Here is a 72,089-nt window from a genome sequence, read left to right on the forward strand (position 1 = left end):
ATTTACATATATAATATATACTTATTATTTATAACATACTTTTCAAGAACAATAGAGTTTAATGTAGTGATTAAAAATATAGCTAAAAACTTGTGGAATAAAAAATTATCTCAAACCGACTATAGAATGAAGGAGTTACGGTAAAAGATGATGTATTTTTTTTAAGGTAATGATAAAAATAGGGTACATAGGAAAGAAATTACAAAAGTAAAGTGAAAAAAAAAATATTGACAAAAATAGGATAGCAAAATTGTGTATTCGGTACATGATTATTGTTAAACCAAGTCGTGGCCTCCATGTCAACGTACGATTTCCATATTTTATTTTTTAAAAAACCATTAAATTTGAACAAAAGAATTAACTAGATGGTTGATGTGGCAAACTCCTCTCTTCTTCCTCTCTCCCCTCCGTCCTCCATCTTTCACTTTCTCCTTAAAATGCCAGTCTTTATAATATGCTGCCACCTCAAACCCTATCAGAAGCATCGAAAACCAAAGAAAACCTTAATAAAAAAAAAAAAAAAAAAATCAAGTGAGTTGTTTGCCATTTTTGCCTCGTCCCTTGTCTCAAGCTCGACCGGTGGTGTCTCGATGCCGACGATGAAGACATCATCAGAAGGACTTTCAACTTCGACTACTGACCAGTTGACTACAAGAGGGTAATTGTAACCAATTTCATAGTTCACGGGTGGGCTTTACAATTTTTTTTTCATTTCTGTTTTTTGTCCTTTGAAATTACTTCATGAGACAAACTTACAATATTATGAAAAAATAAATACGTCTTGTGAAGATGAACAGATTGTTCTATGAAGTTACTTAACGAGACATCTCATGAAGTAAATTCACGAGACAAACTTACAACATTATGAAAAAAATAAATACGTCTCGTGAAGATGAATAGATTGTCCCGTGAAGTAACTTCATGAGACAAACTTGTGAAGTTACTTTTCAACATATCGATGACATGTGGCTAGGAAATTGTGGATTAGGTACACGATTTATCTACTGACTCGATACTCATGGATCCAGTCCACAATCTCACAACTCTATATTTGTCAATATTTTCAAACCGATCATATTTTTGTCAATAAATATTAAAATAAAATTATTTAAAAAAATCAGAATGGAGCAATGTTGACACTAAACACTCAAATCTAAGATGAGTGGTTGAATAGAACTCTTAATCAATACTAACAAATTATCTTGTCTAATCACAAAATGTTATATTTTTAGCCATAAATAATCTTGAAAATGAAATTCAATTTCGAAGGAGAATTAATTTATTCACTTATTCAAAGCTCACTCACATTGTTAGATGAGTTCCTGAAAATGATACCAAAAAGATAAGTATTATTGACTACACCAATGGAAAATAGATCACTCGCATTAATAGATAAATTTCTATGACGTATGTGAATGAGGAAAAAATATATTAAAAGGATTGATGTCGATTTGTAGGAAGAATTTTCACTTCTAGAAGCATTTAAGACAAGTAAGGATGATGTAGTAGGTCGCAGTGCTGGACCATCAAGTGTCAAATTTGAATTCTAAATTCTAGTCCGAATCTTAGGTATGAGGTATCACATATGTACTATAGGTTTCATTCTTCAATTGTCTAATTTTTGTTTTTTTTTTTGTTTTCCTTTCAATAAATCTTAAACTTAATTCTTCAAAATTAATTTTCATCGAAATTGATTAAATAAATAATAATAACAATATTCATGAGGAAAGATATAATGTGAATATCTTTCTACAATTTCTAAAGATGCTAAGAGAGACTACATTTCTTAGAGAAAAAATCCACAATAAATTAACATGGACTAGATCAATTGCAATTACACAGATTAGGATTAGATATCTACAATTACAAGATCAAAATAAAATTAACCTAAAGTAGATGGACTAAAGTGGGTATGTTAATTTAAATTTTAGAGAAAAATATAATTTTTGTCCCTAGGTTTTGAATTTAGTTTTCATTTGGTCCATAAGTTTTAAAATGTTATACTTTTAGTCCTTAAATTTTGGGTTTGATTTCAATTTAATCCTTGGTTTCAAAATGTTGCAATTTACCCTTAAGATTCGAGTTTTGTCCCAATTTGGTTGCTAGGTATCAAGTGTTACACTTTTAACCTCAATTTTTCACTAAATACGCACTTTCAGCCGTTGTTGTTAATGTCTATTAATTACATTAAAATAATTATGAATTATAGTTTTCACATTACTTTTAATAGTGATGAAAAAATAATAAAATTTAATTAACTATAACTATTTTAATTCTTTTAAATTAGTTTAAAGGCATTAAAACTCAAGACCGAAAGTGAGTATTTAGTTAAAAAAGATATATTTTAAAAATATAAATCTTGAAATCTAAGGATCAAATTGAAACAAAACTCAAACATCGAGGTTAAAATTATAGCATTGTGAAACTTAGAGATTAGATTGTAATCTAACTCAAAACTTAAAAATTAAGACTCCATTTAGTAACCATTTGGTATTTTGTTTCTTGTTTTTTAAAATTAAGCTTATAATAAACACTCCTTTCAACTCTAACTTTCTTGTTTTCTTACCTACTTTTTACCAATATTTACAAAAACCAAGTAAAATTTTGAAAACTAAAAAAATTAATTTTTAAAAATTTGTTTTTGTTTTTAGAATTTAGTTAAAAAAATTTAACTTTTAAAATTAAGAATGACGCAAATCATGATAAAAAAAAATGGGATGAATGAAGTTTAATTTTCAAAAACAAAAAATAAAAAGTAAAATAATTAACAAACGGGATCTAATGGTGTAATTTTATGAAACTTAGAGATTAAAAATATGTTTCCATCACATTTTTATAATAAAAATTAGTTAGAAGAAAAAGGGTCAAAGAGATTTCTAGTGGACCCGGGTCAAACCGGCCTATCTCCATTATAGCCCTGCCCAGCTACTACAACTACTAGATGTAGATTTAAATAATTAATTTTGCTGATTTTTTAAGAGATTTGAAAGAGAAATATATATATATATATATATATATTATTTAGTGGTCAATCAAAACTTCATATGAATTCATTCAAAACTTGAATAAGTACTAGAAATTGAAAACAAAATAAGTAAGGAAGTCTTACAAAGATAGTTTGTAAACAAAAGTAGAAATTTGGGGTAATTAATTGCAAATACAGTCGACCTAAAGTATTATCAAATATAACACAATACAAAAGAATTTATAAACATAACAAAATTAAGATCTAATTTTCTGAGTCTATCAATGATAGACGATATCACTAATAAGAGTCTATCAATCTATCAACAATAGAGTCTAATACTAATATATTTTGCTATATTTATAATTTTTTGAAAATGTTGGTATACACTTCATAAAAATACTCAAATTCATATAGTTGGACTTAGAACTACATTGTACTCAAAAGATTTTTTTTTTGAAAAAAAATCTTAAAACATTATAACTATACATATATTGTCTAATGTCTAACTTTAAATGCTGAATAAAAATCCATTTAATGAATGAATTATGGAAATATGTTTGAATGTGAAGTTGATGGGAGGTAAGACAAGCACATAAGAAGAAATAATTGAACTTTATTTATTTGAGAAATAATTGTACTTTGAGCAAACAATATATTGAGTATTGGGTTGAAGATAATAACTACTCTTTGAAGAATAGTCTCACTACAGACAATATTCAAATGTATATAATTATTCAAGTGACAATATTAATGTCCTTGCCTGTCTTTGGGTCTTTTTTTTTTTTTTTTTTTTTTTTTTTGTTTTATGAGTTTAAGCTATATGAAAAATGTCACTAATGTATTAATGGGTTTCAATTTTCTTAAGAAAAAAATTGGTCTCGTCTTATTTTAGTCTCTAAACTCTCGAATTCATTCTATTTTAGTTTTTAAACTTTTGAAATTATATTTTAATCTAAAAAAGATTAAAAATCATATTGGTCATTTTCGTAATTCCAAGGTTGATTTATCAAAGACTAGAAAATTCTTTAGAAATGAGATTAACCTAGTTACATTATGAAACCTTAATGTTTATTTTTTGCACTTAAAAATATTTTGAAGCATTTAGAAAGTCAATTCGAGCAGACTTTTAGTAAATTCCTTAATCCAAGATCTTTATCTATGTAAGAACAGGTAATTGAGTAGTATTACAATCTAGAAACCAAACTCAAACTATATAAAGTCAAATTATTTTGTTCACCCTAAAATTAAGAATGATTATAGTTGTGAGGTGCAAATTTTAGCTATTTTTAAAGTAAAACAGTACATGGGTACATGGTAGGTTGCACTTATATTTTTGCAGCTCATTCCAACTATACAGCAGAAAAATTCAAAACATATTTTTTTTAGAAGAAAAAAATAAAAAAGAAGAGTTTATCATATAGTAAATTGTGGTTGAATAACCAATAGATCGCAAGAAGATAAATGTTTTTCTCAAACTAAAAAAATAGACTTGAAGATAGGCACAAAATACTTATCATGTTTCAACTTTTGCCATCAGACCTATAAAAATCCTATACACAAGTTTTTAATTTTTAGTATACAATTTCAACTTTTGTGTGACAAATGCATGTGAGCTTTAGGTTTGCACCTACACATCACACTTATGAGAATGTTCTAATATCAGCTATGACCCTAACATTTGCACCTACAACAAGTGTAATTCTTAATTTACACCTAAGTAAACTTTAACATAGTTTAGTGATTAAAGTATATCTACGGATGTATTTGAAATATATTTTTAAGTGATTAATTTAAAAAATAAGTTATTATGAAAAAATTCAAGTGTTTCGTAACCATTCCAAATGGATTTGGAAAAATGAGTTTATAAAAAAGTTGGTTTAGGATAAACACTTGAAACCAACTTTTAGAAAAATGAATTTTTGGTGCTTAGTGGTTAATCTCTTCCTAATTTGAGAACCTTCAACCACAACCTCCGGCGATTGCCGCCGCTAACATCCGATCACCACCTCCAGCAATCATCGTCGCCTGATCTCTGGCCATGTTCTCTGACAACCACCATCGCCAATCTCCAACCACCACCACCGTCGAGAAATTCTTTCATAGTAATTTGACATCAATAAAAGTACCTTTGATATATAACAAATCAAATATAAACACTTTTTGAGAAAAAAGATATCAAATACACACATGTTTTTATTTTAAGGAATTTTTATAAAAAATATTTAAATAAAAATAAATTTTTAAAAAATATATTTTTTTTCTAAGTCATTCCAATTAGTTCTATTTCTTTTTAAGAGATTTCAAAAATTTGAATCCACTTTGTTTTCTTGGTGTAATATTTAAAAAAAAAATGAAAAATCAACCTATGAAGTGAGATTTGAAACTGCAAAAAGATTTAACAATCCAAATTCTATTTTACATTTTCAGATCTATTGAGATCAGCTAATATGTGTTGGCAAACAATTAAAATTTTTCTTTTAAAATTTTTTTCGAGTGATCTAAATAATGCAAATTTTGAAGCAATATTTTTATGTTTTTACTATATCCACTTTTTGAATTTTAAATTATAAAATACATAATTATATTGAATAAAGAGAAAAGCATTTAAAAATAGAATATTTTATATTATGAACTCTTTATTTTAAAATAAAATAAAAGGTGTATTATGTAATATTACAAAATAGGGAGATTTTTAAAAATAGAAAAACAAGGAAAACTATTTACACAAAATAGTAAAATTTTAATCTTCTTTGATAGAGGCAGAAATCTATCAGTATCTTTTTTTTTTTTTTTGTTATTTCTGTATATAGTTTGACATTTTTACTATATATAAAAATTTCCCTAAAAATATTACAAAACAATTATACAAAAAAATTAAACATAAAACAAGTTCATAAATTAATTAATAACCTATAATCAACATAACATTTAGTGGATAACTATAACTAGTTTTATGATTTATAAATATAATATTAAATACATTTAAAACAAATGTTTAAATTAGAATCCAGTTTATTAATCTACTACCAAAGATAAATGCGAAATATGCAATAAGCCTAACCTTATAATTTAACCTTTTTTTAAGTACAATAAGAATGGACAGATTCAAACCATTAGTCGCCAACATATACTATATACTAGCTACATTTTGCTTTGGTTCAACCATTTCTTAGTTATCTTCTACTCAATGTGTATTCTCAACAGAAACAAAAACAAAAACTTAGTGCAAATGTTTTTAAGAAAGAATATACTTTAAAAAAAAAAAAAATGCTTACTTACAGTAAAAGGTAGGCAAAACTCACTCACCATTAGTCTAATTGATAAATCAACATCAAGGGTGGGGCCTATGTGTTGGCTTTCATAACACATTCATTGACACACTTTTGATCCAATTCTAACAAGGCTAGCTTTCCAATTTGTTGCCACTTAAAAAATTGGTCAATAATAGATTTTGTAATAAGAAAAAGCAACTCCTGTCCTGTCCCATTTGCCAATAAATTATTGAAAGGAAGAATGGTCTAATAGGTTTGAAATTTTGTGTAGAGGCTAAAGATTTCTGAGGTTTGTGCTATCATTTTCAATAGTTTAAAAGCCTATATACAATTTTCAAATACACCCAAAAGAATAAGACAAAGGAAAGTGCAGCTTAAAATACAGAGTGATCAAAGAAACCATAGCCTATGTTAGCATAACAGAAAGAATAATATTGCAATCAATCATTCTCCAATCATCTCACGAAGTCTTTGAATATTTATGTTAGCATAGCTCATAGCTACCATTACAAACACAGGTTTAACATTGCCAAATCAATATCTATATAATCATCCATAAGGTGTGCTAAAGAGTTGCATCGCGACAGAGTTTGCAAATAAACTTCTAAAATATCCACAATAAATTCAAAATTAATGCCAAAATCAGAAGATAAACTAATGTGTATTCTGTAGTCACAAGCAGGGCTTCTAAGAAAAATCCTGAAAAATTGGTTCTATATCTTTGTTATACATCCAAGAGAAACCAAGAAACAAACAGTCATTGTTTTCTAATTGTGAACCAAAATTCATGCAAGGGGGCCGAGAAGTGGTTAAAGGATCGGTATCAAGGTCTCTATATTCTTGTAACCACCACCAAAATTAAAAATTCTGGGCAACAAAGAGGGAGGGAGAGAGAGAGAGAGAGAGATACCATAAGTGAAAACAAAATCTTGCCAAAGGAACTCATCCCCATAGCCTACTGATAAAGCCCTTTCTGTCCTTTTTCATTCTATTCTCAAGAGATGGGAAGTCAATGAAGTTGAATGCAATGTCCAGAACAATGGGATTTCGAGGTATTGCCTGAAACGAGGGAGGAAAGGCTTCGATATGTGGAGCAGTCTTGATATTGGAATCACCAACTGCAGACTCATAGTTATCGAGGCTCTGAAGAAGGTATTTGGCCGACTGAAACATAATGAGGATAGATTTGATAGATGTTAGCATCCAAGAAGGATATAAACTAAAATAAGAGCATGCTTCCCTTTCACAACAAGAAAGAAACATGATGTTGCAAGGAAGAAATACGAATTTGATGTATCCATACAACAGGAAATCGATAAACATGCTTAAAGAGTTACTAGAGGTTAATTCTTTTGGTTAATCGTGTCACTTGATGTTCATTTACCAGTGAGTATTATTGCATCCAGGACTAAGCAATTCATGTTCTTTTAATCTAGTTAAAGCTTAAAAATGAAGACAGACAGAATGAATGTAATGCTTAAAAATGAAGACAGACGGAATGAATGTAATGTACCTTCTGCTCCTTCTTCTCTGCTCCAGTCAATGACATGTTCGAGATCTTCTTCGACAGATTCTCTGGAGCCTTCACCTCCTCAATAATTCCAGTTGCATGCTCTATACAACTGTTCGCTCTGCATTCCTCAATCAATGTCTTCAACTCTTCCATCAGCTTCTGTTGCATAAAATTAAGCAGAGATTCTTTGAATACATACTATAAGTGCTTGTTTGGGAACCTACTTTTAAAGCACCTTTCAAGAAAAAAAAATCTTCATTTGCCTTCATTATTGTTTTTGAAAACTATAATCAAGTTAAGTTTAATGTTACCGTGCACCTAAAATCACAAATTTTCAAGTCTGGATTTTATAAAGAGGACAACTTCAATTGTTCTAAAGAAATAGGCTATTAATAAAAACAAACTAAAGAAATAAAGAGAAGATGTGTTTTCCCTGAAGTTCTCTTTGGAAACAGCCATCTCTTACAGCTTCCAGACCTCAACAAAGATTAACAAATATTCCTCAAAGGGAAGTGAAGTTTCACCAACAGACTTATGCAATGCAACAAGCTACAGCAGTGAAAACTACCAAAGCTATAGGAAAAACCACCAAAGATAATAGCATACAGCCCATGATACAAGTGGTTGGATGTTTAGAATGCTACGAGCGTATTTTACATGATAAACATACCGGATCGTCGATATTTTCCGTACGGAATTTTTGTATGGCATCTTCAATAAGGGACCGAGCATGGCAATATAGTGCATAAGCTTCTGCTCTTTTCCCAGCCAAACTATATGATTTTGCCAAGTAAAAGCACCTGAAAATATATAGAGGAGGATCCATCATTTACAGCAATTTAGTGCCAACAAAAATCAGTTAATCCACACTTCAGTCAGTTATGACATATAAACAAGAACAAATGACAAAAATAAGATTAAAAATGTAAAAGATCAGAGAATTAATATGCAAACACACAATTTGTGGAGAAGAACAACTAATAAGGATTACAAAGTATGTATGTAACAACCCAAATAATACTAAGGCTCCTCAATAAAGAAGCTAGAATAATAATCTAAACAAAACACTAAAATAGAGGCTAAGAACACTGAGCTCTGAACAAAAGAGACCGAAGGAAGGAGGAGCCCAGGGAAACTAAATAACTTGGAGGAGCCCATTTCGACCAGGGAGGATAGGGAGTTGGTGGTCCCTTTTACTTTGGAGGAAATCAAGAAGGCGGTTTTTGGGAGTGACAGGAGCAAGTCCCCAAGCTCGGACAGTTTTTCTATAGGGATAGGAGTTCAGACCCATTAGTCTAATCACTAGTGTCTACAAGTTCTGGCAAATGTCCTTGCAAATTGCTTAAGGAAAGTGCTTCCTTTGACCATTTCCAAGGCGCATGGAGCCTTTTTAGCTGGGAGAAAGTTTGTTGATCAGGCTCTTATTGACAACTAAGGCTACTAAGACATTGAGGACTATAGAGCCTAATAAGAAGGAAGGAGTTATTTAAAATTAGACTTTGAAAAGGCTTATGGTCATATGGATTGAAATTTTCTGGAACTTCGAGACAACTAAGGGCAAACTTCGAGCTAGAACTAATGGATTAGCATCAATATCCGGGGGGATTTCTTTCCTATGCTTGCCGGCAAAACGGAGTTTTGCCTTCCACACGTGCCACTGAAAGCAGAATGACCTCTTCTCATTGCCTGCCCCTCCTTGAAAAAAGGTCCAAGCGAAGCTCATAGGTTGGAAAGCAAAAAGTCTCTCCTATTTCATTAGATATCTTACAACTGGAATCCCTCTACAAGGTGATGGAAAATAAAGGCTTTTGGGTATAAATGGAGGAAGGAAATGTGAGTTACTCCATCCTCACCAATGGAACCCCAAATCGGTCAATTAAGGCTTCTAGAGGTTTGAGACAAGGGGACCCTTTGTCCCCCTACTTGTTATTAATCGTCGTGGATGTCTTAAGCCATCTCATTTTTAGGGGTGTGGAGGGAGATATTCTTGAGCCCTCTAAGGTTGGTTCTAATGAGGTGGCCTTGTCTCATCTACAGTTCGCAAATGACATGACCTTATTCTGTTCTGGAAATGAGGAGTCCTTCCTGATCCTTAAATCATATGGTGGGGTTTTTCTAGGCCATGTCTGGGCTTAAAATTAATAGAAGCAAATGCCAAATCTTGAGAATTAATTGTGATCAAGAAAAGCTTAGAAGGTGGGCCAATCTAATTGGTTGTGTAGTTGGTTCCTTTCCCTCTTACCTTGGCCTTCCCTTAGGTGGAAACCTGATGGTCACTTCTTTTTGGGACCCCATTATTGAGAAGATCTGTAACAGGTTAGCCTCGTGGAAGAAAGGTTTTTTCTCCAAAACTAGCAAAATTACCCTGATCATATCAATGTTGAGTGGCATTTTCCTTTTTTTTGGGATAAGAAACAATTTCATTGATAAATGAAAATTCAAAATAGTACAACAAAAATCAAATATAAAGAGATACAAGATGAACCAAAGGGGCAAACCCAACAATAAGGATACAACATAAAGATGTAACAAAAACAAAGGGCCAACAAAAGGTGAGAAAAACAGAAAGAAGGTGGATTGAAGATGCAGTAAACCCTCAAATCGAAAGGGACAATCTAAACAAACCAAAAATCCAATGCATCAAACCGAAGCAACCCAAAAGAAGATGATAACCAAAGCATAAGCACCCCTATTGAGTAAAAAATCACCAACACAAATCCAAATGATACTGAGATGGAGAAAAAGGCCAAAAAGTGGAAGGGAGATAGCAGAGCAATGAGAAGTTCAACCCGACAATGACCCTTTCTAAGCAAAGATGTACCTTTTTTCTCGTATGAGATTGAACATTCCAAGTTTTGGATTTCTCTAATGCGCTACCTTTGTTTCACTATCTACTTCTTGTTTTTCATTGTTCTAGCAGGAATAGCCATTATACAAAGGTCATTTTCTCTTAACCAAGGCACCAATGCATTTATGTCAGGCCCCGGATTGAAAAACTCATTTGTCGGTGGAGGAATGAAATGATACCATTGTGCTTCAAGAGGCACATAAATGGATGAATGAGGAGTTTGAAGGAGTTGGGTTGGGGCTGGAAAGGTAATTTTTTGTATCGGCATCATATGGCAAAGCCACAATGGCAATAGAATGCTTTACAACAAAGCAAAAAGTAGTCTGTAGATGACTGATGGTTGAGTGGGATGTTATATGCTTGGTGCTTTTCAAAGGTATGAAGCGGATGGGGGAAGAGAGGGAGCATCTGTGTGAAGGAAGAAGGAAGAGGTTGAGTGGGAATACGTTTCTGTTTGAGAGAGTGAATGTGTTCGGTGGGACCAAAGGGGCTGATGGAGAGAGAAGGTGAGAAGATTTGTTTGGGAGAGAAGGTAAAGAAGGATGAGTTAAGTCAGAAGATGATGGATGTGAAAAGTCATCAATAAAGAAGTGCTCGTTGGACAGATTAACAAGATAAGTTGAGGATGGCACTTCCATTTATTGTTTCTCCCTATTTTGCTCTCCCAGTTCGGTCTGTAAGAGTCTTGAGAAGTACATGAGAGCCTTTCTTTGGGAAGGGGTGGATGAAGGGAAAGGTTCTCATCTGGTTAGCTGGGAGGTTGTTGGGCACCCTTATGAATCAGGGAGGGTTGGAGATTGGAAATCTAAGGTTATGCAACAAAGCTTTGTTGGCTAAATGGCTTTGGAGTTTCGACCTTGAGTTTGAATCCTTGTAGCATAGTATCATTGTGAGTAAGCATGATCCCCATCGCTTTGATTGGGTGGCTATGAAGGCACACACCAAAACCTATGGAAAGATATTTCGATTGAGTTCCCTTCTTTTTCCCATTTGGTCTGTTGCATTGTGGGGGATGGTAAGGATACTGGTGTAGACAAGATGGGAAAAGACAATTCTAATGAATAAACCTCAATTCTTATTCATTATAATGAAAGGTTTTCCAATTTTATTGATGAAAGGCTCAAAACTTGGACATTAATCTCATAAAAGTACTCGACGCATTTGATAAGTCGAATGGCATGACAAGTCATTTAAACAACCCATCATGTGTTTTGAAGGTTGTCCTCCATTCATCTCCCCACCTTATTCTTATTTGATGGTAACCAATTTTAATATCAACTTTGGAAAACCACTTAGCACCTCTTATTTGATCAAATAAATCCACGATCCTAGGAATTGGAAAATGATATTTTTTTTAAAAAAAAGGAAACAATCTCTTCATTAAGATAATGAAATGAGACAAGCTCAATATACAAAAGGAAACAAAGAACAACAAAAACAAGGGATCAGGAGGTGCACCCAGGCATCTCAACTAGGTTGACACCCCCTTACCCTTAGCATCCTCATCATCTCCAGGAATTGGAAAACGATACTTAAAAGTAATTTTATTGATGGCCCTACTATATACACACATTCTCTAAGTTCCATCTTACTTGGGTGCTAACAAAGTTGGAACGGCACATGGGCTTAGGCTTGGATGGATATGGCCTTCTAAAAGTTCTTGGATTTGTTCCTGAAGGATTTTATAATCTCAAGGGTTTATTCTATAGTGAGATGGATTAGGCAAAATGATACAGGGTAAGAAGTTGATTTGGTGTTGAACATCCCCAAGAGGGGGTAAATCTGATGGATTTTCAACAATCTGTGGAAATTCCTCTAATAGTTGTCTAATTTGCTCATTTGGTTCTAATGGTTCTAGCAAATTTGACTGCCCCTGGACAATGACAGCCCAGACTTGGTTACACTCTTTAGTAAATAAAGGCTCTCTTTTAATGATTGTAAATATAGTATTCTTAGGATCCTCTTCATCTTGTTTAACCTTCTTGCTTGGTGCAGTAACATTAAAAGGGAGCAAAACCGCTCTTCTACCCATCCAGTTAAACTCGTATGTGTTGTCCCATCCTTTGTGAATGGTTTGCAAGTTGTCTTACCAAGGTCACCCTAACAAAATATGACAAACATTCATATCAAGAACATCACAAACAACTTGATCTTTGTATAAATTTCCAATAGAAAGAGGTATAGTGCATATAGAACTTATCTGAGCTTCCCCTCCTCTAATCCATCCAAATTTGTACGGATGAGGATAAACTGAGAATTAGAGCTTTTACCAATTTCAAAGAAACCATATTTTAACTGCTCCTGCTACCAATGATAACACTACACACCTTCCTCATTGACTGTGCAACATGTTCGGAAGAGAGTGTGTCTGGATGAATCTGTCTTAGGTGAAAGTAAAACCCTTTAGAGAACACATGACAACTGGTCCCCATCGTCAGCTTCAATGTAGGTAGGTTCTTCTTCTGAAACAACATCCTTGTCACTGGTGTCTTGGCCTTCATCCACATATGCCAGTGACTTTCCTTGCGGGCACTCATTAGACAAATGACGCTGTTGGCCACGACGAAAATATTTACCGTGGTTTGGACGAGTATGTGTTTGTTCCACCTTTCTTGGTTGCTGTTTCTTGAATTTTAGAAGCTTGGTGTGGTTTGGTACTAGTTTCCTCCCTTGATTTCGTTCCAGAGTAGCCACCAACTTGAAATTGTTTGTTAGTTTCAGAGTTCTTTCTAGAATAAGAAGTAAATGACCTGCCCCATTTGTTCCTTTTGTGCTTCTGATTTCTTTTGTCAACCTTCTGTTAATCCTTCATAGATATTGTGGTTGCTTCTGCCAAAAGGGTAATCGACTGTCAATTCATTTGATCTTGAATTTCCTGTCTAAGACCATTGACAAATCTAGTAATCTGGTAGTTTTCACTTTCATTGATTCTTGTGCGGGCACCAAACCTATGAAATGCTTCAGTATATTCAGCCACACTTTGATTCATCTGTCCACATTTATGATACTGTTGGTACAAGAGTTGCTCATAGTCAGCCAGTACAAATCTCCCTTTCATCATTCTTAGCATCTGTCATCTGAGGCCAGCTCTTGATAAGTCTTTTTCAAATTAGTCTTTAGTTGAGTTGAACTTGGTCCCACCAAGTTGAGGCTCCCAATTTCAATTTAAAAACCACTAGTTTAACTTTATTGCTTTCCAGCGGGTTCATGTAATAAACAGAACTTTTGACCCAATCAAGGAATGCCTCTAAATCTATCTTACCATTGAATGGAGGTAAATCAATCTTCATCTTGTAATCTTGGTTGTGACCCTCACATTCTTGAAAATTCCTCACCACTTGTCTATCCGGAAATCTTTCTTGCTCTTCTTCTTCACTTGAGGAATCAGAATCTTGCTTATCAGATGCAGGTTCTTGAGTTCTTTGTCTATCTTGAAGGACTTGTCTTCTCTGGAAATTTGGAAATCGGCCTCTTGCATTCATTCTTGCTCCATTATTTTGTATTTCTTGAATTGATTGTTGATGTGGTTGTTCACTATTCTCCCCTTTTTCCAGTAAGGATTGTTGACGAGGAGCATTGGAAATTTGATCTAACTTTCTAGCCATATCCCCTAGGACAGTCCGAATACTATCAATGCTAGAACGCATTTCATCAATGATCCTTCAACCACCAGCAAGCGCTTGCTCGTGGATTTTGGAGATAGCACTTCATGTGCTTGGGTTTGATCTAACTTTCGAGCCATATCACCGAGGATAGTCAGAATATTATCAATGCTAGAACGCATTTCTCAATGATCCTTCAACCACCAGCAAGCACTTGCTTGTGGATTTTGGAGATAGTGCTTCATGTGCATGTGCTTGGGATTGGGCCTCAGCCTCGCTTACCCGACTAGAGTTGAGATTGTTCTTCCCAGTCATTTGGTCCAAGGCAATCTTGGAGCTCTGATACCAATCTTGTTGCAGACAAGATGGTGAAAGACAATTCTAATGAATAAACCTCAAATCTTATTAATGAAAGGGGGGTTAGCTCTTTATATACTAGCTAATCCTATTGAAGATACAAGACAGCCCTTACCTAATTACATAAAAATTACCCCACGATAACTGGTAACATAAAAAAAGGCTAAACTTAAAACTAAAAACAGAGAACTAAAAATAGAGGAAAACAGGATTCCTTAAAAACCATAACATGGCTTGAGACTACATCAGATGCATATTTCTAAGAAGACCAATAGATGGAGGATATGTAATGCCCTGAGTTTAGGAGGGGAACATGAATGAATCAAGATTACATTGGAATGGAAGGGATCCTAGGACATGAAAGTATAGTTAAGGACTAAAAAAAAATTGAAAGTTACTACCTATACCAACAAGGTGCACCTTCATTTTTGGTGGCTCAATCATAGAAACTCCAAAGTTAAGCGTGCTTAGCTTGGAGGAATTCTATGTTGAGTGACCTCCTAGGAATTTTTTTAGGAAGCATGCGAGTGAAGATAAAGCATGTTGGAAGGACCTATGTTGGTTTGTGAGGACACTCTTAGAAGCCTTCAAGATAAGCAAGGATGACGTAGCCAGGTCGCATGGGACACAGGGAAATGTAGGAGCCATCAGGTGTTGAATCCGAATTATGAATCCTAGTCAAAATCCTCGGCCTAAGGCATTATAGATGGTATCAGAGTAGAACCTCTCCCAATAAGATGTGGTTCGGGGATGAACCAAGCAGAAGCTGGTGGGCGTATAACGTCCCGAGTTTAGGAGGGGAACATGAATGAACCGAGATTACATCCGAATAGGAGGGATTCTAGGACATGAAAGTATAATTAAGAAAGGCTTTAAAGAATGGAAAGTTACTACCTATACCAACAAGGTGCACCTTCCTTTTCGGTGGCTCAATCATAGGAACTCCAAAGTTAAGTGTGCTTAGCTTGGAGCAATTCTATGTTGGGTGACCTCCTGGGAATTTTCCTAAGAAGCATGTAAGGACAAAACATGCTGAAAGGACCTGTGTTGGTTTTTGGGGACAACTTTTACTCTTAGAAGCCTTCAAGACAAGCAAGGATAACGTAGCCATGTCGCACGGGACATGGGAGAATGTTGGAGCCATCAGATATCGAATTTGGATTTCGAATCCTAGTCTGAATCCTGGGCTTGGGGCATTACAGGATAGTTCCCTGTGCTCAGCATTTCCTCATCTATATCATTTGTCTTCCTTTAAAAATTGTCAGATTTCTAATTTGTTGGTTTGGTCGGGAGCACTATGTCCTTTTCTTTTAGTTTGTATCGTCATTTATCCGACGGAGGTTGTCTCTTTTTTTCTATGTTGGAAGAGTGGAATTTTAGGGCGGGGAGATGGGATGTTTGTATTTAGAATCCTAACCCTATTGAGGGCTTTTCTTGTAAGTCTTTCTTCAGGTTGTTGATGGGTCTCTTCCCAGTTAGTGAGTCAGTCTTTGATGTGGTTTGGAGGATTAAGATTCCCAAGAAAATCAAGTTCTTTACCTACCAAGTTTTGTTAGGTCGGATGAATATTTTGAATAGACTTGTTTGAAAGATGACCACGTTAATGGGTCCTTTCTACTGCAATCTCTATCGAAAAGGGAGGATGACCTAGATCACCTTCTCTGTGGTTGTCAGTTTACAAGGTCTATGTGGATTTGTTTCTTGCATGAGTTTGATGTTAAGTTAGTTGGTCAGAGGAGTATTCGTACAATGATCGAGGAGTTCCTCCTCCATCTGCCTTTCAGAGAGAAAGGTTGTTTCTTGTGGTTTGTTAGGGAGTGTGCTTTGTTGTGGGATCTTTGGGTGGAGAGGAACAATGGAGTTTTTAAAGGTTTGGATAGGGATCCTAGTGAGGTTTCATATTTCGCTTTAGGCTTCAGTCGCTTTAATCCTTTCTTTAGTGAGAGTTTTTGTGGGCCTTTTTTTTATGTCATTGTATTCTTTCACTCTTTTTCAATGGAAATTGTTGATTATATCAAAAATAAAATAAAATAAAGAAATAAATAACTTCCCCTTTCTAATTGTTTGGAGATGCCTAAATCTTCTTTACCTTTATTATGCCTCCCCACATCTCAAATGAAATATTCTTTTCTTATTAGTAAGTTTTGAAAATCCCATCATCTTCAACAGTAATAACACTAATGATAATAATAAACTAAAAAATCTATACACAAAATGATGCATCGATATGATACTCCCAAGAGATGTGGCCAAGAAGGCATGTCAACGCTGGCATAATACCAACTAGGCAGGTTAAATAGAAAACAAGAGAATGTAAAACAAACAAGGTGCAGGATACAGATAAAAGCAAGGAGTTATAGGGTCGAAAAATGGTGGAGAACCTAACACATTATGAGCAAATTTTCAAGGATTAAAAAGTTTTCAAGCATTAAAAAGAACAGGAGATTTCTATGCTTGAAGAGAGAACAGGTAATCCAGAATGCAAATTGCTGGATTATCAATGCAAATATGGAGGTTTTTCTGATCAACAAGAAAGATCAAGAACTCAAGGGCAGAAACCTTTCTCCACGAAAAGCTATGCTTTTAACCGAGCACTCTTCAGCAAACGTCACTTCTTCCTGCCTCCTATCTCTTCCGGAACTGACTAAATCCGAAAGATCAGTAATATTCTGCAAAATAATAATAATAATAAATAAAGAAAGAAAGAAAGAAAAGAAAAAAATATATAAAAGCTATTGCTAACCCCTCCAGAGAAATTTATATTTTCAGTCTGACAGTTAGATCATTTCAAATACTCAAAAGGATAAAAGAATACATAAAGATGCTTACTTGTATTAAAAGATCATACAAGCGAACAAGTTCCTCCGGCTTGGTAACTTTCTCATTTTTTTCATCATGGCGCCTAACAAGCTTACTTTTTGCAATTTTTACCAATAACTGGTTGCGTTCTATTGTCCTTTGACCCAACACTGCACTAACAGCTTTATCAAGCCCACTTAAATCATCTTTAACATTTTCAGCATTTCCAGCACTGACCTAAACAAACAGAATATTGGTAACGTAAGTCTGGAAGATCAAATTAGTAGAGACACAGACTCTTTAAAGAATCCAAAGAAAGGCTAATGTCAAACTTCCACATACCAAATCACTGCGAATGGAGCTCCTTGCCTCGTGGTATGCTGCAAAGATCTTATCAAAAATGGACAATCTTTTCTCTGCTGGAAGTGAATCTGCTGAACCTTGCAAGTCCTTTTCTAATTCTCGAGCTGGATAATTTCATGCAGATATAATTAGGAATTCTGGTTAACAAAAGTGCAAAAAAGAAAAAATCCACAACTGAAGCCCAAAGAGAAACATGAAAACTAGAAAGGACACACACATCATCCCTTTCCAAGCCTCTAAACACTATTATTCCTCTCTCCTAAAAGATCCCACAATAACGCACACCTCACAGGCCACAAGAAATAACCATTCCCCTAAAAGGGCAGATGGAGAAGGAATCGATCATATCAACCAGATCTCTATGACAAGCCAACTGAAAGCCAAATGCCTAAAAAAAAGTAACTCCACACAAAACGAGCAAAGCCGCAATTCCAAAGGAGATGAACCAAGGTTTCCTCGCCTTCCACACAGGATGCAACAAAATGGGCCCATAAATGAAGACCCCTTTTTCGAGAGCCAATCCAAAGTGTTCACTCGACCATGAAAAACCTGTCGGCCAAAGAACTAAACCTATTTTGGAAGCTTTTTTTTTTTTTTTTTAAGATAAGAACCCATTTTGGAATCTTGATCTTCCAAAGGGCCAAAAAAATAGTCCCTAATAGGAGCAGGGTCCAAAAGACAATGGAAAAAAGAATTGCAAGTCCCCCCTGAGCGTTGGACTCCAAATCCACACATCCCTTCTCCTGTTCCTAAAATCAGCATCCCCAATAAAAAATAAATAAATAAACACATACGTACACAAATCTTGTAACATCTATGGTTTCCATATCGGTCAAAGGACAACAGAACCCGAATAAAAAGGGCAGGGGGTAGACTATTCTCTTTCATGAAATTGAATATGCTAGCCGAGAAGGTTGATAATCAATTCATTAAGCATGGCTAAATTAACTAATGCCTTCTGTATTCCTTGCAAACTCTTCTCCAATTTGAGACATTAATTTCTGCCATGGTGCATTCTTATCTTGGTTTAAATAGGGCAAAAGAGTAACTACCATCTATCCCATCAGGAGTTGAGTCTTCGCCATCCTCATCAACAGTAACATTACATCCAACCTCAAACCCAAGACTATTTCCAATACGGACATGAAATCCATAAGGATATAGACAATAACCAAAAGGATTACAGTAGTCATCCTGTTCCAGAAAAGTTGAAGTTTCTCCACCTAGAAAATCCTCCGTTTATCCTATCTTCAATTGCCCCCCAAACACCCTCTGTTCTAGAATTTCCACCTAAGGACAACTCAAATAATGCAACTATAAATTATAGAAACAAATATTCTTTGTTTTGGAACATATACCAAACAGGTCATTAAATTTTCGGTTGTTAGCATATAAGTTCCTAACCAAGTAAAATCATCATAAATCTCAATATTTAAATGATTTATGAAATGAACACCAACCTTTTAATATGGAAACTCTGGTTTTTGCATTGGATATTGGAAACCTATGACCAAGCCAATGAAACTCGGTCATGGAAACAGCCTGCTGAGATCTGGCCTCCGACATGACAGCCTACAAGCAAGAAAGTACAACTATAAAATAAACTATGGCCTCCGATAGACTAAAAGACTAAAGACATTATCAGATCAACCAAAATATCAATACACTAAAAAATCAATATCATCATTATGAAGTTTCCTTTTCAAATATATATATATATCATCATTATGAAATTTTAGTAGAGTTTTATTGAAAATCTGAGAAGTCAAGTAATTTGCAGTTGAAGAATATTCCTGAGACTATCTTTTGTATTATGTTCTTTCAATAACAGACAATGTTCTTAGATCTACGGTCTACCTAACAACAAATAGTCTCTTTTCATTTTATCAATAAAAAGTCTTGTTTCCATTTAAAAAAGAACAAATAACATCAAAAACAATTATACTACAGCTATAGATAACCTCTGTTACAATTTTGCAATCAAAATAGGTTGGCCATTAAACTTCACCTAATGTAGTAAAAGGGTAAGTTCGAGTGAAGTTAGCTTCAAGAAACTATGTTGCCAAGACACAATGGTTATTTTTCCTTTTTTGGTAAAACAATTTGGGTTTGGGGATTTGAACCTCTAACCTCTTGGTCAAAAGTGTTTGTCTTATGTCAGTTGAGCTATACTCAAGTTGACACTAAGTCCAATGATGACATATTGACAACATTAGTTTGAATCTTTACATAAATGAATCAAAAAATATTGGGAGATATATGTAAAACGAGCAAGCAGGTCAGTTCTTCCAGAAAGATGACCAGAAAAGAAATTTCTTTATTCCACAATACAACACTTATTAATCTAACTAATTTTTAAAGCCATTCTTGAGGAGAGACATAATAAACATAGAAAATTGATTGCTAAACTATCGACAGAACTTTGATACATAGCAGATCCCAACTAAGAAAATGATGGCTATAAGTAGAGGGTTGGGTAGCACCTCTCTAGAACTACACATTTGGCTCTCAGATTACAGTCAGTATGCTAAACTACTAAAAAAAACAAAACAAAACTTTGTTAGAATACTAAGATTAAGGTATAAGATCCTCTTCTTCTTTTCTTTTTTTTTTTTTCCTTCTAAAGCTTAAAAGCCGAGTGTTTGAAAATGAAAGTATAAGTCACAACACCGACGGTCCACCACCATTAACCAGACATCTATGCCTATACTGAGATCAAAAAGGGAGATAAGAAAAACGTAGTCTAAACTTTTTTTTTTTTTTAGAAAAAAAAAAGGGGGTGCAACATGAGGACTTCCCAAGTGACCCAACTTAGTACTACTCCCACCCACGCACGCTTAACTGCAGCAAAAAAAAAAAAGATGTAGTCTAAAAATTAGAACTTGTACTTAGGTGAAAAGCTCCCACATTAAATAAAACCAAAACTTTGTTGGTGCCATAACATTTTTAGAAGCAAAAGAAAAATTACTTGTTGGTCCCTAAGTTTTAAGGAATGGGTTGTTTCAAAACGTGAACTTTTAGTCCCTGAGTTTTAAGAAATAGGTTTAAATCGTCCCTAGCTTTTTCCATTTGCTAAAGGAATGGCATAAAAAGCAAACAGACCTCTAATTTAGCTTTGAAAAGGTCTAGAGCAGGGCCTTCCATCTCCCCAATATGTAAAAGTTCAGAGGCCTGTAGATTTGACTTCCCAATCTTGTGCAAGCAGTATCGTATGCTAGGTTCTAGCTCCTCTACACGTTCACGACACAAAATTTGATTCTCTAGATCTCCTACTTTGCCGAGTTCCTCATAAACAGCTCTGAAAGGTAAAACAAAACATTAGCTAACATGTTATGTGACAAATCAAAATGAGATGATAAATGATGCAGGGCCTTTAGGAAATCAAGTATCCTTAAAAAAATTTGGATTCTTACACATAGATAACAGCAGAAATCGTAGAAAAATTATAATCGGCTTATTTTTATCAAACAGTCGTCTTCAACAGTAAGAAATAAGAATGCTGATCACATTTTCTTCAGTTGCACTTACACACTGAAGCTTTAAATACTTTTAATGTTAGTTTACCCAACCTTCGACGATCACAAAAGCCCATCATATCCACCTTTCCTTTTAGGTCAAAAGCTTCAAGACAAGACAAGGACTCTCTCACTATGCTTCTAGGGTCATTCTGTGGGAAATTTGGTTGAAACAAGATATAACTTTCAGTGAGAGGAGAGGAAGCGGGAAGAATTTGTGGGAATTGAAACCTTCAATAGAGGCACTAAACCTGATTCAATCTTAGTTCTCTTCTAAAGGGCACATATTGTCATAAAAAAATATCTACTCAGAGTCATCCAAACTTCCCTAGAATGGCAGTGACCTCGTTTGAGTTTATCTAATTAATTTTAGGCCTTTCTTATATAGAAATGGAAAAAGAAATACAAAAGCAAAAACAAACTATTACAGCATCCATAGAGCAAATTATTTGCATAATGCATCTTGGCCCTTAAAAAAAGGTCATGCAAGAATTAGTTGATGATTTTAACATGGAAATTTAACGATCCAGAGAAAATATAAGGAACCACCTAGCTCTTTTGAAGTTCAGTAATGCAGTGTCCCAATTTCGATCTTGTTCAAACAACAAGTTTCCAGTCATATACGATGCATAAGCCTACATATAGGAACAAATAATTACCAGTTGAGAAACAAACATGAAAGTCACTCCACTAGGACATAAATTTAAAATTTCCAGGTTAAAAGAATATCATATGTGATATATATTTCATAAGGAGAAAGCTAAAGTCAAACCTCTGCTTCCAAAGATGTTCTCGAGTCTCCCTTGCTTGCACACAATTGTGCAAAGAGAGCGGCCCATTTTACTGCCTTCCTGAGCCTACCAATCAAATAGATACGTTGGCGTGCATTTGGACCATCTGGTAATTGCCTTTTCTCCATGGCATGACTCCATGCTCTCTCCGCCATATAAAGAACCACATGGAGAAACCTATTTCAAATCCAGAGGGTTGATAGTTTTAAGCTTTGTTTCTAATGATTTTCACAATGTATTTATCATCACAGGTAAAGTCCAATCTAAAAATACATGTGCCACTTTATCTGAACTCATATCATAAGGTTCTAACAATCATCAAATTGTTTACCGCTTTGCTCATCTTCTTTCTCTTCATCTTGCTTTCCCACTTCATTAAAATCGGTGTAAATTAAGGGGAAACATTATTGACCGTTTTATTAACACTTTCTCGAGTGAAACATTTTTCTAGGCAGTAACAAGAGGAGACTACTTTGAAGTGCAAGTGAAATAAGAGTGTAAATGGGACAAACCTGACTTCGCTAACAGTTGATTCAGTTATGGCTCGTTTGGTGTACTTTCCACGGCCATGAGTGAACTTCAGAGATTTATACAACCTCCTTAGCCGAGCTGTGCAATACCTCCTAGGCATCAGAAAAAATCAAATCTACCAACAATCAACATCCAACGCAATCAAAAGAAATCCACAACGCTATAAACGCTAGCATAAATTGAAGTAAGAAAATAGAACAGCATAACAATTTATCAATCAAATCAGATAATACAAAAAGCATTTGCACAAACCGATAGCGAGTATAATCTCCATGACGTAATCCATGCTGCATTTGGGCAGATTTCAAGAGCTGCAATACTTCGGGAAAAAAAATAAAAAGACAATATATAAAGCACCATCAGCATTAACAATAAGTTGATGAATTTAGCGAAAGCTGATAAAATGGGCAAAATGAACACACCACACACAATTTTACTACATACGCAAATGGTTTAACAGCAATTGACAAGGGCATACCGTTAACGGAAAATCTAGGATTTTCAGGGTCAGAAGTATTGGAGTTGGCGCTATCAACTTCCATGGACGCCATTTGGCTTTACTTCGGAATCAGAGGCTTAAGAAAACAAAGAGAAACCATCAGACTAAGAAATTGCCACACAGTCGTCAATGAATGAAGCGATTTCCATTGATTCCGACTTGGCTGGCCGGAAAAATGGTGAAACAGGAGGTAGGGATGGAAATCTGAGATGCACTGGCGGGAGAATTAAGAGACTTACCCTACGGAGGTCTCTACAATTGGCCTGACGATCTGTGGGAAGTAGCGACGGCTGCTACGAATCCTTGGATTGTCTCGATGACTCGCACTGTCTGCTACTAATTTGGTAGTTTTGTTTTGCCAATTGGGTTTCTTTCAAAGTCCAAAACTCAGAAATGAAATTTGGGATCGAACGTTTGGAGAATGATCTAATGTTTTTTTAAAAAAAAAAAAAAATATATATATATATATATATATATATATATATATTTAGTTCTCAAATTTTGAAAAATATGTGTATTTAGTCTCGAAAATTTTTACAAAATGACTCAAAAACCCAAAATTTTTCTAACAATGACCTATTTCTAAAAACTTTCTACCACGGACCTTTTGCGCATGCGAAATTCCAAAATTACTCCCAGTTTTAAATGCCTTCAGACCAAAGCCTTCCATTTCTTCCTTCAACCATTTTTCAATACAACACCAACATTCCACCAAAACATTTATTCCCAACTAATATTCTACCAATAACATTTAATAATATTGGTATTAACAAAATAGAAGGTCACTCTCAGTATTCACTTTCTGTTAAACTCCCCACGAAATTCTCTCATTTTTCTCTCGGAGTGTTCTCTCAGAGTTTTAGTCCAACATCTTTGTTGACCGCTTTCATCATCAGATTCAGAAACAGAGACAATGTAAGTGATATTCTACAATATTTCTTGTCCCAGATCACTTTCATAATAAGTGTCGTTTAGCATTAAATAAATGATCGTATAGTAATATATACACAATCGTTCATTACAATATAAGTGTCGTTTTGCATTACTAGACGATCGTATACTAAGTTATAAACGATCGTGTAATCATTTATAAACGATCGTGTAATCATTTATAAATGATCATGTAGTAATTTTTAAACGACGTGTAGGGATTTATAAACGATCGTGTAGTAATTTATAAACGATCGTATACTTAGTATTGTATATGCAATCATATATACGTTTATGAAAGATTGTTTATAGAGCACTACACGATGGTTTAATGCTACACTATTGTTTATAAATTACTACACGATCATTTATAACTTAGTATACGATTGTGTGTATATATATAAACAGTTGGTCATAAATTACAATATTTGCTTATCTCATTATAGATCAATGACGCTACTTCGCATCTTTGTATGATTTGGTGGGGATTGGGATGAGTCCGGAAGGAATTATGTTGGAGGTCATATGAAAGGTCTGAAAGTCAGAAATGATATAACAGTCAGTGAATTAGTGAGTATGATGCACCAACAACTGAATATTGATCCGGATATGTTTGATATACACATCAAATATTGTTACAATTTATTGTTCCCAGCTCCTCCAATCGTCATAATCGACGATGAAGACCTTAGCTTTTTTTTAGAAGGCAGTGATGCATCATAGATGTCGTTATTTGTATCAGTTACACTTTGCGAAAGTCATGGAGTACACACAGACAATATGTACCATCATTACAGTTCAACTAATCAACCCATTTCAACCAGTCAAAACTTAGGGGATGACCGAAGTGAAGCTTGGTTTGGTCACAACAGTGAACCCAGATGTACTTCACAGTTCAATACTAAATATGGATATGGACAATCTTCAGGACCACAAACTTCTCCAACACCTTACATCCACGTTCTAATCCCACCAGTTGTGATGCCTTCGGTTCAAATGCATTCCACCATTCCAACCTAACCATTTGTAGATATACCAAGATCATCAGAGGGCCCATCATATGATGACTTCATCATAATGCCTCATGACTATCTAAATGATGAGGATATAAAGGTCGATCAAATTTTCTTTTCAAAATATGATTTATCAATTAAATTATCGATGCTTGCAATAAGAAAGAACTTTGACTACCGTGTAAAAAAGTCAACAAAGAGTTTGCTAACTGTCCGATGTTCGGTGGAGGAATGCAAGTAGATGGTTCGTGTGAAAAAAATGAAAGAAAGTGATTTCTTCAAAGTGACTAAATATCCGAGCGAACATACATGTTCTCTTGAAATGAGAATGGATAATCATCGACAAGCAAAAAGTTGGGTTATTGGATACTTAATCAAGTCCAAATACAAACAAGTTGGTTGAACATACCACCCAAGGGATATAATTGAGGACGTGCGACAAGATTATGGAGTGAACATAAGTTATGGACGGGCTTATTCGCTAGAGAGTACGGATTGGTGTTCACACGAGGGTCGCTAGAAAGATCATATGCTATTGTTAAGGCATATGGCGAGGCACTTAAGCTTGCAAATCCAGGTACGATATTTGAGGTTGAAGTGGAGGACGGACAATACTTTAAGTACGTCTTTATGGCACTTAGTCCATGTATCAAGGGTTTTTTGAACTGCATCCGCCCAGTAATCGTTGTTGATGGGACCTATTTGCATGAGAAATATAAAGGTGTGTTGTTAATAGTAACGTGTATTGATGGAAATAACAACACATATCCTGTTGTTAATAGTAACGTGTATCGATGGCAATAACAACACATATCCTATCGCCTTTAGTATTGTAGATGGTAAGAACGATGCATCATGAACTTGGTTCATGACTCATTTGAAGGCTTCGATAGGAGACGTTCCAAATTTAGTGATTATATCAGATCGTCACATCTAAATTGAAAAGGCTATTACAAGTATATTCCCGATGCATTTCGTGCTCTATGTGTTGGGTTTGGTGTCCTAATTCTCCTAGAGTCTTGTTGTTTGTAATGATACACATTGTGTGATGAATAAACTAAATGTTATTTCATTCTGGCATTTACTTATATCCAATAAACAAAACTCTTTGGTTATCTTATGTAAACTTAAGCATGTATATGTGATATACAAGTGGATCATGCCTTAAGTGATTACTTAAATAGATATGTAGTATAAGGATTAAGATGGGATACCTGATCCTGGTGACATTACGGATATGACCCACTTTGTAGTAGTTTGCAAAGTATTGTAAACTATTACAGATGGTAGATCCTAACCATTCATATTAAGACGTGCGAGTGAGGGTGTCCTATACAAAGAGTTTGTATAAGATCAGACCACGAGATGACTAGACTCTATATATAACGTCGTCGATGCTAGTGACTTACATCTCACCTAAACGACCATAGGTGACACACCTCAATCCTGAGTATTTTGGGAACTCCTACCTTTGAGGAAGGTCTTTTGATTAGTATGGGTGAGAGTGGCCAAATTGTCAACTCAACATGCCTACCTTTTTGGGGACTTGTTTGATCTGGGAGCTAGGAACTCATTACATAAGATGGAATTCACTCCTTTCCCAAAGCAAGGATAAGTAGAGAGATTGCTCCCTTAAGGGCTGATTCCAGGGCTTGAACATAGTGGCCACAACTTCTCTTTGGAAGAGAGGACTCAGTCATAGTAGAACTATGACTTATGTTCATTAGAGGGATCAGTGGTACTTAAGGAGTTAGATGTAACTACATGGGCATAACGGTTATTGGCCGAGCTATACTTACGAGCGATCTATGAAGGGTTGTTGCACTACTGATTGGTTAAGATGGACACATAATATATCTATAGTAAGGAGAGTTCAGTTGTTGGTCTTTAATGGAGTGCCTGGCAGTTAACGGATGGTGGATTCCGTAACTAAAGAGTTTAGTCAGTTATTCACGTATCGTTGGAGCTTCGAGCTATAGGTCCATAAGGTCCCCTTGGTAGCTCAATAGATTTAGTTGAGGATCAGTTCTTGGTGTTGATTTGAAATGTTCAAATTGACAAGAGGTAATTCGATTATATATGATATGATCAGTATGATGTATGTGATACATCTACTGGAGGATTAATGTAAATAAAATTTATATTAAGTACCATGGAATAGAAAAAGAGTTATGGTTTATATGTTTCATGAGATGAAATATTAAAATTATAGGTTATAAATATAGTATGATAAGTTGGTTATCATTTATATTTATAATAATATTAATTATGTGATAATTAAATCTTTTTCTCTAATAACCAATTGAGTGGGAGGTTATTGGTGGTTTCATGTTAACCGTGAGATAAAAGAAAATTTGTTTTCCTAATTTTAAAAAAGTTAAAATTTTATGAATTTGAGATTTTCTTTCTTGGAATCTCACAGAAGTTGTCAAGTAAATAGAATTTACTAAACAACAACGTGGAGCGAGCTAAACGATCGTGTAGTGTTTTGTAGGCGATAGACACAGAGCTAAGCGATGAGTTAAACGATCGCTTACCTTTTGCTATATGATCGCTTAGTTTTTGCTAAACGATTGGGCATCGACCTATACGATAGGTTCAACCTTCTCCCACTTGCTCAATCGTTTACACGATTGTTGTTTCCTCTGTCATCTGCCTCAAACCAAGTCCACATAGAGCCCACCCTCTGGATTCTCACACCGAAAATACCAAGGTAGCCTTCTTGGTGGTGTCATTCTCAACTCGACACCATCGAGATTCTGTGGAGGTTGTTCGTGCTATTGGGGTGTTTAAGACCGAGGCGATCACTGAGTTCGAGTGCGCGGTGTTCGTGCAGTGTAGCGGAAGAGCGTTCGAGGTTGTTGTGTTCGAGCATTCGTGATCAAGGATCTTGGCGATGAGTCTACAAATGTGTGTAGCATTTCTCCTTATTCATTGGTACTATCATGCTGTAATTTCTGGAATGAATGCTTAACTGTATGTTTCTGTTTATGACTATAATTGTTAAGTTCATATATGATTGTAATTTGGAATGATCTTCCTGCTGCTCATGGAAATCCTCGTGCACGTTTTCCTTCAATTGGTATCAAAGCCAGGTTGTTTTAATATTCCAAATAAGTCTTTTTTTAACTTCATTTTATAGTCTCGCTGGGTTTATGCATTTGTGTTTAATTGTTAAGTGCATTTGTGGATGGAGCTGATGAATGTTTCAGATTTAATTGCCTTTAGTTAAAATTTTCTTCAATTACAAAGTGTTAATTTGTAAGAGCCCCTATGTTTTTGGGCGTAATTAACTTGCAATCGAGTTTGTAATTCAAAGAGTTTGAGTTAATCAAGTCGTTTGTGATGAAGCTTCAAAGAATGAAGATGCGGTTCTCAACGAGGAAGAAGATCAAGCGTTGGTCGTATCATGTAGCCTAAGGTAAACGATCATTGGGATTTATCTAAGCGATTGTGTAGACTTTTCTATTTGATCGTGTAATATTTCTTAAACGATTGTTTAGCTAATGCTAAGCGATGGAGTAAATCGTTTACTCTATCGCGTAGCGTTGGTTGCCCGATCGTGTGGCGCTGGAGGTAGACAATCGTAGTGGGAGCATGTGATGCTCATCGTTTAGTAAAAGGCGCGGCTAGACAATCGTGAAGTTAGCAAGCCTCATCGCTTAGTTTCTACCTACACAATCACGCGTATACGATATAGAGGCGCTAGCTAAGCGATTGTTTAGGTGATGGTGCTTTGCCGCATCGTAGTCGTTTAGAAGATCGCGGAAGGTGTGTGTTGTGCAGAGTGCACTAAGCGATCACTACCTCAGGATTCATCACTTAGTAAAAGGTACACGATCGTGTAGTATTTGCTAAATGATTGTTTAACTCTGGGAGTGTTGGTAAGCAATAGAACAAAACGTTTGTTTTATCGTGTAGACAATTGCGGGGATTTTAGCACACGATGGTTGAAGACGCGTTGCTTCGCCCGGATGGTTCAAGACCCAGTTCGCCTGTTTAAATCAGAGACTCCTTGTTTTTGTAATAATTAGCTTTAATTTTGTATTTTTAAGGCAATTTTACCTGGTTCATCAACATTTATTTATTATACATGTGATGTATGGTGCTTATATGCCAAAGTGTTTGACATGTAGTTTAAAACCCACCTTAGGTTATGCAATTATTCATGCATCTTGTATTATAATTGTTATAATCTAGCATGAAGAAATTACTTAAAAGCATGCGCATGCATCATGAAATATAAGAGTTATATTTCTGCATGCAGTGAGCATTATTATGCATCATCCTTTTATTATAAGTGTTATAGTCTAAGGGTGAATGAAAGCATATTTTGCTTGTTTCATTGTATTTTGTATAAGTATAAAAGAAGTAGCAATGAATGGACAATGCATTGAGCATGAACATAGACTGTTTATAATCGTTATGAATGTCTTGCACGTGTTAGCTTGGCATTGTAGTTATGGTTTTCGTTTATAAGTGTTATAAAGGAAATTATACCTAAAATCAATAAGAAAGAGTTGCATGCGGACTTAAGGTGAACTCAAGTTTTTTAAAAGGGTTTTAAAATTGGATTAAGATAGACCTAAGTTCAAGTGGTTCTAAAAAGTTTAGTAACCTAGATTAATCTTTTAAAATTGGTTTAATAGGATTAAATTGGTTGGCATAAAAGATTAAATTTGTTTTAAATCTATCTATAAGGGACTTTTTATCTAAGGCGAGTTCTGGCTAGGCTGGGGTTCTTAAGTTGACGGAAACGTAACACCCCTACCTGGAAAGGTGAATTAGATAGATTTTCAACAAGCATGCGATAATTTGGTCAAAGACTCCGTTAAAGAGTTTAGTGGATGATGGTCAAAAGTTGTTTAACTATCCAAGGTAAAAGTTACTCTTGGGCAAACCTAAAAGTCACTTAGTTAAAATCCTTTGCCGTGTTTTTTAAAAGTAAGCTAAACCCTGGGTTCTAAAATACTCAGTGGGAGGAAGAGATGTATTTGATATGTCTATGATTCCAATCATGTTTCCCCTTAAATGTTCATACCGTGAGATTTATGCTTGGCCTTGTGGTGCCTTGGGAGCATCCCCTTTCGGATGGTATTTGCATTAGTCAATATCAAGGTGGATGGAGAGAGTGTTTATAGTAAGAAGGTGAAGGGTGTGTATCAACACGTCCTATGGTCTCTATCATTGGTTCACACCGTGAGATCATTTTGTACTCCCTCGTGGCGCCTTTGAGCGTTCCCCTTTGGATGGGTTTTGTGCAGTTGGTTAAGATCAAAGTGAACTCCAAAAATGGATAGGGTCGCTTTAGGTTTTGCCCCAATCAGATTTTTCCCTTCGGATTGGCTTTTTGGGGCAGATCTCTATGGCCTAAAATGGCAGGTCACACTTATGGGAGATTGTTAAGTAAGTTAATGATCTCTTGGCCAAATCAATGATGGCTAGTCGTTATAGGAGCAAGAGTTGTTTTGGTATTAATGACTAGTTGAAAACTTCTCAATTCAGAGGAGGGATAATTTGAAGGATCTCTTACCGAAGATTTCCATGGGCGCGTTCGGATCGCTCCAATTTCACCTAATCGAAATACACCATATACATTCAAACGCACAGTTATGCAAACAAACAGTAATTAATGGTATGCTTTGAACAAAAAATAACAAGGGAGAGACTTCTTATACTAGTTGAAAACGCTCTTCAAGCTATGGAACTCAATGCAGCGGAAGACCTCTACCCAATCAACCAAATCCCAGCTAATGCATCGACTACAGCAGCACGAACAACTGCAAACAAACGAATGCAGCGGGGACGACACCACCAAAAAAGAGCCTTAGGTATTCTAGGTGTGAGAACCCAAAGCATGGTCTTCGGTGAGTTTGGTAGATGTAGGAGGAAGAACTGATCGTGTAGACGATAAGCAAGAGGGAGAGAATGAGAAGCTTTCGCATAATTAGATGCTTATCGCTTAGAAGAAATTACACGATTGTGTAGATTTTACTAAACGATTGTTTAGAAAAAGGTAGGTGATCATTTAGCAAACACGGCACACTATACGATAGTTTAGAAAAGCTAACCGATCGTTTACGAATTAGTGTGTGATCATTTAGGCACTAGGTAGGTGATTGTTTAGGTGCAAGGTATGCAATCGTTTAGTCGCTGAGCGACTATCGTATAGACTCTCGACTTACTTAAGCGATCATTTACGTTTCCACACCAGCACAAAACCTTTGATCTTTTTCCCAACTCTTCAAAATGAAACAAATTTCATTTTTTTTCATCGGTTACAATAACCGACGCTATTTTCCCACTAATACATGTCCGAGAGAGATTTTAGGTTAATTATCATATAATTAACCAATTAAATTATTATAATCATATTATATTTTTACCCTATAGTTTGATATCACATATCTACTATAGAAATTTCTCCTCTACTTGATATAAATCATATTTATATCTAATTTTCTCCTAAATAATGTATCTCATACATTTAGCCAATTATATCATATATAATTAACTAGTCCAATTATATCATATATAATCGAACTTTCTCTTGTCAATTTGAACATTTCAAATTAACCCAAACACTGATTCTCGACTTTATCCAAGCTACCTAGGGGACCTAATGGACCTGTGGCTCGAAGCTCCAACGATCTATGAATAACTGACTAAACTCTTTAGTCATGAGATCCACCATCTGTTAACTGTCAGGTATTCCACTAAAGACCAATAGCTAAACTCTTCTTACCACAAATATATTTCTGTGTCCATCGGATATAACCAATCATGAGTACAATGACCCTTCACAGATGCTTGTAAGTACAACTGGGCCAAATTACCATTTTGCCCCTGTAGTTACATCTCACTCCTTAAGTACCACTGATTCCTCTAATAAACAATACAACATAGTCCAACTATGTGTGAACACCTCTCAGGCCAAGAGAAGGTGTGTGGCGCCACATCGTTCAAGCCCTGGAATCAGCCCTTTAGGGAGTTATCTATCTACTTACCCCTACCTTGGGGAAGGAGTGAATTTCATCTTGTGTAGCTGAGTTCCCAGCTCCCAAATCAAACGAATCCCCAAAATGGTAGGTTTGAATCAGTGACCTGGCCACTCGTACCCTGATAACGGGCAGAAATGCATGTTATCATAGTACTAAGTTCTTAAACAATGTTGGATTGCGTTGATGAAATTTGTTAAATTGCGTCCATTAAGCATAAATTCTATAATATTGCGGTCGCATGCGTCCAACGCATTAGAGTAGTTGATCTTTACATTTTTGATCGTGCTCACAAATATTCGCCCAAGAAGAATCACCGCAACTTGGTCAGCGCAACATGGTGGGCGATCCGGGTGAAAGGATAATTAAGAGCGATGGGACAGAAAGCTGATGACAGTCAGATCCAAATTAAGTTGACAACCGATAACGGTCACAAAGTACATTTAGCTTTATCGGTAACAATCATCTGGCACGTCAATCAGGAATTAAAGCTGTCCCATCTGTACAACCGAGAGAGAGAAGCCACCTTTCACCATGGAAACTCTATAAATACCAAGTACATTCTTCAGAGAAGGGGTTAAGCAGTCGATTGATTCATCACTTACAAGTTCACGCTTCTATCCATAGTTTTCTTTCATTTTAAGGCAGATGCGAGGAAGAAGGGGTGCCGATAGATCGTTCCGGCAAGCTTGGGAAAGCACCGAAAGCTCCAAGATAGAGAGAGGGCCGATGCCTGCGGAAGCGAGAACATTTGTAGATCAGAATAGAGATTCAATGTAAAAAGCCTTGGTCAACAAGGAATTGCTACCAGGCTCTCTAACTTTATTTTTCATATCATTTTGTACTCAACTCAATTATAAGTATGGAATGTCTTTCTCTATATCTGTTCACTCTCTGTTATTTATGCATGAGTAGCTAAATTAGTTGAATGGGTTGAGAAGTAGTTAGATAGCATAACAAGGGAATCTTCATCTTTGCGATTATCTTGTTTATGTATGCTTCATTTGTCTATTAGAGATATTCGGGAGGGTAGTCTAAAGACAGGATCTAGACTTGGGAAGGTCAGGTCAGAATCTAGGTTTGGAAAAACCAGATTAGAACGCATAAACGGGAGATAGACGCTTAGGAATGAGTACTATTTGTTATCAATGCATCGCATGCATCTTAGCAATAAGGTATGATTGTATGCGGTCACCTTGCTTTCATGCATTTTGCATCAACGCATAGGACAAGAGTAGAGACTTAGGGATAAGCTCTATGGACATTTTGCATTCAACACATGCGTTTTAAACTTAGGAGCATCACATTTACATTGGGAAATGACTTGCTGTGCATGGTTGTAACATGATTGCAAGGTTTGACATATTCCCGAGTAACGTTAGCTAAAAGACCTTCTCAACCTGCTCATCGTATACTCATTGCATCTATTAACGCAACTATCTTTCTCAAATTTTCCGCCTTTATTTACTTTTTTTTCATCAACGCAACAACACACCCACACTTTATTTATTTACTCGGTTACCACAAAGTTTTCACAACATTACCAACGCAACTATTTTCACAAGTCCATGTGTTCGACCCAGGACTTACCAGGAAACTCAGAGGAATTTACACTTGAATTCCGCTGGGGAAACTTGAGTGCACAACGCAATTCATCAACGCATATCATCCATATTTCCATTCAATAAAATAACGCATCACACCCATTCAAATTAAAAGTTCGCCTTCAATGGCAGGAGTTCCTAACTCACTCAGGATTGAAGACTTATTACCTATGGTCATCCTAGTGAAGTGAAGTCTCTGTCATGAACGGAATTATATAACGAGACGTTAATACTTCGTGGTCAGGTCTTATACAAACTCTTTGTATAGGACGTCCCCGCTCGCATGTCCCTAACACGAATGATCAGGATCAGACCATCTATGACAAGTCATAACACTTATGACCATTCCACAAAGCGGGTCGTATTCGTAGTGTTACCATGTTTTCCTCCTATATCCATATACTATAGACCATTTTGGTTATCACTTAAGACATGATCCAATTGTATGTCACCATATACATGCTTGAGTTACATACAGATAACTAGGGATTTTAAGTTCATTGATTTATGGTAAAGCAAATAAAACATGCAACTGAGCAAAAAACAAGATGTGAAGTAAAATATCATATATTATACAACACAAGCGTTCATACAAACTGTTTACAAACTACAGGACACGAGACTTTAGGGCATTAACCCCAACATAATTGACCTCCCTTTGGCGGCTTTTGTCCTAAACTTTTGAAGCGTCATTGCGAAACTAAATGTCACAGGGGGTTCATATTAGTTTTGCTAAAACATTATTGGATGTTGATTTGTTTTACAACGGGTATTTTCTTAAAACCAAACGTAAGTCAATGTGTTTTTTATTTTCAACAACTCATTAGTATTTTCGTTTAGTGTTTTTAATATGACCGATTACATACAGTGGAAAGAATCGTGTGAAACATATTTTGTGGCAAACGACCTCGTATTTGTCATGGTTGAGGAGTGTCCTCAAGTCTCGACCCTTGATGCAGCGCAAAGTGTTTGCAATGCATATGAGGTGTGGATGAAGGCTAATTCATTGGCTCAACTTCACATTTTGGCTAACATACCTGACATACATGGTCATTGTACGCGAGATCATGGACTCACTACAAGATTTTTTTGAATGTCAGTTCTTACTTTTCGAGCATAAAGGGATGGATGACAACACCAGTAGTGTCAGTTGTTTTGACACTGATCCCACTACTCTCCAAAAGAGAAGGCAAGATAGTAAATCTAATTTATTAGTCTTGGAGACGTGTTTGGTAGACAATGATGATTCTGCCTGAATCCTTGATTCAGGTGCTACCAATCATGTCAATTCCTCTTACCAAGGATTCAGTTTCTGGCAAACATTGTCATCGAGAAAGATGACTCTACGAGTCGACACTGGTGAGGTTGTTTCAATTGTTTCTATAGGCAGGCTGAAGTTATTTGTTGACAAAAAATGTTATCTGTTACTGGATAATATTTTTGTAGTTCCTCATATTAAGAGGAACTTAATCTTGGTTTCTTGTCTCATTGAACAAGGCTATACCGTATCATTTTCTCAGAATAAAGTGGTTATTTTTAAGAATGGAAAGGAGATTGGTTATGGTTCAATGGAAAGTAACTTGTATATACTAAGACCGTTAGTCATCAAAGCCTTGTTTAACACTGAAACAACAGCTAAAAGACCAAAGGTTTCTCCTAAGGAAAATGCCCATCTTTGGCATCTAAGATTAGGTCACATCAACCTCAATAGGATTGAGAAGTTGGTGAAAAGTGGACTTCTAAAGAGTTTAGAAGAAAGCTCCTTGCCGGTATGTGAATCATGCCTCGAAGGCAAGATGACCAAACAACCTTTTACTGCAAAAGGTTACAGAGTCAAGGAAGCCTTGGAGCTTGTACATTCAGACCTCTGTGTTCTGACTAATGTTAGAACTCGGGGTGGCTATGAATATTTCATCTCTTTCATAGATGATTATTTAAGGTTTTAGTATCTCTACCTAATGCAACTTAAGTCTGAAGCCCTTGACAAGTTCAAAGAGTATAAGGCTGAAGTTGAAAACTTGTTAGGTAAGAAGATAAAAACACCATGATCTGATCGTGGTGGAAAGTATATAGACCTCAAATTCCAAAACTATGTGATAGAACATGGAATTGCGTCCCAACTCTTGGCCCATGGTACACCTCAGCAGAATGGTGTATCAGAAAGGAGAAACAGAACCTTGTTGGACATGGTTCGATCTATGATGAGTTATACTCATCTTTCAGACTCGTTTTGGGGTTTTGCAGTAGAAACTACATGCTATATCCTGAACAACATTCCCTCAAAAAGTGTTTCTGAAAGACCTTTTGAGTTATGGAGAGGCCGTAAAGGTAGTTTACACTACTTTAGGATTTGAGACTGTCCGACACATGTGCTAGTGACTAACCCAAAGAAGTTGGAACCGCATTCGAAGGTTTGCCACTTTGCAGGCTACCCCAAGGAAACGAGAGGTGGATACTTCTATGATCCAAGTGAGAACAAAGTGTTTGTTTCTACAAATGTTATCTTCTTGGAAGAAGACCACATGAGGGATCATAAGCCACGGAGTAAGCTCATTTTGCTTGAGATCTCTAGTGAGACTGAGACTGTTGAGGGTTCAACAAGAGTTGTTGAACAGACCGACAGATCAACAAGAGTTGTTGAAGTTGGAACATCTAATCAACCAACTCAAGAGTTGAGACTACCTCGACGTAGTGGAAGGCTTATGAACCCACCAAATTGCTACATGGGTTTGACTGAAGCCCAGAACGTCATTTCGAATGATAGGGTCGAGGATCCGTTGTTTTTAAGAAAGCAATGGAGGATGTTGACAAAGATGAATAGGTTAAGGCCATGAACCAGGAAATGGAGTCTATGTACTTCAATAACGTCTGGGAGCTTGTTTATCCACCTGATGGGGTAAGAACTATTGGGTGTAAGTGGATTTATAAGCGAAAGAGAGGTATAGATGGAAAGGTGCAAACCTTTAAGGCTAGACTCGTGGAAAAAGGTTATACCCACGTTGAGGGAGTTGACTATGAGGAAACGTTTTCACCTATTGTCATGCACAACTCTATCAGGATTCTCCTGTCCATAGCCAAATTTTATGATTATGAAATATGACAAATGGACGTCAAGACTACCTTTCTTAATAGTAATCTTGAAGAGACCATCTATATGACTTAACAGAGGGTTCATAGTTCCAAATCAAGAGCAAAGAGTTTGTAAGCTTAATAGGTCCATCTATGGGCGGAAACAAGCATCTAGATCTTGGAACATCAGATTTGACATTATAGTCAAGTCGTTTGGCTTTGATCAGAAAATTGATGAGCCTTGTGTTTACAAGAAGATCATCAAAAGCTCAATAACTTTCGTGGTATTATATGTGGATGATATCCTACACATTGGGAATGATGTAGGGTATCTGACTGACATTAAGAAATGGCTAGCTACCCAGTTCCAAATGAAAGATTTGGGTGAGGCACAGTACGTTCTAGGGATCCATACCATTTAAGATCGTAAGAACAAACGATTAGCCTTATCTCAGGCATCGTATATTGATCAAATGTTGATCAGGTATAGGATACAGGATTCCAAGAGGGGTTTATTACCCTTCAGGCATGGAATCATTTTTCTAAGGATCAATGTCCTAAGACACCTCAAGAAGTTAAGGAGATGAGACGGATTCCCTATGCTTCAGCTGTAGGAAGCTTAATGTATGCAATGTTGTGTACCAGACCCGACATTTTCTATGCAGTAGGGATTGTCAGTCGGTATTAGTCCAATTTAGGATTTGATCACTGGACGGTGGTCAAGACGATCCTCAAGTATCTTCGGAGAAGGAAAGACTACATGCTCGTGTATGGAGATAAGTATATGATCCTTACAGGATACACAGACTCTGACTTTCAGACCGATAGAGATTTTAGCAAATCGACATCGGGGTTAGTGTTCACTCTAAGTGGAGGGGCTGTAGTATGGCGAAGCATCAAGCAAGGATGCATCGTGGACTCCACTATGGAAGTTGAATACGTAGTCGCTTGTGATAAGGAGGCTGTTTGGCTGAGGAAATTCCTTTCAGATTTGGAAGTTGTTCCAAATATGGATTTATCTATCACTCTTTATTGTGATAACAACGGGGCTGTGGAAAATTCGAAGGAGTCTTGGAGTCATCGTCGAGGTAAGCACATCGAACGAAAATACCACCTGATCAGGGAGATTATGCATCGCGGTGATGTGATAGTCACGAAGATCGCATCAGAGCACAACGTTGCTGATCCCTTTACAAAGGCCCTCACGACTAAAATGTTCGAGGGTCACCTGGAGAGTCTGGGTCTACGAGACATGCGACATCTTCTCTAGGGCAACTGGGAGATGGTATGTTCTAGTTTATTGTATATTGTACATAGTTCATATTATATTGTACATTAGTCTCCCGAGTCATTAGGACAAGTGGGCGATTGTTGGGTTTGGTGTCCTAATTCTCCCGTAGTCTCGTTGTTTGTAATGATACACATTGTTTGATGAATAAAGTAAATGTTATTTCATTCTGGCATTTACTCATATCCAATAAACAAAGCTCCTTGGTTATCTTATGTAAACTTAAGCATGTATATGTGATATACAAGTGGATCATGCCTTAAGTGATAACCTAAATAGGTCTGTAGTATAAAGATTAAGGTGGGATACCTGATCCTAGTGACACTATGTATACGACCTACTTTATAGAGGTTTGCAAGTGTTGTAAACTACTACAAATGGTAGATCCTGACCATTCATGTGGAGAAGTGCGAGCGGGGGTGTCTTATACAAAGAGTTTGTATAAGATCAGACCACGAGATGACTAGAATCTATATATAACATCGTCGATACTAGAGACTTACATTTCACCTAAACTACCATAAGTGACACGACCTCAATCCTGAGTGTTTTGTGAGCTTTTGCCTTTGAGGTAGGTCCTTTGATTAGTATGGGTGAAAGTGGCCAGATTGCCAACTCAAGATGCCTACCTTTTTGGGAACTTGTCTGATTTGGGAGCTAGGAACTCATTACACAAGATGAAATTCACTCCTTTCCCGAAGCAGGGATAAGTAGAGAGATTGCTCTCTTAAGGGCTGATTCCAGGGCTTGAATATAGTGGCCACAACTTCTCTTTGGAAGAGAGGACTCAGTCATAGTAGGACTATGACTTATGTTCATTAGAGGGATCAATGGTACTTAAGGAGTTAGATATAACTATAGGTGCATAACGGTTATTGGCCGAGTTGTACTTACGAGCGATCTGTGAAGGGTTGTCGTACTACTGATTGGTTAAGATGGACACATAATATATATGTAAAAAGGAGAGTTCAGTTGTTGGTCTTTAGTGGAGTAACTGGCAGTTAATGGGATTCCGTGACTAAAGAGTTTAGTCAGTTATTCATGTACCGTTGGAGCTTCGAGCTATAGGTCCATAAGGTCCCCCTGGTAGCTCAATGGATTCAGTTGAGGATCAGTTCTTGATGTTGATTTGAAATGTTCAAATTGACAAGAGGCAATTTGATTGTATATGATATAGTCGGTATGATGTATGAGATACATCTAGTGAAGGATTAATGTAAATGAGATTTACATTAAGTACCATGGAATAGAAAAAGCATTATGGTTCATATGTTTCATGAGATGAAATATTAAAACTATAGGTTATAAATATAGTATGATAAGTTGGTTATCATTTATATTTATAATAATATTATTATTGGATAATTAAATCTTTTCCTCTAATAATCAATCGAGTGGGAGGTTATTGGTGGTTTTATGGTAACCGTGAGTTAAAAGAAAAATTGTTTTTCTAATTTTAAAAAAGTTAAAATTTTATGAATTTGAGATTTTCTCTCTTGGAATCTCACGGAAGTTGTCAAGTAAATAGGATTTACTAAGCGATAACTTGGAGTGAGCTAAACAATCATGTAGTGTTTTGTAGGCGATAGACATAGAGCTAAGCGATGAACTGAACGACCGCTTAGCTTTTGCTATACGATCGCTTAATTTTTGCTAAATGATTAGGCATCAATCTATACGATAGGTTCAACCTTCTCCCATTTGCGCAATCATTTACACAATTGTTGTTTCCTCCGTCGTCTGCCTCAAATTAAGTCTACACAGAGCCCATCCTTTAGATTCTCACATTTGAATACCAAGGTAGCCTTCTTGGTGGTATCATACTCAACTCGACAACGTCGAGGTTCTGTGAAGGTTATTCGTGTTGTTGGCGTGTTCGTGACTAAGGCGATCGTTGAGTTTGAGTGTGCGGTGTTCATGCAGTGTAGCGGTCGTGTTGGACGAGTGTTCGAGGTTACTGTGTTCGAGCGTTCATGATCAAGGATCTTGGCGATGAGTCTACAAATGTGTGTAGCATTTCTCCTTATTCATTTGTATTATCATGCTATAATTTCTGGAATGAATGCATAACTGTATGTTTCTGTTTATGACTATAATTGTTAAGTTTATATATGATTGTAATTTGGAATGATCTTTCCGCTGCTCATGGAAATCCTTGTGCATGATTTCCTTCACTATGTATATACCATATTTGAAACAATTTGGTTGACAAATTCAAGAATAAGAACATAATCCCACACTTTTACCTAGCGGTGAAAGGTTATAGAATGTCTGAGTTTTAGATGTATTGGGCTAAGCTCCATCAATATCCTGGTGTGTCAGTCTATGTTGAGGAGTTTGGATTACAATGGTGGGCAAGGGTTTATCAAGTCCATTGTAGGTACGACAAGATGATGACAAATATAGTAGAATGCCTTAATAGAGTGTTGAAAGATGCACGAGAACTACCAATCACGAAGCTATTAGAGCATATCTGCGAGTGGCTACAAGGTTGGTTCTATATCCGATGTACACATGCAATGGCATGCACAAATATTGTAACTAATTATGCAATGAGAATTCTTAAGGAATCGGAATTGATGTCTAGAACATATCATGTTTCCCCAATGGATATGCATATAATTTATGTGGACTATGGATATTTGGGGGGGGGGGGGGGTTCGTTGATCTTCGTTCATGAACTTGTACTTGTATGGAGTTTAATTGCATCGAGATCCCGTGCTCCCATGCAATATCTGCAGCGACCCTGAGAGACATTAATGTTCAAACATTATGTGCAAAATGGTTTACAATTGAGTGTGTGCTTGCTGCTTATGCCAAACCAATCTTCCCAGTTGGACATAGACAAGAATGAAGTCGACGACTAGATTTTGAAGATTTTGAACCAATTCTACCACCGCGAAAAGTAGCAATTGTAGGTCGACGTCAAACTGTCAGGATACCTTTAATTGGAGAGGAGCCACGACAAATACATAGGTGTACACGATGTGGTCAGAGAGAATATAACAAGAAAACATGCAGACACACATGAATAACACCTGCACTGGCCCATCTAGACTGAATGATATGTAATTATGCATCATCATTTAGATAGTATTAAACGATCATTTAGATTTTTATTAAATGATTGTTTACGTTTTCTATACGGTTGTTGAGACTTTCTAAACGATCATTTAGATTTTTTAAATGATCGCTTAGTTAGACGATCATTATTTCATTTAGATAGTATTAAACGATCGTTTAGATTTTTATTAAACGATCATGTGCATTTTCTATACGATCTTGTACATTTTCTATACATATTCTTAAACGATATTGTACATATTCTTAAATGATATTATAGTCAAACATCAATTCTATTACCATAAAATTTATTTACCCACAACTGGGCAACATATTGTTTCCTATACAATTCCATATTAGCTTGAGACAACATTTTATCAATATAAGTTTGAGACAAAGCCAGGATTTCGTCTTACGATCCCTAATAATTTGTATCCTAAGTACATAATGTCCCTCTCCCAAATATTTAATTTGGAATTAGGCTTCCAACCAATTTTTAATATCAGTGAGGTACCCTACATCATTTCCAATGAGTAGGATATCGTGCACATAAAGTATTAAGAAAGCTATTTTACCGCTGATGTTTTTCTTGTAGACACAGGGTTCATCTATGTTTTGATCAAAACCAAAAGATGATCACAGTATCAAATCTAACATTCCAAGATCTGGATGCCTGCTTCAACTAATAAATGGATCGATTCAGCTTGCAAACTTTTGGCTTCTGACCTTGGGCTACGAACCCCTCAGGTTGAGATATAAAGATATTCTTTTCAAGACTATCATTCAGAAAAGCAGTTTTGACATCCAGTTGCCATATCTCATAGTCATAATATGTGTTTATGGATAGATAATTCTTATAGACTTAAGCATAACAATAAGGGAAAAAGTTTATTCGTAGTCAACCCCTTCCCTCTACGTATAACCATTTGCTACAAGTCTAGTTTTGAAGGTCTGTACCTTCCCAGTAGCATCTCTCTTTTATAGATCCATTTACACCCTATGGGTTTAACCCCTTCAGGTAGATCTACAAGCTCCCATACTGAATTGGAATACATAAACTCCATTTTAAGGTCCATGTCTTTGACCCATTGGTCCTTATCTATGTCATTCATTGCCTATTTATTGAATAATGGATCCTAAATACCATCATCTGGTATGACAACCTGAGTTTTAGTTAAACCTAAGTAACAATTAGGTTGTGATACAACTCTCCCACTGCGTCGAGGCACTCCTAACGATTGAGAAGGATGAGACTGACTTGAAGTGTTGGCTTCTTCATTAACTCTGATGAAGGACCAGCTACATCAATAACCTTTGTTGATTCTTTAATAGCTTCATTTAATACTAATTTGCTTCGTGGTTTATGATCTCTTATGTGGTCTTCCTCCAAGAATGTAGCGTTTATCGATACAAAAACTTTATTTTCTTGAGGATTGTAGAATAGATCACCTCTCGTTTCTTCAGGGTAACCGATAATAACCTTGAACGAGGTTCTAACTTCTTAGAATTTGTCACTAGCACGTGTGTAGGACAACCCTAGATTCTGAAGTAACATAAATTGGGTTTATGTCCCCTCCAAAACTCGAAAGGCGTTTCAGAAACACTTTTCAAGGGAACATTATTCAAGATGTGAACTGCAGTCTTAAAACGCATCCAAAAAGTGCTTTTTCTGGGCTTAGAATTTAGTTAATTTTATGCTTAATTTGAGATCTATGCTTTCAATGTTTGATTGTAGGAAATCGAGCAATTGGATGAGAACAAGCAATTTTGAAAGATTAATGACCAAAATAACCCCAATAAGGTCAAAGTTTTGACCTAGGGCATTGATTAATGGAGAAAAAGGAAAGAAAATTCGAAAATCGAAGGCAGAGCAGTGTTGAACAAACGTTACAACACTGCCCCGTGATGCTGCAAGACAAAGAATTCATTGAAATAGGGTAGCGTTGTGATGCTACGACTAGTAATGCTGAAATTATCGTTAGCGTAGCAATGCTACATTGGAGTGTTGTAACACTGCGAGTGTTATCTATATAAGCAGTTTTTGGTCGATTTGATTCGGGAAGGCCCTTTTAGGGTTATTTTGAGAGCATAAAGCAATATTTTGATGAGGCCTCTTTGGGGAGTGTAATTTTGGATAGAAGTAGCATCTCAGAGCTTCAAACGATCGAAGATTTGAAGAGATCATTGGGTTATGATTCCGGATTCGAGGACGAGAGTCAAGAACACAGCTTGCAATTTCTCCCCTCTTTTATTTTCTGTCCTTTGTGTTTGGAGACTTCACGAATGGTTTATGTTTATGTTGTAACCATGAATGGCTGATTTGTGTTTCTAGGGTGTTGATCTAGTTTTATGGATTGCGAAAACTGATTTGATTATTTCTTGGATTTAATTTATGCATAATTATTTTAGCATGTTTGTTCTTAGTGCTTTTAATTAACTGATCACTAATTGAATGTTCTTTACTTAATGTCTGTCTCAAGAGAGAAGGTGTTGAGTTAGATCTAGCATGTTAAACTTTTAATCGAGTATGCACAAGAGTAATAGAAGATTAATAGAGATTGTTGATGGAGGAACTTAATGCTGTGGCTAGTTAAGCGATAGAAGAGATTCGAGTCAATGGTTAGTCATCAGAAAAGGTTTCGCTCGAGAGAGGATACCTGGATAAAAGACTCCTAGATCTATAATCTGCATGAATCAATCTAAGGTCAAAATAATTAAATTGGTTGATCTGTTTAACGAAATCATACCCTAGAACGTGTCTTCGTCTAGTTTCACCCCAATTTTATCTTTTCTTGCTTTTTAGGATTAGATTAGTTAGGTTCTCATCACAGTCCGGTCCCCTAAATAAAATTAGAAGAATCTCTAAATAGGTAAAAAAGTCAAATTAATTCCTCAGAGGACGATACTTGATCTCTTGATCATTTTACTAAATTATAATTTGACGCGTGCACTTGCGCTACCATCAAGTCTCTATTGCATACCCTTAAAACAAGCTAGGTAATTGAGCATAGCTTATCATAGAATGACCCATGTCTAACAAGATTCTATTTCTCCTTTCTAATACATCGTTCTACTGTGGTGTACCAGGTGTTGAAAATTGAGATTGAATTCCATGTTCTATCATATAATTCTGGAATTCTAAATCCATGTACTCTCCACCCCGATTAGAACGAAGTGTTTTAATCATTTTACCTAACACATTTTCAACTTCAGCCTGGCAGTCTTTGAACTTTTCAGAGGCTTTAGACTTATGTCCCATTAAGTATAAGTCACCATACCTCAAATAATCATCTGTGAAAGAGATAAAGTATTCGTACCCTTCTAGAGCTTTTACATTCATCGGACCATAACAATCTGAATGTATGAGCTCTAAAGGCTCTTTGGCTCTATAACCTTTTCCACTAAAAGGTATTTTAGTCTTTTTTCCTTCAAGACAGGATTCATATGGAAGTAATGAATCATCTTCTAACTCGCTTAGAAGTCCACTCTTCACCAGTCTCCCGATCATATCGAGATTTATGTGACCCAATCTCAAATGCTAAAGATAGGTATTATTATTACTTGGAGAAATTCTTTACCTTTTAGTTTGAGTATTCACAGTTTTAAACATCTCATAATTTAAAAGTGCTTTTTATTCAGTTGGTCTTAATACATATAAGTTGTTTTCTAGTTTAGCTGAACAAATCGTGATACAATTTATCATAATGAATGCTTCATAAAATGAAAAAAGAAATACAAAATATGATTATTCAATTAAACAAGAAATAAATACAGGGTTCCACTTAATTTTAGGAACTATATATAAGTTTTCTAAGAACATGTATCTATTTCCAAAAAACAACTTAGTAGCTCCCATTACACGAGTTGAGATGGCATCTCCCCTCCTCGAGTTGCTGGAAGGAACTAATTCCCTATAAAGAAGAATAAACGTGATTAGTGGCTCCTGAATCAAGTATCCAAGCATTATTGTCATTTTTCACTAAACAAGTTTTCAAGACTAGTAAATCATATTTACTTTCATTCTCTTTCTTCTTCTCAATGACGTACTTAGGGTAATTGCATTTCCAATGACCATTCACATTGTAGTGGAAGCATTTGTTCTTATCAGTCACCTTGCCCTTGCCCTTGCCTTTTTCAGCAGCGGGAGCCTTCCCCTTCCCTCATTTCTTTTTCTAGATCTTCTTATAACCATATGATAATGGAACATGCTTAGTTCCAAAGGATGAACCCTTGTGGAACTTCTTGAAATGGGTTACATTTTCCTCTCCTTCTATCGGTCCCTTACTTTTTATAAGAGATTGATAAGTCTGTAACTCATTTAGAAGGGTAGTTATGATGTACTCTACTTTTTCATAACCGCATTGCTGTGAAATTGAAGAAAAATCTTCGGAAGAGATTATACAATAAAATATAACTGACTCTGCTCGTCGATGACCACACTGTTTGTCTCAATGACATTGAAGTGGACCATCAGATCGGGAACACGTTTCCTAACTGATTGATCTTCCTTCATGTGCACATTATAAACATACTTGAGGGCCTTGTGCCAGATTTAAGAGGACGGTTGTCCAAACATTTCTTAGAGGGATTCCATGATCTGACGTGCAATGTTCATGGCCTCGTGTTTCTTGGTAAGAACATCAGACATACTTGCCAAGAGAAAGACAACTATTGAAGATTAATCTAAGAAACCCTATCCATTTCTGGAGTTTGCGTTGTTCTAAATCCTATGATCAGGCACTCTGAAGGGATGGTTGATTCAGAACGACATGCAGGTGGACCATAGGACTCTCATGGTGCAACCTAATGGAGGGAGGAGATCATAGGATACGTTGAAATGCGTTCTTATCCCACTTACTATGAATACTTTCCCTATTCGCCTTGGTATGGACCCACACAAACACTTCCCGAAGGGAAGCCGCGCTCAGAGTGACACGAAGCCGAGCATGGATCTCACGGTGTGAACTCTTAGGACGTGAGAGCTAAACTTTGATATATCCAATATACCAATTTTTTACCACTAAAGTATTCTATTATTTTAGGTTAGCTAAAATTCCGGCTAATGAATTTATCTAAGTCCTTTTAATTTGCTTAATATAACATTTATATTGATTGTTTCAACAATACTTGATTTCATTTATTAAACTCTTTAATAAAATCAAGTATCTATTTCATGCTTATAAAATATTTGCCCAATTCACTTTCCAGGTTGGTTCCTAGGTGGAGGTGTTCCATTTTTGTCAGCTTAGATACCCCTGCCTAGACAGAATGTTCCTTAGACAAAGGTCCCTTATGAGTAATTTTTTCATAAATTTAATCTCTAAATGGAATTTATTTTAATCATATTAAAAAAAATTAAAAGATTAACATATTTTAAATCTCATTAGAAATACTTCCAACATAGGTCTAGTTGAATTAATTTTAAACCATTAAAATAACTTGGACCTATGTTTGCATGTAACTTTTGATTATAGATTTTAATCTATCCCATTATAAAAATATAACACTTATATTTTAATATCATATTAAAACCTATAATTTGCATCTAATGACGTCGATCAAATATAATGTATATATTTATCTAAGTGGTGTTATGCTCAATGCAAGTTTGATTTTCATTTGATAAATATAACACATATATTAATCAATCATGAAAATTAAGCATCCACATTCATCAATCCACTATACATTATAACATTTATGACATTGTATGATGTCATGAACATGCTTAATGTAATCATGCATCCTTATAATATAAAACTTATATTACGATGCATAAGCATGCTAATTTAAGCATGCATCCATAAAATATAATACTTATACTTAATCATGATGCATGAATATGTTTATCCTAAGGTGAGATTTTGAATCTGTAAGACATAAATTATGAAATATAAATTCAAAGCATTAATTTAAACATACATCCAATGCATAATAAATTAAATAGTGAAATTGGACCAAATTATGGCACCCTAAAATTAATTAAATTAATATAACTAACTTATATTAACTTAATTAATTAAAATAAACAAAATTAGGACAAAATCTAGGGTAAAGACACTTTAGTCATGCACCTTCACTAGCAACTTGCACGTTTGGAGCACAGTGGCACTTAGGGAGAGTGTCACTGCGCTTTGGTCTTTTGCCACAAGGCGCAACACTGCACTGTGTTGGGGCAAGGTGCGGGGGTGCAACGCTCAATGTCGTAGCACCTACCATAGCGCGACGCTTAGGTCGGCACTTCGACTGGAATCTTCATTCCAGCATGTTTTAGCTCCATTTTGGCTTTGTTTTCCACCGATCTCTTCTGTAACTTTTGCTTTTCAATTGACACAAAGTTACAGACTCGATAACAAAATTTAAATGCCCAAAAATACAACGGGCCCTTACATTTTAATCGCATTAAAATGTAAACTAAGTGCCAAAATTTGTAAACATCCAATTTCGCAAACCTCACATTCAAAATGCAGATTTAAATCCGACCTTTCTAAACTAATTTTCTTTCCAAAATGTGAAAAAAAATGCAAGAAATTGGCTCTGATATAAATTGTTGGGAATCAAATCCCGAGCGGAAGCGTTAGGACCGTCTTGCATGGTTTTTCATTTTATTAGGAAACAAAAATAACAACTAAAAAAATAGTAAATAGGATAAACATAATAAAAGCATGCTTTGATGAAGGAAAGTAAATTGGAGAACTATTTATTACCTTTGAAGATTCTCGGACCTTTCAAAATTTTTTCTAGCATTTCAAATGATCTTCTCCTCAATTGATATTGGACACGACCACAAGAATAAGGAATTCCAATAATTGGATAAGTGGTATCCAACAATTGGAAGAGGAGGAGGTAGAGGGATTTTTTTTTAGAGAGTATAGAGAGGATTTCTTTTTGGTGGCTAGTTTAAATCTCGCCAAATGAATTCTTACCCTAAAAAGGGCCATAAGAGGAATTTATATGGAGAAGGGTTAACCTCTTTATAAAATTTCTTAATCAATTAATTAATTGTTAATTAATACAATAAGTAACTATATTGAATCAAATTTAATATATTATTTAACATATAAATATCCCATATTTATATGTATGCAACTTTTTGGGAATCCAATTCCCATAAATCTTATCATACCCCTCCCTAGATTACCCCTTTAATCTAAAAAGAGATGTGAGGGCAGCAATTGTCCACCCTCTTGTGACAACTACTACCCAACTACACTCTCTAACCTGTACTCTTAGCACCTGGCAACTTGATTAACATTTCAATACTATAATTGTTTCCAACATCACCTCATTAAAACTTGATAGCACAGGTGCTACCAAACCACTATTCACATACATTCACACAACAGTTAAACTAGTAACAAATGTTATAATTACATCCCTCGTCTCAAAGTTTCTACCCAGATTCCCATAATATGTACAAACAAAACCATAGTTAAATAGACATGGTGAACCACCTAAACACTATTCCCTAGAGAAATCCTAGATAGTGATTGAATGTCAGATCTACTCGACTTTGGGATGTTGACCGCTACTTAGGGAAAGAAAACATATGAAAGAGTGAGCTTAAAATGCTCAGTGAGTAACATGAACATACTTATTATTGAACATTTATAAAATCATAGCCAGGTTTTTGAAACTGGAATCGTAAAAGTACATCATGTAAACCCTAAAATAAAGCTCATTAGCATCTTTCTGGAAAACACCAGTACTCCACTACCTGAACATGTGGAAGAACTCTTTTGCTCAATCTTTAACAACCTTAGTTGAGAGAGAACCCTTTTGTTCGATCTCATCAATGTCAATAACATAGTCATACGTGCACGTAGAGATGAACTGGGTCCTGCCTACCTTACCATACCATTAGTGTCAAGGATCCCTAACATAACTAAAATCTGGGTACCTTACCATACCTTTGGCCAACATTGGAGTAGGGTTCATAAAAGGCACAAAACATTTATGCACGTGACATAATATACATTCATTTAAAACATTCCTCATAGTTTCATTATCATTGTATGGTGCCTTGTAAAACAGTAGGCATACTTATAAAATTCCTTGATAAAATTGTATCATGCTATAAAACATGGCCTAGGCTTACTAAAAATTGCATGCTAAATTCATAAGTAACCTCATCATTTGAAACATAGATCATGTGATCAACATTCATTAAAAGTATGCATCCATTAAAACATACTATGAAAACTTCATGTAAATTGCCTATGCGATAAAAAAATTCATAAACTGTCTTTTAAAAACATTTATTAAAACTTGTCACTCTCCTACTAGCGTCTGCCTTATAATAAGAAGAGGTCCCTTGGTTAGTATCAATAGCTCCCTTTTAAGATTAACATAATACTTAACTTAATATTATAGCATATCATCATCGCATCATAACTGAATTCATCGCATCCCTTATACTTAGTCATTTTACCTTTTTCGTGTCTAAAGATTGGCTTCCCCCTCTATTGGGTACTCTGTGGTCGCAAGGATTCCCTTCTGTGCCTATGCATCAACCAACCTTCGCGTTCCTTACTTCACGCCTATCTACGTCATCGCGCACCTTTACAAACCAATTGCTTGCTTACTCTTCTATGCAATTGCCTACTTATTCATCCATAGCATTAATTTAGATTTCAACCTTTAAAATCTCATAATTCTATTTCCAACTACTAATTAACTAAATTTCCTTTTGATAGTTGATGGAGTTAGCATGCAATTAGCGGAAGCAATTAGGATCTTAAGCACTCTAATTCCATCAATTTCAGAATAGAAACATGCATGTTCATAACAAGAAAAATAGGGTTTTTGAGATTACCTTTGTTGAACTCTTCAATTCAGCAATTCCAGCTTGAATTTCCTCTTCAAATGGTTGTGGATCACCACTTGATCTTCCCTACTATTCTTTAGGACCTTAGTTGAAAGATGGATTCCAAAATGAGATTGAATCATCAAAGGAATTAGGAGAATTTCAATTCCTTGAGTCAAGAATTAGAGAGATTATTTCTCTCCCTTTTCAGATTTGCATGCCTCTACACCTTCAGTAATTTTAAGCTCTTTTGTTCAAATCCATCATGCAATATCTTTGCATAACATGATGACACCTCAAACAATTAGGTTAAATGGAATATTTGGTGTTCAAAGTGGGAATAATCCACTTAGTGAAATTTTCATAACTTTAAATTGAATTCAAATAATTCAATTTTAAATTTTGAAATGAAAATTTCAAAATTAATATGAAATTATAATTCTATATATCAATTCAATAATTAAAATTATATAAAATTTCATTAATTTTATACAAAATTAAATCAATAATTAATTTCAAATAAAATTAATCCTTAATAATTAATTAAACAATTTAATTAATTATATTAGTTTAAAATCAAATATTAAATTAATTAAACACCAATTCCTAACATGAATCATCGTTCATGTAATTAAATATTTAAATCATTTTTAAATATGTATAATTCTCCAATTTTGTTTAATTTGATAACTAAATGTATAGTTATATCGTATATAATTACTGATTCCCTTAATTTGAATTCGAATGTTTCAAATTCTCTCATCACGCTATTCCAAGGTTTAATCTATTTGTGAGCTAGTAGGGGGATTTAATGAATCTACAGATCATGAGTTCCAACGATTTGAGATTAATTAGCTAAACTCTTTAAACCGAATTAATCAACATTCGATAACTACCAGGTCAATCCACTAAAGCCCAATAGTTACACTTCCCTCATCGCAAATATATTTTGTCCACTTAATTTAACCATAATTAGTAAGTCGCCCCTTCATAGGTTATTCGTGATAACGGCTTGGTCAATAGTTATTTTACCCTCAAGATTACATCTTGTTCCTTAAATCCACTGATCTTCTAATGAAAAATTGGTTTGTGACCCAATCATCAAACCGAATCCTTCTCAGGCCAATGAGAGGGTGTGAACCTTTGTTCAAGACTCGGACTAAGCATTTAAGGGAACAACCTCTCTACTATCCTTAAAAGCGAGTAGAAGTGAATTCTGTCTCGCACCTTATGTCCCCAACTATCTACCCAGTCTTATCCCTGAAATGAGAGATTTATTAAGTCGGCACTGTTGAGCGAACCCTCACCCATGAAAATCTAAGGATAATCCTGAATAAACAGGAGTTCATAGTTAGTTTAGGATTAAAGCTAGGTTACCTAGGTCATCGCTTTGAAATAGTTAGTCTTAAACAGTAAACAACGTTATAAAGTAAGAGTGACTTATTTCTTGGTCCGAGCATATACAAACTCTTTGCATAGGACGCATCAATGATTTAGAATCACATAGTTTGTACTAAACACAAAGTGGGCTGCATCCAATAGTATTTCTAGAATAAGGTACCCAATCTTATCAGTATGCTTATAGACCATTTTGGCTATCTACTCGAACTTGATCCACTCTTATGTCTGCACATAAAGTTCAAGTACCCATGTAATAGATATGGATCCTAGTTTATTGGATTTAATGCAATTTACATAATCAAGAACAATTTTATTGAACAAAATCTCAATAATATCTTTCTTGAAAATAGAATATGTTTAATCTTACAAACTGCGAGTTTTAGGACATATAACCCAACAATAACTTACACAAAACTTCATTGCTCACTTACCTTAGAAATTAGCATCAAATCCTTTTTGATTCACCTGGAAAACTTCTCAAATCTCCTTATACTTGCTCAGAATTCCTTCAGCATCTTCAGAACTTTAATGGGCACTCACACTCCTCTTAGGCGTAAGAAAATTTGGCAAAACAGTCTCCTTCTTTGCTAAGCCTATTTATATTTAGGCTTGCATTGAAAGTTTGCTTAATTAAATGCCATCTGGCCCATTAGTCCTTAGTTAACCCTTTTTTAAGGTTACCATTTAACCCACTAACAAATTATTGAAGCTGAAATTCTTAACTTATCTTCATCTCATAGAGCTTGCAATCACTTAGGTCCCTTCATAGTTTATCACATAACTGGGCCATCGTCACACTGTCTGGAAATTCAACATCCTTGGTAAGTCTTGCTGAATATCCGACCCACACCCATTTCCATAACTTACTTCATACTTGCCTATTATCTTGGCTGCATGGTAAGAAGGAATTGAATGCATACTACTTGTCTAGCTTCAGTCAACATCATACTCGATCACTAACTTAACTTCCTTTTCAATGTTCCCAATACCCCATGGCCATACTTAGGCATCTTTTTCTTTCCTTACACACTTGGCTGCATGTCATTCGGAAGAGTTGGTCACATGAACTGGCATAACTTGTCACATGCATTGACATGATTTCATCATATGGACATCTTTGTTTTCCCTCTAAGTGTTAATTCTTCTTCATTCACCTGAGAGCTTAACCTTCCATACTTAGAATATTTTCCTCATCTAAACCTTTCATACATACATGTTAGGCCTTTCTAACATTTCAACCAATACAAACACCACATGTAAAACCCGAGTTTTAATTTCCTTATTTAAGTATGTTTAAGGAAAGAACTGGATATTACTAAAGTTTAAGGCTTATATTACTATTATGTTATTAAAAGTCAATGTGGAATTGTAGAGAAGTAGGTAAAGGATAAGGAAATGAAGAAAGAAATGTTTAAGTATGAGAAACTTGGCTCTCAGGTGTTAACAAGTTAGCCTTGCAAAAAGAAATTTTGGCTAAGTGTTGGTCGTGAAAAATGGTGGCTGAGCATCGAGTAAGCACAAGGCAGGCATTGAGTAAATGCCATCGAACATCGAGTATATGCGATTGAGGAAGGATCGTGCATTGAGTATGTGTGTTAGAGGAAGGATTGTGCATTGAGCAAGCCATCGAGCATTGAGTATCCCATCGAGCATCGAGTATTTTCTAGAATACCATTGGAATTTCCATCGAGTATTTACCAAATTACCATCGAATTTACCTTCGAGTATCGAGTTTTGCACGAAGCGTTCAACTTTAAACTCTAAGTAATCTAGACAGTTGGCTTAATCTTGACCTTTAATCTCCACTAGTGGGTGAGGTGGCTTAAGGAGATTTCATGCAAAAGGTTGGGCGGTGGTATAAAAAGGAAAGAGGGAACTTCAAGAGCTCGTTTTGGACGATTCCTTTGGGCAAATCGAGCAATCTTGGTACTGTTGGAAAGCTCTGAGAGTTTAGTTTCTGAAGTCGAGCCACTGAAAAGAAGTCTCACTGGAAGAATGCCAGAGAAGGAAGGAAGTAACGATGGGTTCTGTTTTTGGGCGAAACTGGGCCGTTCATGACGGGCAGAAATGTACATTATTGTAGGCCTTTTATTTAGAATTATAAGGGTTGATAAGAAGAATATGCGGCGATTATACTAAGAATTCATGAGAAAGTGAGCTTGCGTCGATCAACAATGAAAATCTCGGCTAACCCACTATTATAGGTTATTTTGCGTCCAAATGTCTATTTTTGTAGTTACCGCAGGAATTGATCGCATGCGGTGAGTCTCACCATCGCAGAGGCGATCACATACGTTCGACGCATGGATGTTGCAGCCATTAACCACATGCGTCCATCGCATAAAGGCTGTGGCTACAAAGTAATAACCATAATGAAGGGATGAATGCAAGGGTGGTGGAATGCGATGATATTTCGGAAACCAAGCATGAACGCATACCTTGGGAGTATCAAATGGTGTTTTTGACATTTCACCTACCACGCCATCAGTAGCAGAGATTCAGAGCAGGTCCATCACGCCGTTAGCTGTAGAAATTCAGAAAAGGATTATTAATGCTATCGGCGATCGAGCTCTATAAATAGAAGCCCTAGAGCACAACTTGAAATCATCTGAGCTTCTACCTTAGGGCAGATCCTTGCGATCCAGAAGAAAGCATGAGAAGACATTCTTTGAGAGTTCTTCATTCCTCCTACCATTTCGAGTGACGACCGGAGCTTCATCGGAGATAGATCTTGAGAGAGACCACTCCATCGCTCGTCCATGGCACCACCGTCAACCTTGACACATATCTGATGGAAGCAAGACATTGCCGATCTGGCCCTCGATATGTCTTCTATCTCTGTGTTGTATTACATTGTGGCTTAAGAGATTAATACATTTTGTGATCAATGAATTTCTTTATTTCCTTCGATTCCATCTTCATTTACCTCTTTTTATCATCCTTTAATTTCATTGTAATGACTAAGTAAGATTGCTAGAGTATCGCATACTTAATCATGCGGTATTGACATATGAAGCATATAGCAAACCACCGTTGCATGGGTATTGTGAGAAAATCCTATTTGCTTAGTGTGAGGCTATAACAACGCTTATCTATGAGTGGTCGCAATGCTTGTCTATAAGCTGATCAGTGGCGACTAACTACCTGAGAGGGTAAGTAGTGGAACGCATTAAGTAAAGTAAGTAGTGTTCCTAGAGATAGGAATAATCTTATGTCAACCATGCTTTATGTGATTACCTTGTCTTATGAGCACATCAGTCATCCTTTGGGCATACTTGAGAGAGCAGTCTAAAAACCAAATCTAGACTTGAGAGATTCAGATTGGAACACATAAGCAAGAATAAAAGCTTAGGAATAAGTTCTGTTTACTATTATACAACGTATACACCCTATAGAAAGGATATGAAAGTATGCGGTCACATCGCATGCGTCCAGAAGTAGGATACGGTGGTATGTGGTCACCTTGTTTATGTGTGGGAGCACGTGAGCAAGAATAGAGACTTAGACATAAGTCCTATCGACATTATCGCATATGCATCGCATGCGTCTTAGTCAATTGTGTATAGCATAATTACATAACTTATGCTGGCTAGGGCTACCCTTGCGATCAAGCTTATTGATACGGTGAAGTCATCCCCTCCATCATTTTATCTATTTTTCCATACACCTTATTACGCGTTAACAGTTGTCGTGTCTCTAACTCTCATAGTCATACTTCCATTGCTTAATTTGTTTAGTTAGGAGTAGGAGTAGCACATAGCCCTTAAACTTCAATATTCTTTCATTCTTTGTCGCAACACATTACTTCATAACATTTAGCTACAAGTCCCTGAGTTCAACCTTGGATCACCCCGAGAAACTTGTGATCTCGTTATACTTGGCAAGAAAGCAAGAAAACTTGTGGCACGAATGCATGGTCATTGCATAGATCCTTAGATGCACATTGCATATCCTTTAGTCCAACGCATGACTAGTGACGCATGGAGAATGAACAATGAATGCATATTTATTTACTCCATTTTCCACGCATCAGCCGTCGACGAAGAAATCAAGATTCAGGCCGAACCACATGGAATTTCAAGCTGAAAATTTAAGTTTATATTGTTATCACCTTTATGAGTATGTTTTAGAAAGAACTTTTGCAATATAAGGTCTGGGGTTTTAGTTAGATATTTTGGAAATTAAACCTAGAAACCATTATACGAGCTGACAACTGTTCATTTTAGGGCCGATGGTGAAGATTTGAAGCTCCAGAGAAAACCATGAATGTTCTTAGGCTAAAATTTTGAGGTAACGTTGTTAACCCAATTCTAAGCAAGTTTGTAGAAGTATTTTCCTTCAGATAGGTTCTGGAATTCTAGTTATTTATGTTAGAGTTTGAATCTAGAAAGCCTAATGCGATAGGATTATTATGAGCTTAGTTTTGAAAGTGAGTCTAAAAGGGAGACCATGGCTAGTAACTAAAGTATATTGATATGTTCACAGGGTTGACATTAGTAGAGGATTTCCTGAAGACTGTGGGTGACTCTAATGTTTACAAATGTTTATGAATGATTTACCAAGTCATGCTTTAAAGAAAGTTACTTATTGATAGCCAACCTCAAATGTTTGTCAAGCTATTTACTTTACTGATGTTTACGAATGCTTGATAGGTTAATAACTTATAAAGTATGGATAGCTACAGTCCATGCATGATGTTCTTGAGTGCTTGATGTCTAGCGCTTATGAAGTATGTTGCCCTAGAAAAAACCTGAATGGTTAGCGCATGCTATTAGGGAAAGCTAAGTCTATAAGACAAAGCTAAGTGTGATGTTGATGTGAAGGACTCCTAGTAAAGAATGTTTATCTCAATACCTCGAAGTGGTAACCGAGCTTAGAGATGGTTGATGATAGGATCCTAGCTACGTATACGTAGGGCTAATAGGACTGGGAAGGTGATGGATAGAGGAGCCACAACCCAAGAGATGAACTCAAGTTTTAATAAAACTTGTTAATGAAGGAGGCTATGCATTGAGTTGGTTCCGCATTAGCAAGAACTATGAAGAATGATAAACCATGCAATTCCAATGCTAATTGATGCTAAGTTTATATGTTTTCAAGCAACTAAGTTTCATAAGATTGCTTAACATTTTCCTCAAGTATGTACTTGTTTTATCGCATGCCAAAGTTATATGTTAATCTTATTTCAGATTAAGTATTCTATGTTGAAGTATGCATTCTAAAGACTATAGCTAAGTTTCTACAAATGCTTAGCTTAAAGCTATGTTCTTGAAGATTCATAATATGTATAATTTTAAAGCATGATATGCTTTTAGTAATCCAGATACTGAAAGCATGGAAGGTGTCCAGGAAGTACCTAAGGTGTTGATGATATTTAGTAACTCCACATGCACGTAGAAAGTTCTGAATGAGAGGCTAAAGTATGGGTCTTATAGGCCATATTTCAGTGACCTAAGGCTGAAGTATGGGTCTCTTGGCCCGATACAGACATTGGGAGCTTGAGCGATGAATGCTTGTTCTCAACTAAGATTCAGAAGGATGCACAAAATGTTATTATGTTTTATGCTTTAAGTTTTATGGAAGTTGTTCGATGAGTTACAGTTAAAGACATAAGTAATGGTCAGAAGTGACACACCTTGGCTAAGGTTATAGTGAAAGTTCGGCCAGAGGGTCCCTCTCCCAACCAAGTTTTAGTTCAGTAAGGTTATGCTCAAGAGCGGACCAGAGGAGTCGCTTTCTTGTAAAGATGTTTAATGTGGAAGCTGAGGTTTAAGGGCCTCTAGAGCTAATGTCTATGATGCCTATGTTATGTTTAGTTACATGTAGAGAAGTTTTATGTAAATACTTGCTTGACTAAATTCTCAGTTTTTAGCTACAGTTTTCAGTTCATGATTTCTTTGTTATGCATGATTGATCTGTATGTCTTTTATGTTTCAAAGGTTAGCCATTCACTGGGCTTCTAGCTCACCCTGTTTAAATGTTTTCTCCATAGGTAGCGGTCACTCCCCAGAAGACGACTCTGCTGTTGCTCTACCACTCAATACCAAATTGTTAGAAAGTCTAAGTGTGTGTTATGTATAAAGTAGTACGCATGTATTATGTCATGTAGAGACTAGTTGAGTGTGTTGGGCTCACTGTTCATGTAAAGTATATGAAGAGTAATGTAGAATTCTATTAATGAATGTTATTATCTTGAGTATATGGTTGAGTATATATGCATTTCAAGGTTCTAAGTCAGGTTAAGCAGGTTAGTAGGCAGTAAGTGCCAGTGAGGGGTTGGTAACTGCTGCAGTCATATCTCCTTGTAGGTTTAAAGGAAAATTTGGGAAGGGGTGTGACAAGTTGGTATCAGAGCATAAGATTTTGGGAAACGAAGAGCATAAGTCTGAGTCCTAATATGAGTTCCTAGCATGTGTACTACTTAAGTAAGTAATGAATGTAAAGAGGAAGTGGTAGGCAGAGCACGCAGATAGCAGATGGGGATTCTGACCCTATCGCTAGAAGTTCCGAAGTTAGATAACAAAAGGGTAGCAATCTAGTGGTTCAAGGAACGACTTCATAAGGGAAGTCTAGCACCCACAAGGAGGAAATTGGATCCTCAGTTAGAGAACAGAGTATTTGAGAGAAACACCTCGAGATTGGTGACAAGTATATGATCCAGTTAAATGGATCCAAAGTTGAGATAAGGCATTGAGAGGTAAAAGCCTTAAATATAGTGACATCTATAGGTACCACAGCTTCAGAAGATGTTGAAGTTTGGTTAGAATTAAACCGTTATAAACATTTTCGAAGAGAGACATGCACGCTAGTTATTTGTACATCTAATTGGAAGGATCACACCTAATTAGTATAGGAAACCATTCGAGTTGAGAGGAGTTTGGCTGAGGATGAATAACGGTGAGTAGGTAAAGGAAACCACCGGGAACTCTAGTAGAATCACATGATGAGAATTTCAGACTTCCATTTTTTGGATAGTCAGTTATGGAAGGACAATGAGTTGCGAGCCAGCGAGGATTGTGCAGGAAGAGATTGAGACCTGCAACTGGTTCAGCTATTAGAACAATAACGGGACGTACTAGCCAGCTAGTGGTTGGTACAGCCAGGAAACTTTCCTGTGCCAACTAAGGCAAGCAACATTCAGGTATATGTTACCATGAAATGGATGACTGCCCCTAGTGCAGGTAGGTAAGTCATGTTAAGAAAGGAATGTTCACAGTTAGTTCGTGTAGCTCAATTAGAACGAAGGATGACTTGTTAGACAGGAAAAATAGTTAAATGCCACTGAAGCCAAAGGCGAGGTTTTAGTGGAGTTTAATAGAGATTAGTAGTGGAATGACCTCCCATTATCAGGGGAGAGTATATGCAATGATCCAGTAGGGAATGGAGGAGTCTTCAGATGTTGTAACTAGTAAAGTACTTATACAGAACCAACATGTTTATCTTTGTTGAATCCTAGTATTATGCAATTAGTTGTATCTAGTAAAGGGAAAGGCAGAACACGAGAGATTAAAGAAGTAAAAGATAATTTATGTGAGAAACAAGAATTATCAGGCTTGCTACCTATAAAGGACATTGAATTTGCTGTGAGTTCGATCCTAGGTATAACCCCATTCCATAGGCATCGTACAAGATGCTGTTAATAGAATTGGAAGAGCTAAGGGTTCTTTTACTGGGGATAATAAATAAAGAGCATATTAGACTTGATATTTCACTTTGGGAAGTACCAATCCTGTGTATGGGAAAAAGAAAGATGGTATTCTTGGGTTACGTAAAGATTATAGGTAGATTAAGAAGACATTCGAGAGTAAGTGTGTATTACCCCTACTTAGGTGATCCCCTGAACAGTTGAGGGAAACTATATGCTATGTTCATTAAGCATAACTTTTGGTTAAGTCAAGTTGGTAGCATGTGTTAATGATGTGATTTTAAGTCTTAGGATTGGAACTAAATGTTTTATGATTGAGGTATACATGCTTCATTAAAGGGTTTATGTTTTGCCAAGATTAATCTTATGCTAGGGTTGATATGTGATTTCAAGTAACTTAACTTTATGCAGAGGCGGTGTTGGTCAACATTAGGGGCAGCAAGGTCCCTTAATGTACACTTCTGCTCAAGTTGGGCCATCGTCCTTTCTTCTTCTTTCGAATGTTCTTCTTCTATAGTGCCTTCTATACGGGTTTGCTCTTCTCTAGCTCTTCGTTCTCTAGCTTTTCTCCTATGTCGCCTTTCCTCCATACCAAGCTCTGCAAAATACTACAAGGAATTTTGATCCTGGAGGACTGGGTCAAGAAGAAATAAAATCCAAAGGAAAAATAAAAGACTAAAAACCCTTAAAAAGAGAAACTTCTTGGCCCCACGGTAACAACGCCAATTTGGGCAGGCAGCATTCTTTGCCCAATTCTAGACCAAATAAAATAACTATTTCAACTAAAAATAATGTAGCAGTGGTAACACGGGTCAAGCATAGGGACCTTCAAATTTCTCAATTAAACAGTTTATAGTTTGTGTGTAACCAAGGGGGGTTTTAAAGATTGATTGATTGCAAGAAATTGTAAATTGCATAAAATAAACGCACAAATTAAAGGTTGAACAACTATATGAGAAGGCCTAGCTTGGGTTGTAACGAAATCCTCTACTAAAAAAATTTGATCATCAAATTCTCATTACAAAACTTATTACTTACACCTAAACAATTTAATTAGAAAAGCTAATTAAATTGTGTTAGTCAACTAATTAGGCGAATTAGAATCGATGAAAAGCATGTAAATCTCAATTTGTCCTAATTACATGAAGCCCTAGGGAAAGTTAGGTGGAATATTTAATTTTCAAGCACCTAATTAAATATTTATTTGGTTCTATCCTAGGTTAATTAAATCAATACTCATCTTATTCGATTCACGATCTAACCTAACCTATTGCTTCCTACAAATCAACATAGAATCAAGTGTCAAGATTATTATATGTTAATTCAAAGTAGTAACCATAAAATCCTCAAGCGTACAATATTATGATTATAATCTAAATAAGAACAAAATTGAACCTAGAAATACAATATAAAATTCGGTTCGAAAACTCACAAATACATGAAAATAGGGAAAACTCCTAAAAACCTAAGCTAGAAAGTATTACCTTAGCCCATAATTGATATGTCCATCAATGGGATAAAGTTTCATTACATGTACTGACTAAAAAGAAGAAAAACAGAGAGAAATTGTGTGTCAATCGGCAGAAATAAAAGATACTAACCCTAAGTGGCTAACTTTTCTATTTATAAAATTGAGATGGCATCACGACACTAAAGGAAAATTCACGTGTCCAGACTTTAAAGCATTGTGATGTTGGGTGCTTTCCAGGAAACTGGTGCATTATGCCTTTTCGACATCAAACATGGTGTCATAGAGTGCCGTAGCACCGTGTAGGTAGGGGCAAAACTCGTCCTTTTGGCCTTCTCTTTCTCTTTGATGCAATTAAGCTCCGTTTTAGCCAGTTTTAGCTTCATTTTGTCACAAATGCTTGACTCTACCGATTAGGTGCTCGAAACCTATAAGAAAATCAAATAAACACAAAAAATACAAGCACAATGTCGAATTAAGCGGAGCCAATTAGCACGTTTTCGGTGTTATCAAACACCTCCAACTTAATTAGTTTGTACACATTGTTATTAATAAAATACGAGTTATTTTATTTACATTTACTCATATCCAATAAACAAAGATCCGTGGTTATTGTATGTAAACTTTAAGCATGTATATGAGATATACAAGTGGATCATGCCTTAAGTAATATCCTAAAAGGTCTGTAGTATACAGATTAAGGAGGGATACCTTATCCTAGTGACACTACGGGTATGACCCGCTTTGTAGAGATTTACAAGTGTTGTGAACTGCTACATATGGTCTGATCCTCACCATTCATGTGGAGACATGCGAGCGGAGGTCTCTTATACAAAGAGTTTTTGTAAGACCGGACCACGAGATGATTCGTCTCTTTATATAACACCGTTGATACTTGAGACTTACATCTCACTTAAACGACCATAGGTGACATGAACTTAATCCTGAATGTTTTGGGAACTCTTGCCTTTGAGGGTGGTCCTTTGATTAGTATGGGTGAGAGTGGCCAAATTGCCAACTCAACAAGCCTACCTTTTTGTGGATTTGTCTGATTGGGGAGCTGGAACTAAGTTACACAAGATAGAATTCACTCCTTCCCTGAAGCAGGGGTAAGTAGATAGATTGCTCCCTTCAAGGCTGATTCCGAGTCTTGAATATAGTGGCCACATCCTCTCTTTAGAATAGAGGACCCAGTCATAGTAGAGTTATTGTTCATTAGAGGAATCAGTGGTACTTAAGGAGTTAGATGTAACTATTGGGGCAAAACGGTAAATTGGCCCAACCGTACTTACGAGCGATTTATGAGGGGTTATCATACTATTGATTGGTTGATATGGACACAGAAATATATCTGTAGTGCAACGAGTGCAGCTGTTGGTTTTTAGTGGAGTGCCCGACAATTAACGGATGGTGAATCCCGTGACTAAAGAGTTTAGTCAGTTAATCATGCATCGTTGGAGCTTCAAGCTACAGGTCCATAAGGTCCCCTTGGTAGCTCAATGGATTCAAGTTGAGAATCAGTTCTTAGGGTTTATTTGAAGTATTCAAATTAACATGAGGAAATTCAATTATATATGATATAATTGGTGTGATGTATGAGATACATCAAGTGGAGAATTTATATTAAGTACCATAAAAATAGAAAAAGAACTATGGTTTATATATTACATGAGATGAAATATTAAAACTATAGGTTATAAATATAATATGATAAGTTGGTTATCATATATATTTATAATATATTGATTATATGATAATTAATTTCTTTTTCTCTAATAACCGAGTGAATGGGAGGTTATTGGTGGTTTTATGGTAACCATGAGATAAAAGGAAATTTTTTTCCTAAAATTAGGAGTTACATCATTCGGAAATAACTTAAAGTGACAAGCTATCAAGTGAAAAAGTTTCACTAAGCAATAGCTGACAGAGACTAAACAATCGTGCAACTTTGACTATACCATAGTCATTCAGCTAATCATAGCTAAACGATTGTTTAAGAGTTGATAATACGATCGTTGACCTTTTGATCGTAGCTAAACGATCGTGTGGTAAGTCTATGTGATAGGCTGCTGTTTACTAAACGATCGAGCACATCGTTTATACGGTAGGCAACATCTTATCTCCCACTTGCTCGATCGTCTACTCGATCGTTGTCATTCAGTCTCCTCCTCAAGCCAAGATCATACAGAGTCTACAACTCCTGGATTCTCACACCGAGAATACCAAGGTAATCATTGTGGTGGTGTCCTCACTCGGTTCATGGATAGAGTTAGACTCGATTGGTTTCGAGGAGTTATTGGTCGATTGTTGTATTCTTTGTGTTTGTGTTTGTGTACCGGTCGTTACATTCGAGGGATGTGTTGCTGTTCTTGGACGCTTGGAGATTGATCGAGGGATTCCTTAAGAATTTTTCTTCAAAGGTATGCATCCTCTATCCCTTGTATCATCTTAAAGCATGCTGTAATTTCTAGTTTTACATGACCTGTTAGTTTCCGTTCTTATACTGTAATTGTTTATGTTCAATGGGATTGGAATTTGGAACGTTCCTTTCTGCTACTCATGGAAATCCTCATGTTTGATTTCCTTCAATTGATATCCGAGCCAGGTTTTTCTGATATTCCAAATTACCATTTCTATTTTGAACATCCTTTATAGTCGTGGTGGGTTTTAAGTTTGTTCTGCATTGCATTTAAGCGTTAAATGCATTTGTGGATGTGTTGATGAATGTTTACGGGTTAATTGCCTCTGTTTAAAGCTCTCTTTTTTATTACAAAGTGTTAATTTGTAAGGGCCCCTGAGTTTTTGAGCATAATTAACAAGCAATCGAGTCTGTAATTCAAAGTGTTTGAGTTTGTTGAGTCGTTCGTGATGAAGTTTCAAAGCATGGAGATGCAGTTCTCATCGAGGAAGAAGATCGAAGGTTGGTCGTATCATGTAGCCTAAGATAAACGATCATTGAGATTTGGCAACACGATCGTGTAGAAAAGATATGCGCTATCATGTAATATTTACTAAACGGTCGTTTAGCTAATGTTAAACGATGAGGTAAAGCATTTACTCTATCATATAGCGTTGGTTGCTCGATCGCGTGGACGTTGGAGGTAAATGATTGTGTAGTTAGCATGCTTCATCGCATAGTCATTGACTACACCATCACGCGGTATATGATACCTTGACGCTTGCTCCATGATCATTTAGACGATTTTGCTTCATCGCATTATTGTCATTTAGTTGATCGCTTAAGGCTTACGTTGCAAGATGTGCGTTGCACAATCGCATGCCTTCATACTTCATCGCATAGTAAAAGGTACACAATCGTTTAAGATCAACAAGCATTGGTAAACGTTTGAGTAAAGAGTTTACTCTTTCGTGTATGTGATCGCAATGATTTGGTACATGATCAAGGAGACGCGTTTCTTCGCCCGGACGGTTTAAGACCCAGCTCGCCTATTTGAACCGGAGACTCATTGTGCTTTGTAATAGTTAGCTTTGTTTTTTGATGATTTGAGGCTAATTATCCCGGTTCATCAACTTTTACTTAATGTACATGGGATGTATGTTGTTTATATGCCATAGTGTATGACATATAGATTTAAAACCCACCTTAGGTTATGTAATTATTCATGCATCATATATTATAAGTGTTATACTATAGTTATTGGCATGATGAAATTACAAGAAAGCATTCACATGCATTATGAAATATAAGAGTTATATTTATGCATGTAGTAAGCATATTCATGCATCATCTTTATATTATAAGAGTTATAGTATATGGGTGTATGGAAGCATGTATGCTTGGTTCATTGCTTGGTTGTATAAATGTTATATAAAAGTAGCAATAAATGAACAATGCATGGAGCATGACACTTAGGCTTATTTATAAAAGTTATGAATGCCTTATATGTGTAGCTTCACATTGTGTTGGTTTTAGTTGTTTCCTGTTATAAGTGTTATAATGGAAATTAAAACTAAAATTGATAAGAAAGAGTTGCATTCAAACTTAGGCGTACTCATGTTTTAAAATTGGATTGAGATAGACCTAAGTTCAAGGTACTAATGCAATTAGATACCTAAGTTTAATCTTTTAAATTAGTTTAATAGGATTAAATTGATTAGCATAAAAGATTAAATTTGTATTAAATCTATCTATAAGAAACCTTTTGTCTAAAGCGGGTTCGGTCTAGACTGGGGTACTTAAGCTGACGGAAACCGAACACCCCTACCTGGGAACCTATCTGGAAAGGTTAATTAGATAAATTTGCTACAAGCATGTGACAGTTGATCAAAGACTTCATTAAAGAGTTTAATGACTGAAGATCAAAGACTTCATTAAAGAGTTCAACTTTCCAAGGTAAGAGTTACTCTTGGGCAAACCTTAAAAGTCACTTAGTTAAAATTCTTAGCCATGTTTTTTCTAAGTAAACTAAATCCTAGGTTATAAAATACTCAATCGGAGGAAGATATATATATATATATATGATATGTCAATGATTCCACTCATGTTTCTCCCTGGATGTTCATGTCGTGAGATTCATGCTTGGCCTTATGGTGCCCTGGGAGCATCCCCCATCAGATGGAGTTTGCATGAGTCAATATCAAGGTGAACAGAGAGAGTGTTTATAGTAAGTGGATGAAGGGTATGTGTCAACGCGTCCTACGATCTCCTTCATTAGTTTGCACTGTGAGATCTTCTTGCACTCCCTCTTGGCACCTTGAGAGTGTCCCCCTTCGGATGGGTTTTGTGCAGCTGATCAATATCAAGGTGAACTCCAGAAATGGATAGGGTCACTTTAGTTTTTTCCCCAATTGAATTTTTTTCCCTTCGAATTGGCTGCTTGGGGCAGAACTCTAGGGCCTAAAATGATGAGTCACACTTATGGGAAATTGTTAAGCAAGTTAATGATTTCTTGACCAAATCAATGATGGCTAGTCGTTATAGGAGTAAAAGTTGTTCTGGTATTATTGACTGCTTGAGAATGTCTCAATTCAGAGGAGAGATAAATTGACCACCCTTCGACGAATTTTGTCCTAAACCTTTGAAGTGTCATTGTGAAACTAGATGTCACACGGGGTCCATTTTAGTTTTGCTAAACCGTACTGGATGTTGTGTTTTTCAATGAGTATTTGCTAAAACCTAATGTTGGTCAATGTGTTTCTTTTTCAGCGACATAAATGATTTTCTGTCAGTCGCCTCAAATTTGACCGATTACATACAGTGGAAAGAGTCAATTAAAACATATTTCGTGGTAAACGACCTCGAGTTTGTCATGGTTGAGGAGTGTCTTCAAGTCTCGACCTTTGATGCACCGCAAAGTGTTCACAATGCATATGAGGTGTGGATGAAGGCTAATTCATTGGCCTAACTTCACAGTTTGGTTAGCATACCTGATGTTTTGGCCAGAAGGGTTGAAAGCATGGTCATTGCACGTGAGATCATGGACTCGTTGCACGAATTGTTTGGACGTCAGTTCTTACTTTTTTAGCACAAAGGGATAGATGACAAAGAAACTAGTAGTGTCAGTTCCCAAGATAACCTCCAGATTGAGAAAGCAAGTGTTGTTGACTCTGGTGAAGTTCATCGACGAGAAGTGTTCTTTAAAGTGGAACTTGGAGCTTATTTAGGTTCTAATACTAATCCCACTACTCTCTAAAAGTGGAAGAAGTCTAAAGACAGCAAATGTGATTTATTGGTCTTGGAGACGTGCTTGGTAGAGAATGATGATTCTGCTTGGATACTTGATTCATGTGCTACTAATCATGTCAGTTCTTCTTACCAAGGATTTAGGTCCTGGCAAACGTTGCCAGAGGGAGAGTTGACTCTTTGAGTCTGTACTAGTGAGGTTGTTTTAGATGTTGCTGTAGTCAGACTGAAGTTATTTTTGGACAAGAAACGTTATCTGTGATATTGTTTTTGTAGTTCCTCATATCAAAAGGAACTTAATCTTGGTTTATTGTCTCATTGAACAAGGTTATACCATCTCCTTTTCTAAGAGTAAAATATCTATTTTCAAGAATGGTATGGAGATTGGTTTTGGTTCAATGAAAAATAACTTGTACGTACGAAGGCCTTTAGTCATAAAAGCCTTGCTTGATACTGAAATGTTCAGTACAATGATAACTACAAAAAGACCAAAGGTTTCTCCTAAGGAAAATGCCCATCTTTGGTATTTAAAGTTAGGTCACATTAACCTCAGTAGGATTGAGCAGTTGGTGAAATATGGATTTCTAAGGAGTTTAGAAGAAATGCTGGTGTGTGAATCATGCCTTAAAAGCAAGATGACCAAACGACCTTTTACTGGAAAAGGTTATAGAGCCAAGGAAACCTTGGAGCTTATACATTCAGACCTTTGTGGTCCGACAAGTGTTTGAGCTCGAGGTGGGCATGAATATTTTATCTCTTTCATAGATGATTATTCAAGATACGGGTATTTCTACCTAATGCAACGTAAGTCTGAAGCCCTTGATAATTTCAAAGAGTTTAAGGCTGAATTTGAAAACTTGTAGGTAAGAAGATAAAAACACAACGATTTGATCGTGGTGGAGAGTATATGGACCTCAAATTCCAAAACTATATGATAGAACATGGAATCACATCCTAACTCTCAGCCCCAGGTACACCTCGGTAGAATGGTGTATCAAAAAGGAGAAACAGAACCTTGTTGGACATGTTTCGATCTATGATGAGTTATGCTCATCTTCCAGACTCGTTTTAGGGATTTGCAGTGGAGATTACATGTTATATTTTGAACAAATTTCCCTCGAAAAGTGTTTCTAAAACACCTTTTGAGTTATGGAGAGGTCGTAAAGGTAGTTTACGCCACTCAGGATTTGGGGATGCCTGGCCACATGCTTGTGGCTAACCTAAAGAAGTTAAAACCACATTCAAAAGTTTGCCTCTTTATAGGCTACCCTAGGGAAACGAGGGGTGGATACTTCTATGATCCGAGTGAGAATAAAATGTTTGTGTCAATAGATGCTATCTTCTTGAAAGAAGACCACATCATGGATCATAAACCACAAAGCCAGCTTGTTTTATATGAGATTTCTAGTGAGACTACTGAGGGTTCAACAAGAGTTGCTGAACAGATCGATAGATCAACAAGAGTTATTGATGTCGGTATATCTAGTTAACCATCTCAAGTTAAGACTGCCTCGACACAGTGGGAGGGTTATGAATCCACCGGAATGCTAAATGGGTTTGACTGAAGCCTAAAACAACATTTCTGATGATGGGGTCGAGGATCCATTGTCTTATAAGCAAGCAATGGAAGATGTTGACAAAGATGAATTGATTAAAACCATGAACCAGGACATGAAGTCTATGTACTTCAATAATGTCTTGGAACTTATGGATCAACCTGATGGGGTAAAACTTATAGGGTGTAAGTGGATCTATAAGAGAAAATGAGGTGTATATGGAAAGGTGTAGACCTTTAAGGCTAGACTCGTGGAAAAGGGTTATACCCAGGTCGAGGGAGTAGACTATGAGGAAACTTTCTCACCTGTTGTCATGTTAAAGTCTATCAGGATACTCCTATCCATAGCAACATTTTATGATTATGAGATATGGCAAATGGACGTCACGACTGCCTTTCTGAATGGTAATCTTGAGGAGACCATCTACGTGGCTCAATCAGAGGGGTTCATAGTTCCAGATCAAGAGCGAAGAGTTTGCAAGCTTAATCGGTCCATTTATAGGCTGAAACAAGCATCTAGATCGTGGAACATTAGATTTGACAGTGCAATCAAATCGTTTGGCTTTGATCAGAACGTTGATGAACCTTGTGTTTACAAGAAAATCATCAACAACTCAGTAGCTTTCCTGGTACTATATGCGGATGATATCCTACTTATTGGGAATGATGTAGGTTTTATGACTGACATAAAACAGTGGCTAGCCGCCCAATTTCAAATGAAAGATTTGGGAGAGGCGTAGTATGTTCTAGGGATCCAGATCATTCGGGATCATAAGAACAAGAGGTTGGCCTTATCTCGACATCGTACATTGATCAAATGTTGATAAGGTATAGGATGCAGGATTTCAAGAGAGGTTTATTACCCTTCAGGCATAGAATTATTTTTTCTAAGGATCAATGTCTTAAGAGACCTCAAGAGGTTGAGGAGATGAGACAGATTCCTTATGCTTCGGCTATTGGAAGATTAATGTATGCAATGTTATGTACTAGACCTAACATTTGCTATGCATATCAGTCTAATCCAGGATTAGATCACTGGACGATAGTCAAAACGATTCTCAAGTATCTTCAGAGAACGAGAGACTACATGCTCGTGTATGGAGATAAGGATTTGATCCTTATAGGATACACAAACTCTGACTTTTAGACTGATAGAGATTCTCGTAAATTGACATTACGGTCAGTGTTCACTTTGAATAGAGGGGCTGTAATTTGGCGAAGCATCAAGCAAGGATGCATCACGACCTTCACTATGGGAGCCGAATATGTAACCACTTGTAAATCTGCTAAAGAGGTTGTTTGGCTTAGGAAGTTCCTTACAGATTTGGAAGTTGTTCTAAATATGACCTTGCCGATCACTCTTTATTGTGATAACAACAGGGCTATGGAAAATTCAAAGGAACCATAGTGTCATCATCAAGGCAAGCATATCGAATAGAAATATTATTTGATCAGGGAGATTGTGCATCGCGGTGATGTGATAGTCACGAAGATCGCGTCGGAGCACAACATTGCTGATCCGTTTACAAAGGCCCTCATGGTCATCTAGAAGTCTAGGTCTACGGAACATGTAACATCTTGTCTAGGGCAAGTGGGAGATGATACTAGGGTATAGAGTATGCCCTAGGTTATTGTATATTGTACTTGTTTTTTCATGTATTGTACATTAGTCTCTCGAGGCATTAGAACAAGTGGGAGATTGTTGGGATTGGTGTCCTAATTCTCCCAAAGTCTCCTGGTGATACTACAGATATGACCCACTTTGTAGAGGTTTACAAGTGTTGTGAACTACTATAGATGATCTAATCTTGACCATTCATGTGAAGACATGCGAGTGGGGGTGTCCTATACAAAGAGTTTGTATAAGACCGAACCACGAGATGATTCGTCTCTTTATATAACGTCGTTGATACTTGAGACTTACATCTCACTTAAACGACCATAGGTGACATGGCCTTAATCCTGAGTGTTTTGGGAACTCCTGCCTTTTAAGGCGGTCCTTTGATTAGTATGGGTGAGCTGGCTAGATTGCCAACTCAACAACCTACCTTTTTGGGGATTTGTCTGATTGAGGAGCAGGGAACTCAGTTACACAAAACAGAATTCACTTCTTTCCGAAGCAGGGGTAAGTAGATAGATTACTCCCTTAAGGGCTGATTTGGAGTCTTGAATATAGTGGCCACATCCTCTCTTTGGAAGAGAGAACCTAGTCATAGTAGGACTATGACTTATTGTTGATTAGAGGAATCAGTGGTACTTAAGGAGTTAGATGTAATTATAAGGGTAAAACGGTAAATTGGCCTAGCTGTATTTATAAGCGATTTATGAAGGGTTATCGCACTGTTGATTGGTTAATATGGACATAGAAATATATCTATAGTGCGAAGAGTGCAAATGTCAGTCTTTAGTGGAGTGCTCGACAGTTAACGGATGGTGGATCCCATGACTAAAGAGTTTAGTCAGTTATTCACGTACCGTTGGAGCTTCAAGCTAAAGGTTCATAAGATCCTCTTAGTAGCTCAATGGATTCAAGTTGAGAATCAGTTCTTGGGGTTGATTTGAAGTGTTCAAATTAACATGAGGAAATTCAATTATATATGATATAATTGGTGTGATATATGAGATACATCAAGTGGAGAATTTACATTAAGTACCATAAAAATAGAAAAAGAACTATGGTTTATATGTTTCATGAGATGAAATATTAAAACTATAGGTTATAAATATAATATGATAAGTTGGTTATCATATTTATTTATAATATACTAATTATATGATAATTATTTTCTTTTTCTCTAATAATCGATTGAGTGGGAGGTTATTGGTGGTTTTATGGTAACCGTGAGATAAAAGAAGAATTATTTCCTAAACTTAGGAGTTACATCATTCGGAAATAACTCACGGTGATAAGCTATCAAGTGAAAAAGTTTCACTTAGCGATAGCTGATAGAGACTAAACGATCGTGCAACTTTGACTATACAATAGTCATTCAGCTGATCGTAGTAAACGATAGTTTAAGAGTTGACAATACAATCGTTGACCTTTTGATCGTAGCTAAACGATTGTGCAACTTTGACTATACAATAGTCATTCAGCTGATCGTAGCTAAACGATCGTTTAAGAGTTGACAATACGATCGTTGACCTTTGATCATAGCTAAACGATCGAGTGGCAAGTCTATGCGATAAGCTGCCGTTTACTAAACGATCGAGCACATCGTCTATATGATAGACAACATCTTATCTCCTGCTTGCTCGATCATCTACTCGATCGTTGTCCTTCAGTCTCTTCCTTAAGCCAGGATCATACAGAGCCCACAACTCCTGGATTCTCACACCGAGAATACCAATGTAACCATTATGGTGGTGTCCTCACTCAGTTCGTGGATCGAGTTAGACTCGATTGGTTTCAAGGAGCTATTGGCCGATTGTTGTATTTGTTGTGTTCTTGTTGTGTACTGGTCATTGCGCTCGAGGGATGTGTTGCTATTCTTTGACACTTGGAGATTGATCGAGAGATTCTTGAAGAATTTTTCTTCAAAGGTATGCATCTTCTATCCCTCGTATCATCTTAAAGCATGCTGTAATTTCTAGTTTTGCATGACCTGTTAGTTTATGTTCTTGTACTGTAACTGTTTATGTTCAATCGGATTGGAATTTGGAACGATCCCTTCCACTGCTCATGGAAATCCTCATGTTTGATTTTCTTCACGTCCTTGAGCAAGGTAGAATAAAAACACACAGTCACACAAAAGATATGCTCGTTCAAATTGCATGGTTCATTACTTGAGTTTCAACCATCTCTTAGGATTTAACTTGTACTCAACAATGCATTCAATTCATAATCAGTCAATGAAGCATAATTTAAAGCTAATTCTAAACTTATCATGCAAGAGTGAGTTTGAAACCCTTCTAATTAAGTCCTAACAACCTGGAATGGTTTAAAATAGCTCTTAATTTATTTTCCCCTACATTGGCTCGTGCACTAATTATCAAGTGCCAAAAAAGATCTAAGCAATAATATGTCAACTAAGGTGCCTGAAATCAATCTTTAGGGCCCTAAACTTGCATTTATTTTACCTAGGGGTATTAACTTTAATACATCACTACAGGGAACCATACTCACTCTTTTCTTGCAAGTTTCCTAACTAATTACAGTAAAGGTAACTCTTTCTACCCATAGTCATGCATAACATTACAAGTTCATTTTTTTTCTTTTGTTCTTTTCTATGATATTTTCTTTTTAGCACAACATTTTTATTTGCAGAATTTTTTAATAGAGATATGAATCATTTTTACTCCTCAGTATTACATTACAACCTATCATAAAAAGTACTCATTAATCAGTGGGGCTTTTTAGAGTGACAACAAAACTACAATCCAAGTAATACAATTCTAAGCATGCACAACCTAATATAGGTAGACAAAGAACATATAGGTGCATGAAAAGTATGATTTTTTTTTTTTGAAAAAAAATCATGATTATTCATCTCAAACATCATTAAGAATAAAAGAGTGTGTCATCAACTAGTCATCATAACGAACCG

At 36.1% G+C, this 72,089-nt stretch overlaps 1 protein-coding gene across 1 annotated transcript; it reads right to left on the minus strand.

The window, feature by feature from the left end:
- Nucleotides 1-6,842: 6,842 nt before the first annotated feature.
- Nucleotides 6,843-23,497, minus strand: LOC120071326 (signal recognition particle-related / SRP-like protein). Its single transcript, XM_039023531.2, has 14 exons — nucleotides 23,298-23,497; nucleotides 23,038-23,134; nucleotides 22,812-22,878; nucleotides 22,541-22,651; nucleotides 22,010-22,205; nucleotides 21,787-21,872; nucleotides 20,825-21,020; nucleotides 19,183-19,294; nucleotides 17,702-17,826; nucleotides 17,390-17,596; nucleotides 17,120-17,229; nucleotides 8,424-8,553; nucleotides 7,754-7,912; nucleotides 6,843-7,404 (listed from the first exon to the last, which is right to left on the minus strand). Exons 2-14 carry the CDS (start codon nucleotides 23,108-23,110, stop codon nucleotides 7,183-7,185), a joined length of 1,794 nt encoding a protein of 597 aa, XP_038879459.2. The 5' UTR covers nucleotides 23,111-23,134; nucleotides 23,298-23,497; the 3' UTR covers nucleotides 6,843-7,182.
- Nucleotides 23,498-72,089: the final 48,592 nt, after the last annotated feature.

The sequence above is a fragment of the Benincasa hispida genome, chromosome 2, assembly GCF_027475165.1.
Source record: "Benincasa hispida cultivar pf3 chromosome 2, pf3_genome.v1.1, whole genome shotgun sequence".
Classification (NCBI taxonomy): domain Eukaryota; kingdom Viridiplantae; phylum Streptophyta; class Magnoliopsida; order Cucurbitales; family Cucurbitaceae; genus Benincasa; species Benincasa hispida.

Coding starts and splice junctions, on each gene's coding strand:
- LOC120071326 (XM_039023531.2), bottom strand. CDS start 23,110: ATGGCGTCCATGGAAGTTGATAGCGCCAACTCCAATACTTCTGACCCT. Junction 22,652..22,811: donor GGAGATTATACTCGCTATCG/GTTTGTGCAAAT, acceptor TCTGATGCCTAG/GAGGTATTGCACAGCTCGGC. Junction 7,913..8,423: donor CGGAAAATATCGACGATCCG/GTATGTTTATCA, acceptor TTTATGCAACAG/AAGCTGATGGAAGAGTTGAA.